The 72,089-nt window shown below is 33.4% G+C and overlaps 4 protein-coding genes and 1 pseudogene across 5 annotated transcripts; 3 read left to right on the top strand and 2 right to left on the bottom strand.

Annotated features, from left to right (window-relative positions):
* Positions 1–10,159: 10,159 nt before the first annotated feature.
* Positions 10,160–12,570, top strand: LOC105791801 (putative box C/D snoRNA protein SPCC613.07). Its single transcript, XM_012620035.2, has 5 exons — positions 10,160–10,452; positions 10,536–10,755; positions 10,833–10,901; positions 10,984–11,116; positions 11,506–12,570. Exons 1-5 carry the CDS (start codon positions 10,257–10,259, stop codon positions 12,130–12,132), a joined length of 1,245 nt encoding a protein of 414 aa, XP_012475489.1. The 5' UTR covers positions 10,160–10,256; the 3' UTR covers positions 12,133–12,570.
* Positions 12,571–21,454: 8,884 nt separating this feature from the next.
* Positions 21,455–23,925, bottom strand: LOC105791800 (transcription initiation factor TFIID subunit 15-like; annotated as a pseudogene).
* A 9,694-nt stretch (positions 23,926–33,619) lies between these two features.
* On the top strand, positions 33,620–36,679 carry LOC105791799 (O-fucosyltransferase 20). Its single transcript, XM_012620034.2, has 6 exons — positions 33,620–34,461; positions 34,573–34,741; positions 35,100–35,189; positions 35,303–35,586; positions 35,684–35,942; positions 36,052–36,679. The coding sequence occupies exons 1-6, from the start codon at positions 33,839–33,841 to the stop codon at positions 36,283–36,285; spliced, it is 1,659 nt and encodes a 552-aa protein (XP_012475488.1). The 5' UTR covers positions 33,620–33,838; the 3' UTR covers positions 36,286–36,679.
* An 11,284-nt stretch (positions 36,680–47,963) lies between these two features.
* Positions 47,964–50,661, top strand: LOC105791798 (FT-interacting protein 1). Its single transcript, XM_012620033.2, has one exon. It carries the CDS (start codon positions 48,064–48,066, stop codon positions 50,479–50,481), a length of 2,418 nt encoding a protein of 805 aa, XP_012475487.1. The 5' UTR covers positions 47,964–48,063; the 3' UTR covers positions 50,482–50,661.
* A 227-nt stretch (positions 50,662–50,888) lies between these two features.
* Positions 50,889–63,802, bottom strand: LOC105791797 (clustered mitochondria protein). Of its 2 annotated transcripts, XM_012620028.2 has the most exons (30): positions 63,635–63,802; positions 62,649–62,898; positions 62,184–62,245; positions 61,782–61,971; positions 61,569–61,709; positions 61,325–61,481; positions 61,012–61,205; positions 60,804–60,905; positions 60,067–60,202; positions 59,313–59,441; positions 58,614–58,989; positions 58,378–58,482; positions 58,084–58,202; positions 57,104–57,212; positions 56,843–57,022; positions 56,274–56,408; positions 56,017–56,187; positions 55,838–55,924; positions 55,593–55,724; positions 55,235–55,390; positions 54,948–55,016; positions 54,481–54,639; positions 53,898–53,930; positions 53,407–53,463; positions 53,300–53,340; positions 52,884–53,003; positions 52,389–52,698; positions 52,192–52,299; positions 52,014–52,085; positions 50,889–51,821 (listed from the first exon to the last, which is right to left on the bottom strand). In XM_012620028.2, the coding sequence occupies exons 2-30, from the start codon at positions 62,872–62,874 to the stop codon at positions 51,345–51,347; spliced, it is 4,353 nt and encodes a 1,450-aa protein (XP_012475482.1). In that variant the 5' UTR covers positions 62,875–62,898; positions 63,635–63,802; the 3' UTR covers positions 50,889–51,344. The 2 variants fall into 2 exon arrangements, with proteins under 2 accessions (XP_012475482.1, XP_012475483.1); XM_012620029.2 differs by lacking the exon at positions 53,898–53,930.
* Between the last annotated feature and the right edge of the window lie 8,287 nt (positions 63,803–72,089).

Raw genomic sequence — 72,089 nt, 5'->3', positions numbered from 1 at the left:
GGCATGTCATCTATATTCGACTCAGCCCTATACAGTTAATAGGGTTTAATTTCACTTTCCAAATACAACCAATATTCAATTATCATATTTGCACATATATATTCATTTCAATTCAAATAATCAATATATTCTTATTATATATATCAATTCAATCCATTCAATCAACTTTTAATTCAATTCAATGTCAAAGTGTCAAGTACTCACCTCAACACTTACCATATACATTAAATAAAAAATTACAACAATTAATAACTAGTTTGGGATTATAGAAATACAAACCAGAATTCCAAGCTATTCCACATCAACTTTATCTTTCCCCATTTTAATTGAGGATTCCGGTACGACGTTAGTTAAGGAATTAAAACAATTAAAATTCATCAATACAACACAATTCAATTTTATATTGAATATTTTAATTTTATTCAATATTTGCCTAAATTCTAATTTAGTCCCTAAATCGAGACTAATTTATATTCTTCACAATTAATTCTATATTTTCATACAATTTTCACTTTAAACTAAATTTAACTCCTATTATCAGTTAAATCCTAAATTTCAAAATTTTTACTATTTAGCCCTATTACTCAAAATTTACAATTCATACTACAATTTAATCATTTTTTCATTTCTAACTTAAAAATTTATCAATTTAATCCCTAATACTAAAATTATCCAACAATAAAAACATTTAAAAACTCAATAATTGCTAAAATTTCGACATGGGTTGGGTAATACTTAACACCGAGATTCTAGAAATATAAAAATTACAAGAAAAATGGGCTAAATTGACTAACCAATTGAACTTGGAAACTTTGAAACCCCTAAACTTTGCGTTTCTTCTTTCTTTCCCTTTTCTTTTTCTTTCTTTCTTTCTGTTTCGTTTGGCTTCTTTCTTTCTTTCTTTTTTTATTACTTGTTTTATTATAATTATATAATATATATACCTAATACTTAAGATTTTATATTATAATATATATTAAATTTACAAATATCCTACCTAATGCCGCCTCATTAAAGAACAATGACATAATTACTTCTTTAGTCCCTTTTATTATTCTTTAATCTATAATTCAACTTTTACCCTATATGCAATTTAGTCCTTATATCTAATTACTCGTAATTTATGGAGATTCACTTAACCAAAACCTAATTAACTACACTAAATATATTTACGAGTCCGATTTACGAAAATAGAGTCCTGAAAATGTACTTTTCGATACCCCTGACTATCGGGTCGTTACAATTCTCTCCCTAATTAAATTGTATCCCCGAAATTTACCTGAAAAGAGGTGGGGGTACTGAGATCTCATAGTCTCTTTCGGTTCCCAAGTCGCTTCTTCAACACTATGACTACGCCTAACACTTTCACTAACAGAACTCGCTTATTACACAATTCTTTCACCTCACGTTCCAAAATGTCAACCAGTTCTTCTTCGTATGACAAATCAGGTTAAATTTCAATATCTTCTGTCGAAATAACATGAGATGGATCCGATCGATATCTTCTAAGTATTGAAACGTGAAAAAATCATGAATTTTTCGTAGTTTCGCTGCAAAGCTAAACAATACGCAACTGGTCCTATTCTTTTAGTGATCTCATACGGTCTAATAAAACAAGGACTCAGTTTCCCTTTTCGACCAAATCTCAAAATTTTCTTCCAAGACAAAACTTTAAGAAATACTTTATCGCCAATAGAATATTCAATATCTCAATGTTTCAAATCTGCATATGATTTCTATTTATCAAAAGCTATTTTCAATCTATCTCAAATTTTCTTAACAATGACTTTTGTTTCTTGAATTAATTTCAGTCCGATCGTTCTTCTTTCACTCAATTCCATCCAACAAACAGGTGATCGACACCTACGACCATATAAGGCTTCATACAGAGTCATTTGAATACTCGATTGAAACCTATTGTTGTATACAAATTTGGCCAAAGGTATGTAACACTCCCAACCTGATTCAAAATCAATAACACAAGTGCGAAGCATGTCTTCCAAAATCTAAATAACATGTTCAGATTGCCCGTCAGTCTGCGGGTGAAAAGTTATGCTAAAATTAAGTCGCGTACCAAGAGATTCGTGCAACTATTTTCAAGATCTAGAAGTGAACTGTGGATCTCAATCAGAAATTATCGACATAGGGACACTGTTCAATCTTACTATTTCTTAAATATAAAATTTAGCAAGCTTTTGAAGGGACCAATCTGTCCCGACTGCAATGAAATGAGCCGATTTCGTAAGTCAATCAACAATCACCCGTACAACATTTTTCTTACTTGCCGATAAAGGTAACCCCGTTACAAAATCTATTGTGATACAATCTCATTTCCATTCAAGAATAGAAATAGGATGAAGTAATCCGGTGGGAACCTGATGTTTTGTCTTAACTCGCTGACAAGTTAAACATTTAGCCACATACACGACCACATCTTTTTTCATTCCTGGCCACCAATAAGATTCTTCCAGATCACAATACATTTTCGTTTCTTCAGGATGCAAAGCAAAAAGACTATCATGAGCTTCGTGAAGTATCAAATCTTTCAATTTAGAAACATCCGGAACGCAAATTCGGTTCTAAAATCTCAAGCAACCACAATCATCAATGCTGAAATTTTCTAATATACCATTCTGAACCATTTCTCTTTTCTTCGCCAACTTGTCATCTTCTAACTGCGGTGATTTGATCCGATCAAACATCACCGGTTTGGTTTTTAGTTCAGCCATTAAGCTTCCATCGTCAATGATACTGAGCTGAGAAAACATTGCTCGCAATTCAATTGCTGCTTTTCTACTCAACGCATCAGCTACAATATTAGCTTTACCAGGGTGGTAATCAATAACACAATCAAAATTTTTCAGAAGCTTTACCCAACGACGCTGCCTCAAATTCAACTCCTTTTGAGATAGAAGGTATTTGAGACTTTTATGGTCGACATAAATATAACATTTTTCGCTGTACAAATAGTGTCTCGAGATCTTTAAAGTAAAAACCATAGCAGCTAGTTCTAAATCATGCGTCGAACAATTGCGTTTATGCATTTTAGTTGATGAGATGTATAAGCAATCACTTTCTCATCTTGCATCAAAACACAACCAAGATCGCTCAAGGAAGCGTCACTATAAACGACAAAACCCTTTTTCGATACTGGTAAAGTCAAAACCGGCGCTTCAGTCAACATCTACTTCAATTTCTCAAAACTTTCTTGACACTGATCGTCCTAAACGAACTGAACATTCTTATGCAACAACTTTGTCATTGGCAAGGCTATCTTAAAAAATTCTTATGCAACAACTTTGTCATTGGCAAGGCTATCTTCAAAAATTCATTTACAAATCTTCGATAATAACCAGCTAATCCAAGAAAACTACGAACCTTTGACACATTCCTCGGTCCTTTCCATCAAACCATTGCCTCTATCTTTTTTGAATCAACTCTAATTTCATCTTCTGAGATAACATGACCCAAAAATTCAACCTCTGATAACTAGAATTCACGCTTACTAAGCTTTCTGTATAATTGTTTCTGTCATAACTCTTGTAAAACAATTTTGAGGTGTTGCTCATGCTCGGATTCAGATTTCGAATAAACCAAAATATCATCAATAAAAACTACCACAAAATGATCCAAATACAATTGGAAAATACGGTTCATGAGATCCATAAATGCTGTGGGAGCATTCGTCAATCCAAAAAGCATCACTAAAAATTCATAATGACTATATCGTGTACGAAATGCCGTCTTTGGTATATCATTCTTTCAATTTCAACTGATAGTAACCCGATCTCAAATCGATCTTTGAAAAGACAGAAGTTCCTTTTAGTTGATCAAATAAGTTCCTTTTAATTTTAATTGAGTCGATCTTTTTACAGCAATCCAGAATCATCCTTTGCTCCGTAAGCCAATCTATACCCAAAATCATATCAAAATCGCCAAATGGCATTATCAATAAATCAACAAGGAAGGTTATATTCTGTATCACTAACGGACATCTCTTACACACCTGATCCACTAACACAGATTGTCCCAATGGACTAGACACCACTATCGATACTCTAGACGTCTCAGATTTAAACTTCCCGACTCAATCTATTTAGTATTAACATATGAATGTGAAGATCCCGAATCTATCAAAGTATAAACAGGTTCTGAATGTAATAAAAATATATCTGTCACAATATCATTAGCATCACCATCCTCACGAGTCCGCACAACATAAGCTCGAGTTGTCATTTTGGCCTCCGACTGTTGAGTAACAATATCACTTCCCTTTCTAGCACCACATCTTCAAAATAAACCACTTCGACTCGACCCGCGACCCCTAGAAGTAGGCATAGATCTCTAAGAAATAACAGGTGTAGCATTTTCATTATTTGGACACTCTCTAACAAAATGTTTTGTAGATCCATAGCGAAAACAGCTTCTAGTTAACTTCCAACATTCACCACAGTGCTTTTTCCCACAATGCTAACAATTTGGAATATCAGTATCCCTGGATGGACCTAGCACACTACCCGTAGACACAGTCGGTTGTCTATCACGATTTCTATCAGTTCTATCAGACTTAAAATTTGATCTCTAACTACCACGAAATTCTTTTAATCTCTTCGGTTGTGGATTTGAGCTTGTAGCTCCAAGACGCTTTCCACTTGTACGAATATTCTCAATATTTTTGTCAAAACCCAAGACTTCCTCTACCATTCTTGCCCGTTCAACTAAATCTGTAAACTTAGTAATTCTGTACGATACCAATTGTACTCGTAACTCATCGCGTAAAACACGCAGAAATCGTTTGCAACTGTCAATTTCAAACGGCACAAATTCAACAGCATACCTACTAAGTCGTGAAAACTCTCGTTCATAACCAACCACAGACATTTCACCTTGTTTCAGCATCAAAAACTCTTGTTTTCTGCCTTCAATATAATATACAATTCACCCACATATTTCTTTTGAAATTCCTTTTGGAAGAATTCCAAACTTACCTCATCTGCTGATACATGACGCGTCACTGACTGCCACTAGGTATATGCTTCTCCTTACAGTAGAAAAACATCACATATTACACTTTCACGCGGGTTGCATTCAAGTTATTGCAAGATGCGTTTAGTGGATTCAATCCAAACTTCAGCTGTAGGAGGATCAACTCCTTTCAATCCTAAGACTTCAGTTGCATCGTATTTACGCAGTTATTTAATCTAAGCTCGATGAAGAATAGGTGCAGATGTCGTAACAAATGTGGTTCCCGCCACTTGTTGAAGAGCATTAGCGATAGCTCGGAGTAACTGTGAATCATCTCTTTCCTCAATGTTAGGTTGTTGAATACTAATAGGATTAACACTTGGTATTTCCAATTCGGTTCCATCTAACTCATTGGAGACACCATCTCCGGTATACATCTCTTGATCAACATCATCATTATAATCATCCGACATTTTCAACTATAAAACAAAAACAAATATATTAGCATCCAAGTCCCGACTCAATTTAACTCAATTATGGCATGTACCTCTAAACTCAATTCCGAGCTCGATTTAGTCCAAGAATTGGCTAAACCTGCAAAACTCTGATACCACTAAATGTAACAGCCTTAACCCATATTCGTCATCGAAATAAGGATTTGAAGCATTACCAAAATTTATCGATCAAATAGGCAGAATTCTCAAACATTTCATATCATCAAAACAAGTCATCAAAGCATCATTTTAATCCAAATTATTGACATACCAAATCCAAATCAAATTGCCTAGTTCATGAGCGCTTAAACATAAAATTAAATTCACATTCACTGATCTAGATTTAGTTCAATTTACCATGCCATAATATGGCTTCAAAAACAAACACATTTTTATATGTATAAGACCAACCAATATTAAACTTATAATCTCATTTACATTCAATCCACAAAATAACTATTATTTAGACACCCTAGGTATATGCCGACATAAAAGAGTAATCATCACCACGTTTGAGTAAAGGAGCATTGTTGGATGTTGAATCGGCGATCAAAATTGAAGTATCTAATCTACGTACGGAAAACAAAACCGTACGCTGAGTAAAACTCAGTGGTATTTCTATAATCCGAATATTTAAAGACAAGATAATATAATATGCATATTTTAATTATAAGCACATTTGAATATTTAAAACCACATTTATTCATACAATGGCATTAGTCATTCAATATTCAATTCATAAATACATCATTTCATACCATTCTCAAATCTCATCAGTTGCTATATAATAGCTTTTCACAATTTAATATATATATCATTTAAAAAATAATATTATTCAATCCATATCCAATTCATGAATACGTAATTCATGTGTCTCATTTTCATGTTTAAATTCACTATCCCATTTTCATTCACATACAATATCATCCAATATCAATCATAGTGCTATTTTATTTAATTACCCCTATTAACATGACTCAGACTCGGATGGATACACGGATCCAACCAACACACAAGTTTAGCACCTAGAGCCTTATCGAATAAATTCGAAGTAATAGCTGCGCCTAGCGCTATATAAATTTGACACCCAGTGTCTTATCGGTTAAACAGAAGTAAATTGGCACCCAGTGCCTCATCGACTCGAAGTCAAAGAAACCCTTAAACTCTTCCAATCATATGGCATGTCATCTATATCCGACTCAGCCCAATACAGTTAATAGGGTTTAATTTCACTTTCCTAATACAATCAATATTCAATTATCATATTTGCACATATGTATTCATTTCAATTCAAATAATCAAAATATTCATAATATATTTCAATTCAATCCATTCAATCAACTTTTAATTCAATTCAATGTCAAAGTGTCAAGTACTCACCTCAACACTTACCATATGCATTAAATAAAAAAATACAACAATTAATAACTAGTTTCGGATTATAGAAATACAAACCAAGAATTCCGAGCTATTCCACGTCAACTTTATCTTTCCCATTTTTAGTTGAGGATTCCGGTACGACGTTAGCTACGGAATTAAAACAATTAAAATTCATCAATACAACACAATTCAATTTCGTATTGAATATTTTAATTTTTATTCAATATTTGCCTAAATTCCAATTTAGTCCCTAAGTGGAGACTAATTTTTATTCTTCACAATTAATTATATATTTCCATACAATTTCTATTTTAAACTAAATTTAACTCCCTATTTTCACTTAAATCCCTAAATTTCAAAATTTTCACAATTTAGTCCCTATTAGTCAAAATTTACAATTCATTCTAAAGTTTAATCATTTTTTCATTTCTAACTTAATAATCTATCAATTTAATCCCTAATACTAAAGTTATTCAACAATAAAAACATTTAAAAACTCAATGATTGTTAAAATTTCGACATGGGTCGGGTAGTACTTAACACCAAGATTCCAAAAACATAAAAATTACAAGAAAAATGGGCTAAATTGACTAACCAATTGAACTTGGAAACTTTGAAACCCCTAAGCTTTGCGTTTTTTCTTTCTTTCTTTATGTTTCGTTTGGCTTCTTTTTTTTTATTACTTGTTTTATTATAATTATATAATATATATACTTAATACTTAAGATTTTATATTATAATATATATATTAAATTTACAAATATCTTACCTAATGCCGCCACATTAAAGAACAATGGCGTAATTGCTTCTTTAGTCCCTTTAATTATTCTTTAATCTATAATTCAACTTTCATCGTATATGCAATTTAGTCCTTATACCTAATTACTCTTAATTCATGCAAATTCACTTAACCAAAACCTAATTAACTACACTACTAACTTCGTAAATATTTAAATATTTACGAGTCTGATTTACAAAAATAGAGTCCCAAAAATGCACTTTTCAACACCCTTGACTATCGTGTTGTTACAACTTGACTTTCGATATGCACACCTTGTACTTTGACTAACTGACCAATTAATAAAATCTAGCTCATAAATATTAATTATATATATAGACTCTCTTGTTAGAATTGTGGTCTAGAAACCATTGTTTTTGACACCACTAAAAAACAGGTTGTTATAGAAGACTTTGAGGTAATTCACCTAGATGATTACAACTTTGTACTTGGCTTTAATTTCCTTGACAAGATTAATGCTTTATTAATTCCTTCTGCTAACTGCATTTGTATCTTGGATGCTCGACAACAACAATGCGTTGTACTGATGAGTCAAGACATGATGGGTGAGACTAAGGTATTGTCGGCTATTTAGCTAGCTAAGAATGTTCTGTGTGGTGGGAATATTGACTTGGTAGATTAGAGTACTACAAATAACCCCTTGGAAATGCTAGAGGGGCAGAATACTAATATGAAACCTGTTGAGTTATCATTTAGGTTACTACTTATCAGAGAGGTGAGTTGTGCATTAAACTTTGAGGGAAAAGTGGTGATGCAAACTAAACAGTAGAACAGAATAAATGCTACGAGAGAGGTACATCTCAAACACATATCTAGTGTTTTACATTATGACTTACCGTTGGCTTGGCAAAGATATAAAGGCCCTTTCAGAGTTTTGAAGCAGGTAAGCTGAGGGGTTTACAAACCATAGTTAGTAGCAATACTCAAGGTTAACCTGGTGTTCAATGTGGGAGTGTCGAAGCCTATTTGGTGGATAAAAAAGATCCCAATCTGGGCAAGTCACAATAGGGGCAAGTAAAAGCAGTGGCTTTTTACGATCGAGATGTACAAAAGAGAGAAATTATTTGAGTTAGATAATGGAAGAGACATAACCCAAGGAAAATGTTTTGAGAGGTGGGGCTACTCGATAGAGAGAGTAGTTGGAAATTAGCCGAAGCATCAAGACCGTTTTGAGACGAGTCAAACCAGTGCCGTTCTGAGGACGTCGCAAGAATAGGAGGGGGAGAATGTCACGAGCCACAGATTAAAGCCCGTGACTATTGTGAACAGAATGTCCCATTGATGTCAACTTACTAAATGGGGCTTATTTGACTCGCTTGAACTAACACGACTTGTGGAACACATGGAAAAGCCCATCTAGTTGAAGCATTGGTGGCTTAGAGAAACACTTCAGTAATGTAAATCTTAAGGGATAAAGATGTATTGAGTTTAAATCTTATAGGACTTTCATATTGTAGATAAGCACAAGTCTCAAACGTTAATGTAACTTAATATGTACTGTTGGTTTTAAGGGAGCTCAACTATAAATAGAAGCCTTCCCCCTTATTTGTATATGCTCAGTTGTAAACCTTCAAAGTAATAAATTACTTTTGAGAGCATTTACTCAAACACTTAGTGTGCGCTATTTTTCCGTGGTTTTTTGTTTGTTCATAACTTTTTTTTTCATTCGAGTTTGCTTCCACTTTTCTTTGGTGCCTTAGAAAATTTCTGTAGGAATTCTCATTTTTCAAGAGTAGGCTAACTTAGGTAAGATTTGAACTCAAGAAATCGTCTAAGGCTACACAAATTGCCAAACTAAAATTCTAGCCCCATGACAATAGTTGTTGCTCAACCTTATTCTCTCAACTTTCCTCCACTTTTCCTTGATCTTCTTATTAACTTAAATATAAGAAAGTGTCTTGAAGTACCAAGTCTAATGCCCTTATAATTCACCTTGTCCATTGAAAGTTCAACCCAAAACTTAGAATCCCATATATCTAACCATTCCTCCAGCCCATCCCCAATATCAAATACATTAATTATTAATTTTTGTACTATTTGTAATAGGAGTGATATCAGTTCAATTGAGGTTTTTGTATTTTTTTGAATAGTATCATCGTTCAATTTGTTTCTCGATTTTTTATATTAGATTCTTTTAGCTTGTTTAAAGTATTTTAAAAAATATTTCTAAAAATAAATTAAAAAATCAATAACTTTTATATGATATTTTTAAAATTATTATTTGTATAAATTCAATAAAATAAAATTCAGTTTAATTTTAACTTTTATAAATTGTCTAAACATTTAGATTGAAATCATTTTGGATTTTTTTTTGTTAGCAGTAATTTGTTATATCTTAAATAAGAGACTAATTTGTCGTTATTATTTTATCTATTGATTAATGTTTGTTTTGGGGTTCAATATTGGTGTTCTGTTTCGACTAATGTTGTGTTTTACATGGTATTATTTTTGTGGTCCGGGATTGGGGCGAAAAACGCAGCGTTTCAGGGAATAAAAAAAATCCATAGCAGAGGCGGTACTGCGGAAAAGTGTTTCAAAAAATAAAATAAAACCCTAGCAAAAGCTTCGATGCAGGCGTAAAACCCTTGTTCCCACCCCCTGTTTTCATTCGTAAGAAAATGGAGGAACCAAAGATTGGGGATTGCGAAGAGTGCAAAAAGAAGGCGTCAAAATACAAGTGCCCAGGTTGCTGCCTCCGCACCTGCAGCCTCCCTTGCGTTAATGCTCACAAGCAACGCACTGGCTGCACTGGCAAACGCAACATCACTTCCTTTGTTCCCCTCTCTCGCTTCGACGATAATCTTCTCCTCTCCGGTTTCACTTCCACTTCCTTTTCCTATTTATTTATTGTTTTTGTACGAGCCCATTCATCTTTACTGAACCTAAATTGCTTGTAGATTATAATCTGCTGGAGGAAACGAAGAGGGTCGCAGAATCTGCTACAAGAATAAGGTCCAAGCTATTTAACACTACTAATGGTGGATATCATCCTCATTTTAAGCTACCACATCCTCTTCGAAACCTTCGCACTGCTGCTGCCTCTCGCAGAACTAAGCTCTTGTTTCTGCCTTCTGGAATGTCTAAGAGGGAAACTAATCAAACTCGATTTAACCACAGGTTGTTCCCTGTATGATACCTTTGTTAAGATTAATTCCCTAGCAAACGCTTAATTACAAGTTTTGCTCTGTCTATAGGAAGAAGTATATTTCATGGACTATTGAATGGCGGTTTCACTCTACAGATGTTGTTTTACTTGACCATGGGTGAGCTTTCCCCATCTTCTATATATATTGAATTTTATTAGATGATTGTTTAATAGATAACTGATGCTTTATTTTTTGCCAGTATACATGAAGATACAAGCCTCTGTTCATTAATTGAAAACCATCTCCAACCTGGTCCCTGGAATCATCCTCTTAGGAAGTTCTGCGAGGAGCAGCTCGACTCCCTCAAGTTTTTTATCCGAAAATACCCTAAGGTGATTTAGGCCTCTGGGTTTCATTCTTTTTTATTCTTTTGAGTTATACACTCACCAACTTGCACATACTCATGCAGAGCATGTTGGTTGTTGTTTGCTCGATTTTTCTATATTTCAGCAGTTTAGCATTTGGGGCATTTCCAAGTTTAAATTGGAGTTAAGCTCTGTGATCCTATAGATATGTGCAATTTACTGAAGTTTCTACCTCAGATTCTTGAAATCATGATATCTAGATCATGTTTAATGCAGACATCCTGGATTGAAGACAATTGGCTTGTCTATTTTGACCTTGGATTATATATTATATGTATTGATGCTTGCCTTTTCACGTTATTGTCTGCTGAAAATGTTCTGTCCATCCTATAGATGATTTTCTTGTGTTATTGTAGGGATCCAAATCACCTTTCCGGGAGTTAGACATAAAGACCCCATTACGGAAACTATTAGCTGATATGGTTGTTCTAGAGTATCCTGTGATTCATGTGTTTCTTCCTTCGGAACACTGTGATTTTGAAGTTATCAGGGAGAATCATCTTGTCACTAATGGGCAAGAGGGAAAAGATTCTAGCGGTGCTGATAATGAAATACCAAAAGGTGTTACCTTCAAGGAGGAGGAAATAGAAGACAATGGTAGCTCTTTAGAACCTCAGGTCTTTGATCTTATGAAGCATGTGCTGTCAAGTCCAATGCATCAAATCCCTTCTCAAAACAAGTCTGAGAAAGCATTCGGTGGTAACTCAGTTTTGTCTTTGTCGGCAAGAGCCGGGGCAGGAAACAGGGTACATTCCAGCCCCCAGGCTAAGGACTCTGGATTATTTGATGACATGGAGTTTGATTTTGATCAAGGCTTAATAGATGCATATTCAGACCTGATTGCCGAAATTAATCCAGATGACTTTCTTGATTTAGAAGGTGAATTTGCTAAGCAACCAGAAACAGAAGATAGAACAGACCTTTCAAATTCAAGGGGAGTTTTCTTTGCTGAGGAATTGGAGGAGGGGGAGATCCTAGATTAATTTATTATGGTCAATCTTTCTGGGGAAGCAGCGAAACAATGGTTAGAAGAAGAATTTTCTAAGAGTTGTTGCTCACTACTGATCATAATCTCCACGGACAATCTGCCCCAGCTTGTCATATCTATAGAGCAAACCCTACAACTCTGTGTCATACTGAAGTTGTTCAATTACCTGGTAATGCACAAGATCAGGACAAATACATGGACATCTTGTAAATGCAATAGCTTATATATAATTTCATTCCTGCTGAAAGGTATCTGGTTGAGAGGGGGAGGTGAATGTGTTTTTTTTTTTTTGCTTGATATTAAAGAGGCCTTGGATTCTTGTTATTCTTTTTGGTTAGTTGGGTGTACTCGCGATTGTTGAGGAAGTTAAATTGCATCACATGCTGGTTTTTGTCTACAAATTTGGCTGAATGACCAAATTGTTAGAAGTACAGCTGAATTCCCCTTCTAACTGCAAGTCCTAGATGAACAATGGGCTAATTACGGTTTGCAACATATTTGATTCACGGTTGGACTCAAATCACTCAGTTTCCCCCCACCTTTTAACTTTAATGCTAAGTGTAGAAATTTGGGAAGTTGCTAATAAACTTTTGTTATGAGAAGCAAAATGAAAGTCCCCCTTTCTCATATTTCCTATTGGGTGTAGTACTGTGCTGTTAAGTACCTCTAAAAGGTGCCACAAGACACGAGCAAAGCATCCCATAATTTCAAGTCCTATGTTTAAAAGTTTATAGAGTTGGGCGTCTGCACTACTGTGGTCTTCTGATCTGAGGCCTTCTACGCAAGTAAATCACCTCATCTAATGAACCATGATTCGTGTCTACTCGGCCCTTGCCAAGTCATGGCATTAGATGAAAATGTGATGTAGCTTGATTATAACACACAATAATTTGCTTCAACAAAATCCTCAGCAGGAGTTTAGAGATGCAATTTTGAGAATTATAACATACTAATTAATACACTTGTAAGCATTGGGTTCGAGTCTCAGGAGTATAATTCCATTTAATGGGTGAGTGATTTGTTATGAGGCTGATGATATGCACTGACTTTAGGCAAAGGTAGCTTTCCCTCACTTAATACTTTATTTCCTAATTGAAAAAATATATATATAATCAATCCTCAAGAGGTTAAGAAAAGAGGTCTGCGTTATTTTTAGCTCTCAATATCACTTTGCTTGATGCGAAAAAAGAAAAAAGGATGAATAGCCTTGGAAGGTAATTATCACTGCATTATCAACATAAATCTTGAAAAGATGACATTGTTATTCATTAGTTAAACATTAAAATTGCAAGGTGCAGCTCTACTTTTAGCTTTAAGATGCAAAACCCCAGAACAAGAACAACAACAAATAGGCATAGATCTAATTTTGGTCATTAATGATCAAGGCTCACTTAACATCCCCAAACACTCAGTTGACTCTTTGGATGGGCAACAATAGATGGGTTGATTTCAAGACAACCGAGTATTGATTGCACTTGTATTCCCCGTCAGGGTGGGCAAGCAAGAAGGATAACCTATTTTGTTTTGTTTTTTAATTGCGCAAATCTTATATTTGGTGGTGATGAATGATGAGAACATAGTGTTGAGGTTAATATCTGGTAAATTAGTCTGTGTTTTTTATAAAACATTTTATTATACCCTTATAAGATACTTAACAATTTTTTGATCTTATTTGTAAAATCCAAAAACTTCATTGATAATATACCAAATATTATTATAGTCTCCAAAAAAATGGTTTCATGGAGTGTGACAGAAAGTAATTAAATGATTGAAGTGGGTTGGGTTTGTGAGTGAAGAGGATGTAATTATTGAGGGTGGGGGTAGGGTAGCATTAACTTAGATGATCCAAAAACCCAATAGATAGACCCTACTACCTGACTCGGCTGAACATGTAATGTTACAGGCCGGACATATAAATGTTTCCATTCCTCCGGTGTGTCATTCATTCAAAACTGGAAAATATTTTAACTACAACATTAGGGGCACGTTTGGTTCGCTATAATAGAATAGAGCTGTAACTGAATAGAGCTGTAATGGAATAGAGGTGTAATAGTAATTCAATTGTTTGGTTAAATGGAATGGAATAGAACTGTAATAATATTCTTGTGTTTGGTTGAATGGAATAATATTGTAATAGCATAAGAAAAAAACTAAAATGACTAGAATACCTTTAACAGAATTTTTGTTAGGTAGATGATTATTATTATTGTTATTAAATTTTAATAATATTATTAATATAAATAATAAATAATTTAATCATATTTTAACATAATTATTATTAAATATAATTTAATAAAAATATATAATTTAATAAAATTCTTAATATAATTATTCTTATATGAATTTACTAAAATCATAATATATAATACTATAAAAATAATATATAATCTATTTTATTATTTTAAACCATAATACATATTTAATGTGCTAAAATATCATTAGTGAAACAAATAATTTAATTATTCTACAATAAAAACAAAAATATTAGAAGTAATAAATAACTTGAGAATTACATTTTACATCCAAACATAATATTCATATATTAACTGTAATACCCAATTTATGCCCGGCCCATTTTGTTAAACCAAATAAAAAAGAAAAGAAAAACAAAACATTTAAGTTTAGCCCAAATGTCCATTTACACAGCCCAATTACAATTATAATTTAAAAAAAACTAAACTAAAACTAAGCCCGATCCTAAGCATCAGCCCGAATTCGACCCATGCCCAAAACGAATTCAGATGCAGAAACCCTAGCCCAGCCTCAACGCAAGCAAAAGTCGAAAGCCCTAATGGTTGGTGCGCCGCTCCTGCCTTCAGCACGCGTCGAGCCTCCGTGCCACGCACGCCTTAGGTAGCCTCTGTACTTGCCACGTCCACTGCCCCGTACGGCCGTACCTGCACAAGCAAACAAGCCAAAACAGACAAAACAGCAACGAAGAATAACGAATATAAAAGGATTTTCTTTTTATTTTCTTTTCATTTTTTATTTTCTTTGTAAATCTGGCCATAAAAGAAGGCCATTCGAATATTGTAAAAAAGGAACCGACATTCAGAATACAAGAAATTGAAAACTAAAAAGGTGATTTCCCAGTTTTTTTCCTTTTACCATTTTTGCTGGTTACGTAGATTGGAATGCAAACAAGAATCAAAGAAAAATATCGAAAAGGACTGAAGTTCTTTTTACTCTTTTCGCTTTTTCGGTTGTTTCTACAATTATTTTTAATTTAGTATTCGAATAGAAACAGAATAAAAGGAAGAGATCGGGAAGGAAGGGTTTGCCTTCGTTATATCGGCCGGATCCCTATCTCTCTTGTCGCAATCGGAGTAGAGGGGGATCTGAGGGGGTCGAGTTGCGACAGTGATAAAAAAAGGAGGCGGCGTTCCCCTCTTTTCTGCAATACAAAATGAAACATTTAGGTTTTTTTTAGGGCTTAGTTTAGCCTTTATCTGTTGAAGGGAACGGCGTCGTTTGATGCTGAAGCAATGGTTTCAAAACGGCGCCGTTTGAAGGCCTATGACCGGTGCGGTGACCCGACCCGAGGGTAGGATCAGCGCACTTTCGTTCACTGGTCTATTTGCGCGGCGAGTCCCTCGGGTTTTGTGGAGTTTCGATTTGATTTTCTTTTGATTCGTTTTGATCATGCCATCCTAATCATTAGGCATAATTAGGTTCATTATACAGGTCATGTTCCCCAGAGAACAGATCAGTGAAGATCGAAAACAAAGCCTTGCCTCCATCGGTTGTAGTGGAGTTGGTTAAAGATGGCAGATCTTGCCTTCATGCATTGACAGCGAAGCAGATCGAAAACAAAGCCTTGCCTCCATCAGTTGCAGTGGAGCTGGTTAAAGATAGCAGATCTTGCCTTCCTGCGTTAACAGCAGATCGAAAACAAATCTTGCCTCCATCGGTTGCAGTGGAGCTGGTTAAAGATAGCAGATCTTGCCCTCCTGCGTCGACAGTGAAGCAGATCAAAGATTACAAGTCCTATATCATTGGCCAGCAGTGGAATAGGTTGGAAATTGCAGATCTTATTTCCCTGAGCAGTAGCGGAGCAGATCAAAGACGACAAATCTTATCTTCTCCAGGAGTAGGGAAATAGATTTAAGCCATACGTCCTATGTCCCTGACCAGCAGTGGAATAGGTTGGAAATTGCAAATCTTGTCTCCCTAAGCAGTAGCGGAGCAGATCGAAGACGACGAATCTTATCTTCCCTAGGAGTGGGGAAACAGATTTAAGCCACACGTCCTATGTCCCTGACCAGCAGTGGAATAGGTTGGAAATTACAGATCTTGTCTCCCTAAGCAGCAGTGGAGCAGATCGAAGACGGCGAATCTTATCTTCCCCAGGAGTAGGGAAATAGATTTAAGCCACACGTCCTATGACCAGCAGTGGAATAGGTTAATAATTACAGATCTTATCTCCCTAAGCAATAGCGGAGCAGATCGAAGACGGTAAATCTTATCTTCAAGTGTAAGGAAGCGGATTTAAGCCACAGGTCTTATCTCCCTGAGATTACAGTGGATTAGACCGAAGAATTCCTAATCAAAAATGGTGAATCTTATCTCCTTGATGTTACAGTAGAGCAGATTGAAGCCAGAAATCTTATCTCCCTAATATTACAGCGGAGCAGATTGAAGCTAGTAATCCTATCTCCCTAAGATTATAGTGGAGCGGATTAAAATAAAGGATCTTATCTCTCTGAAGTTACAGTAGAGTAGATCGCATCAGATTGAATCCACAAATCTTATCTCCCTGAAGTTGCAGCGGAGCAGATTGAGGCCAGTAATCCTATCTCCCTGAGATTACAGTGGAGCAGATTAAAATAAAGGATCTTATCTCTCTAAAGTTACAGTAGAGCATCAGATTAAAGCCACAAATCTTATCTCCCTGAAGTTACAGCGGAGCAGATTGAAGCTAGTAATCCTATCTCCCTGAGATTACAGTGGAGCGGATTAAAATAAATGATCTTATCTCTCTGAAGTTACAGTAGAGTAGATCGCATCAGATTGAAGCCACAAATCTTATCTCCCTGAAGTTACAGCGGAGCAGATTGAGGCCAGTAATCCTATCTCCCTGAGATTACAGTGGAGCGGATTAAAATAAAGGATCTTATCTCTCTGAGGTTACAGTAGAGTAGATCGCATTAGATTGAAACCAGAAATCTTATCTCCCTGAGATTACAGTGGAGCAGATTGAAACTAGTAATCCTATCTCCATGAGATTACAGTGGAACGGATTAAAATAAATGATCTTATCTCTCTAAAGTTATAGTAGAGTAGATCACATCAGGTCTTATCTCCCTGAGATCATGGTGGAATAGACCGAAGAATTACAGATCTTATCTCCCAAACGATGTAGTGGAACAGATTAAAGCCACATCGGTGAATCTTGCTTCCCCGACATTGCGGTTAAAAAGATTAAAGCTACAGTAGCGAATCTTACCTCCCAAGCAGTGTAGTGGAACAGATTAAAGCCACAACGGTGAATCTTTCCTCCCTAACATCGCAGTTAAAAAGATTAAAGCTACAACAGCGAATCTTACATTCCCAGTCAGTGCAGTGAAGCAGATTAAAGCCACAACAGCGAATCATGCTTCCCTGACATTGTAGTTGAAAATATTAAAGCCACAATGGCAAATCTTACTTTCCAAAAGTTGCGAGTTACAAATCCTATCTCCCTGATATTACAGTGGAGTGGATCGAAGCACCAATTCCTATACCTCTAAAGATACAGTAGGATGGAATAAGGCAACTCGAAGAAGAAGAGCACCAAGGTCTAGCACGACCGGGCAAAATTGGTCTTTTTTAGTCTTTGCTTCATTCCCGTTACACAACCATGAGCAAAGAGGGGCAGCTGTAATACCCAATTTATGCTCGGCCCATTTTGTTAAACCAAATAGAAAAGAAAAGAAAAACAAAACATTTAAGTTTAGCCTAAATGTCCATTTATACAGCCAAATTACAATTATAATTAAATAAAACTAAACTAAAACTAAGCCTGATCCTAAGCATCAGCCCGAATTCGACCCATGCCCAAAACGAATTCAGATGCAGAAACCCTAGCCCAGCCTCAACGCAAGCAAAAGTCGGAAGCCCTAATGGTTGGTGCGCCGCTCCTGCCTTCAGCACGCGTCGAGCCTCCGTGCCACGCACGCCTTAGGTAGCCTCTGTACTTGCCACGTCCACTGCCCCGTACGACCGTACCTGCACAAGCAAACAAGCCAAAACAGACAAAACAACAACAAAGAATAACGAATATAAAAGGATTTTCTTTTTATTTTCTTTTCATTTTTTATTTTCTTTGTAATTCTGGCCATAAAAGAAGGCCATTCGAATATTGTAAAAAAGGAACCGACATTCAGAATACAAGAAATTGAAAACTAAAAAGGTGATTTCCCAGTTTTTTTCCTTTTACCATTTTTGCTGGTTACGTAGATTGGAATGCAAACAAGAATCAAAGAAAAATATCGAAAAGGACTGAAGTTCTTTTTACTCTTTTCGCTTTTTCGGTTGTTTCTACAATTATTTTTAATTTAGTATTCGAATAGAAACAGAATAAAAGGAAGAGATCGGGAAGGAAGGGTTTGCCTTCGTTATATCGGCCGGATCCCTATCTCTCTTGTCGCAATCGGAGTAGAGGGGGATCTGAGGGGGTCGAGTTGCGACAGTGATAAAAAAAGGAGGCGGCGTTCCCCTCTTTTCTGCAATACAAAATGAAACATTTAGTTTTTTTAGGGCTTAGTTTAGCCTTTATCTGTTGAAGGGAACGGCGTCGTTTGATGCTGAAGCAATGGTTTCAAAACGGCGCCGTTTGAAGGCCTATGACCGGTGCGGTGACCTGACCCGAGGGTAGGATCAGCGCACTTTCGTTCACTGGTCTATTTGCGCGGCGAGTCCCTCGGGTTTTGTGGAGTTTCGATTTGATTTTCTTCAATTCTTTGAATTTGTATCGCATATTTGTTTTTGTTTTCACTTGGATCCAATTTTAAACGGCGCTGTTTTCTGTGTTAAGTTCTTATTTATTTTTTGCGTTTAATTGCTAATTTAGTCCCGTAATATTAAGTCAGATTTCAATTTAGTGCATGTTGGTCTTTCTTTTTTATTTTTTATATTAGATTTTAAATATATTTAATCCTATTTTGACATATATATCAAAATTTAGTATTATTTTAATATTTAGCTTTTGATAGTTTTTTTTATTTTATTATTATCATATAACAAGTTAATATTTTGTATTATTGATCATACCTTTTAAATTCGCCGTGCAATAGTTATTATTATTATTTTTGTTATCGTTTTAGGAAAATGTTAATATTTAATTTATTATTCATTAATACACATTTTGAAGATTTGATATAATTTATATGTATATTTTGTCTTATCTTTGTTTAAAATTTATCCTTTTAATATATTTAATCAAATATTTACATAATAATCTTTTTTTGCATATAACACAATTCTTCATACACATGTGAATTATTAATTATTTTAAAATATGTGTTAACGTTATGATATTAGATATTATTAAGATTATGGATTTCAAGAATTTTTAATATGTTTATGTAAGATATTTTAAATCGATTTTATTTATATGTAATCCATTAAAACTTATGTATGAAATTTTTGTATGGTATATTTGTATGATTGTGTTGTATACTATTTTTATGAAATTAATAAATGTATATTAGTTGTTACTTAATTCGTTTCAAAATATTGTTCTATAATGCTATTATCATTTCATGCCAAGTTTATTGTAAATTCATGTATAATGTGAGTAAAATTGTTGTTACTTCATTTGTATTTATTTATTGCTTATTCGGCTACTTCTTAGTCTAAGTTTGAATTATCATTGATCTTTTACATTACCTTAAAATTTTGACTTTTCTCATTCTATTTCATATTAAAAAAAGCCTAGTGTTCATAATTCTCGAAAGAATTGTGCCTTGACTTACAGGGCTACAATTTTTTCTCGATGAATTTAAATGGCTATGTGCTTATTTTATTAAAACCGTGCAATTTTAAAACTAAGCATTTAGGATTTCAAGATGTTAGATCCTAACTCACTGGATATAACGTTTTGTTATCTCGTTTTTAAAATAAAGGTAATATTCGATATTTGGGAATTTGGTGAAATCGAACCCTAACTTACTGGGTTTTGATCTACTCATTTGGCCAAAATAATCGAATACCCTTCTCAAATGCATGGGTTTTTAAAGATAAAAGATAAATTTAATTTTGAAGATTAAAAATGTTGCGCCCTAACTCACTGGGTGTGACATTTTATTTCTTTGAAATAAGAGTGTTTTATTATTCAATTTATTCAAGTTAAAAGGATCGTATTTTTTAAAATCTTTTCAAAGTTTCGACACTAAGACATTAAACAATCAATTCGGTACCAATTTTGGGCGTTACGAGGGTGCTAACCCTTCCTCGTGCGTAACCGACTCCCGAACCTATTTTCTCAAAATTTGTAGACCAAAACCGTTTTTAAGGTGAGCCGATCATACCCCAATAAAGGATCGGTGGCGACTCCCGTTTTCATTTTAAAAGTCGATCCCCATTTTTCAAATCTTCAAAACTGGTTTCGACAAAAAGTTTATATGTCATATATTAACAAAAAGTTTCATAATTTCATTAGGTTATATGTCATAATATCCAAACATAATATTCATATATTCATATATCAACAAACATAATATTCATATACTAATAAAAAGACTAATTTACTTTTTGATTTAATGTATAAGGAGTAATTTACTCATTTTTCCATTGGATTGCTTTTAGCATGGAGCAGAGACCCATTACTGTGCAACTTATCAAATGGAGAATTGGAAGGTTGTTTTTTGGTAACTTTGATGTGCAACATTTGGATTATAATTTCTTTTGCAGAAATGATCATATTATATATTGGGATGCCTGTACATAGATCGGCTAAGTGCTAAGAAAAGCCAAGTAAACAGCAATGAGAGTTAAACTATACTTCATTTTCTGTCAAATTAAGACCATCTCAAATATACACAAGGACTTTGACAAATGTTGGCGAGGCAAATTCATCTTTTGCACAAGGTAACTTAATGACAATTACTCGAGCAGAATCAAAATATAAAGTTGGTGAATTCACTCAAGGGTATGTCAAGTACATACCTATATCTAACGCTTATCAATTACATCCAGTTATAGATATAGAGTATCTTTGCTTTTCGAAACTGAAAATCAATACTTGACATTGGTTTGCTTAAAAAATGTAAATAGTAATAATGTCTATGAGAAGATAAACAACAAAAATAAGTAGAAAGGTTTTAGAGAAAAATCCATGAAAAGAATTAATATGGTCATTTCATGTGCCAAAGAAGTCCTACAAAGTGCATTTATATGCAATAGAAACATTGGAAAATCAGCCTGTTTACTGCTGGAATTAAGGTAAATGATCAGCTACACAAAGCCAGCCTAGAAAAGTAAATCAACAATACAAAGACAAAAGATCAAATTTTCAATGAAAATATCCATGAGATTTTAATTTGTATCTAAGATTCAAATATATCAATTACTTATCAATACCTCACACCGCCCTCATTGTGACCAGGTTTATTAGTGTTGCAAATATTGCATTTCATACGCTTAGCCCAGTTGATGTTACCACATCTGTTAAACAGAAATTCAAAGAATTGACATAAATAACATTGCGCAAAAGATGACTTTGCATTCAAATATATAAACACACCAGCATTTCTTAACATTGGTAGAGTTGGAAATGTTATAACATTTAAAGCACCATAAAAACCATCCCTAGTGGCTCCTAACCAATTTGCACAATACAACAAAATAAACAGTGGTGCTCTCCTTTATACCAAATAAACAGAAAAACTAAAAGGAAATATTGACTTCCCTACGACCACACAAGGACCAGAAAAAATAAATATTCACTTGAGCATTAGAAGTCATACATAGGGCAAGGCCAATCATTTGGGCCAAAAAGGCCACCGGTAGCAGCTACTGCTCGACCATGACCACCAGAATCAGGAGCACCACGACCCCGCCCACAACCACCAGCCCCTCCGCCACCAAATGCACCTGCAGGTCGAGCAGTTCCACATCGATTGCACACACCATGGAATGAAAAATTGACATTGGAACAACTGCAACCAGAAAAAATATATATTATATGAATTATGAACATAACAATCAGAGGTAAAGACAACTGGAAGGAAAAGTTATAAAAAGAGCAAGAAGTAGCTGCTCACCAATATCACATCACAGACCTTGTATTCGGACAAAGCCAATCTCCCTCCTGTTGCCACATCTTCCCTAAAGAATCAAGCCGACCTCTACCCCTTCCACCACCCCATCCATGTCCTTTGCTGCATCGTCCTTAAATCCACCACCATCAATAGCTGCAGTTGGAACATCTACACCAGCAATACTACTCTTACTCTCTGCCATAAAAACACCAATTGTGCTCCCATGGAAATCCTTGTCATTAAACCATTCAACAACAGCTAACGCAGCATGTGGATCCTCATAAGTAACCGTTGCATCACCTTTTGGCTCATTTGTCACTTTATCTCGGTATAACCATACCTTAGGTCGACCAGTTCACTTATCTTTCTATAAAATCAGTAAAAATACGACAATAAGTGGCAGATAACACAAATAGCCGCACACATTTTGTTTTTACATTAAAGCTTTATGAATACCTTTAGCAAGCCAATGGTTCCAAAATGCTCGGCTAACATACTTTCATCAGTTCCCTCAGGTAAATTACAAACATAGATGGAACTATTTGTAGGGTATCCTCTTCTTGAATTGCTTGCCATAGTTTCTTCACCTCATCAAAATCCTTCTCGAAAGTTCTAAACAAAATTAAATGCTTCGCTAAATTTATAATTAGGAATAAATGTAAAAAAATGCTTAATTGGTACTGCATAGTGGCATTAACAGAAAATATTATAAAATTTATTAATATTACAACGAAATAAACACAGATAGATCTCACCTTAATTCTTTTTCTTATTTTTTGAGGAAAAAGAAAAGATTGAAGCTAAATCAAAATTTTAAACTAAATAAATTAAAAACGCTAAAATTTAGGATAATCGAGAAACATGGATAAAGATCTAAAGTGTAAAAATTAAAGGCAAGGAGACAAGGTATTCTCACTGGTAGTAGAGGCACAGGCGGCGGTGCTGGAAGATCAAATATGTGAAAGTGATGACATTTTTTGTTCCTGATAAAATGAAGAGCAGAAACGTAAGAGAAGATGGAGCTGAGGGCAGAAATCGGTTTTAAGTTCCCAAACGTAAGAAGGAAAAATCAATGAAGAAAAGAAGTAAAAAGATTACCTCTGCAATCAATGGAAGCAAACATCGGAGAGGATGAAGCTTGATGAGGGCAGAAAAAGATTACCTCCCTTCCCGCTAGTGTTTCTCAGTCGCTGCAAGAAGCGGAAGAATGGTGAAGCCCTAAACAAAATGAGTTCTTACCCGAGAACTGCAAGAAAATGTGAAAACGTACCTTTGGTTGGAAGAAGATGAAGGCGAATCGATTTGGCTTGATTTGGGGATATGAAATCGATGAGAAATTTTTGGGGAGAAGAAGGCAGGCTATTTTGGTCTCAAAATGTGAAGTAGAAAACGGTGAATAGCTATTCCAAGCTAAAACCCCTGAATACCTATTACAGCTGCTGAGGGAATAAGAGTGTAATAGCAAAACCCCTGAATCAGTAAACGGTGAACCAAACTGTGGAATAGGACTGTAATTACTGTAGCGCGGGAATAGGCAAGGAGTGGAATGGCTATTCATGCCAACCAAACATGCTGTAAGCTTGGAAGTTAGTTTGGACAATTTAAAATATTAGTCAAAACTTATAATTCAATATTTAAAATTTAAGTATAATTCAAGTTTATAGGATATTATTTTTTATTTTATATAAATTTTAATTTTGGACTCCCGCGATACACAAATTAATTTTGTATATTAATATATTATCTCATTTAAATATGTATGTATTTTCTAGATAATATATACATAAGATATCGAATCTTATTATTTGACAAAAGATACAAAACGCAACTTAATCAAATTATTTATTGGATTTTTTTATTTACAATAATGGTGTGTTTGATAATGTCGAATCTATTCGATAGCTTATTAACATGTTAATCATGATGAAATTGGGTCAAAGTTTATATATGAATTTATGTATTCATTTAGTAATTAATCTTAATCGATGTATTTATGTGTTTTAATATCATATATATTTTAATTTTATTATTAATTAGTTTCAAATAATACATTTTATTATATATTTATGTTTTAAAAATAGGTCCATTTAAAATAAGGGCCAAACTTATATATATATATATATATATATATATATATATATATATATAATATGCCGACACCAAGCGTGTTAAGACTCAATTAGCAAATACGAGTCAATTTTAAACTCTAATAATTTTTTTTAAAAAAGTATCGGACGGCTCATTTTTCAAGCTTATAATATATTATTATATTTTATGTATTTCACATTATATAAGAATTAATATAATGTAAACATTTTAATATTAGAATTTGTAATATATTAAATATTAAATAAAAAGAATATGTTCGGTCTTAGGTGGAGCTATAAGAGAACCTAATGGAGGCCGGCTTGTGGGATTTGGAATGGTAATAGGATTGATAGATATATTTCAAGTTGAAGTTAGAGCAATGCTTGAAGGTCTGAAGATAACTTGGGCACGTGGTTTCCATCAGGTGGAAGTGGAGAGTGATAATGCTCTTTTAGTTGATATCCTATGAAATGAATTAGATGGAACCAACAATGTTGCTAAAGTTAGGATGATTCATACAAGAGTTTCAAAAAATTGGTAAGTGAGATTCAAGCTCATCTCGAGAGATAGTAATAGAGTTGCTGACTGCATGGCAAAGGAGGCTAGAAGTAGTTTGGATCAATTGATTATTTTTTATGATCCACCTTTTTATGTGCGACAGATTTTGAAAGCAAACATGCATCATGCGTTATCTGCTGTAGCTGTTATAACTTGGCTAGATAGTCCTTTAGCCTAAATTACTCTTTCTTACCAAAAAAACATAAAAAAAATATGTTTTTTTAAATAATTAAAAATAATACAAAATAATTTAAATAGGTTTAGATTAATTATTTACAAATATGAACAATTCTTGACAAAATTCAAAATCTCAATTTCCAATCAAATTTCATTTAAACAAATTATGCATAAATAATTATGAAAGCCATTTTGAATAGAGAGGAATGGAATGGAATATAGATTATGGATGATAGATGATTATGGAATCTGATTTTAGTGAAGTGGGATTGCTTTGAGTGAACCAAAACATCCAAATAAGGAGCACATAACATAAATGCACACATGTTTTGAACCCATAAACATAAATGCACATGGGTTGAGAGACAAGGCTCACATGAAAGAAACATGCCCTTTTCTTTATGTTTGTTTCTCCCTTTTATGTATATAGTCAAAACCCAACCTCATCTCTTCTTAATTTTGCACTCTTCTTTCCCATTTTATCTTATCCTTTTACACAATACAGTCATATCGCCATATACAATCATGCCCATGTCATGTGCGCCATTAATTTCAGGACCCTTTTGTCTGAACAATTTACCCAATAACTTCCCCACCCATTTGCCCTATACTCGACGACAAAGACCAATGCTATAGTAACTTGTTGCTCAATCACTCAATTGCCGTATACACTCCAAAAACTCACGTCATGGATTCAAATTATGATCACAGTACTGATTATAATTGGTGTGAGTTGACAATAATTTACTTCCGTTAAGAGTTTAATGATCAATTGTAAATGTATTGAAATATCAATCTTATTCAACTGATTTCAAGAGTTTATATTTTGTGAACAATTATTGATCTTTCAACAAATGTCGGAGAAACTCCGACTCTCATCTATGTGGACTATCCTTAAGAGCAGAAAAACAATATAGTTTGTATTAGTTACATATTAACTAAGGTTAGTTGGTTTATCAGGAATTTATGAGCTAAGTTTCTGTAATCATTCCATTATATACAAGATCTCACTGGTTATTACAATACTAAACTTATTACGAGAAAAGCAAACCAAATTTTGGTCCTCAGCTTTAACTAGTTTTGTCACAGAATTTGTATCATTACTTTTTCAGTCGTCACATGGGGATTGGTCCCCAGACAGCATTTTCATACAACTTTTGTTGGAGAAATATAGCATAAAAATTTATCATTAAAAGGAAATAAAATTGTAGATAAATAATTAGAGAGTACATGAATGATTGATATGTTAAATATATATACTGTTGGAAACGGACAGCTAAAACTCTATGCATGCACTCTTCTTCTAATGATAGCAACATCACAACAACTATAACAAGCCACTACGTTGGAACTTGTTTCATACACAAAGGTAAACTATTATTTCACTTGATTTTCAAGCCAATATAATTATCATGACAATTAAGAATAGAAACTAAGACTACCATTTGTTGCAATTCAATGACAAGCATTAATTATATATCAAAAGCTTATTAATAAGATTAATTTCACTATACTCAAACTCTCATAACCAGTTAAGTTCAATGAACACAGTAACTCTTCGGAGTATGTGATTTTGAAGTTCATAATTATGATTGTTGTACCCCGACTTTCATTCAATTAATTAGTAGTCAATGATTATATGCCATACTATCCACAATGAGAAGAACAAAAAAAAAAAAAAAAACTTTATATGATTGGATTAAGTAGTAGGTTCTGCGTTGTCAACAACAAATTTTCCCTTATCGAATGCAATTTGCTTTAGGTCACTAACCAAAAAAGAAATCGGTTGGAGCAATGGTCGAAAAAAGAAAAGTTGGTAAAATGAACTTAGAAGGAATGCATGTCTGAATTAGTGTAGCTCTGATCATTGATGATGGATGTAGAGGCTGAAGACCCAAAGATAATGATCAAAATGAAAATAATTGTAGGATACATACCTAGGTACAGCTGACGAGGGGAATGGCCTTTTTTTGCAAGGAACAGTTGCTTTTTTGTACCAAAAAGTGTAGAACATGGTGACCCCATTGCCACTACCCTATCTCTGTATGTTTTACTGTTGATGATTGATCATTATTTGGACCCAAAAAAAAAAATACGTTTGTGGTTGTGGGTGGTTTGCTGCCTCTTTCTTAATCTCTGCAAAATTTAACCTGTGCCTTGATCTCCAACCAGGTCATGGCGTTGTCATTGGCAGTAGAGTGTAAGCGGGGATGGTAACAGGGTGGGGTAGTTTTTTTTTTTTTTAATACTCAGTTTGAGGTTAATTTTAAGTCGAAAGTGGTATTCATATAAATTCCTTTTTAATAACAATGACTTTTAAGATTAAAATTTGATTCAAAAATTTGAAAAGAAAAATCACTTTTAATTTAAACCTGACATAATTCTAAAATAATTTCTTCTATTTGGTCTCGACTTGTCTTGAAATTCTAAATAATATTTTATTTTTAAAATTAAAATTAAATAGTAATTATAATAAAATATGTTTATAAAATGTTATAAATTCTTATAAAATTATGAAATCAGAATTAAAAACATAAAAAAAGTTATAAAAATTAAAAGGGAGGCATTTTAGTAAATATATTGAGGCAGTAGTGGGGTTGACAAGGCCCGACCAAAATGATAAAATTTATAAATTAATGATAAAATTTGAAGTCACCCCTATAAAATGAAAACATATTGAATGAAGAATTTTTTGCCACCTCTACATGCAAGTGGTACACCAAAGAAAGAATAAAAAATATAAGCAAGAGGGTATTAGTTGAACTCAAGTAATGATCAATATATTAATTGTACCTACCCTATATATTATTTTACTTCATTTAGCAGCTTGTATTACAATGATATACATTAAGAAACCCGAGTTAGTAATGAAAAGAATAAAACTTCAAGAGTTGTTAGTCGCTAACCAAATTACAAGCGAAAATGATAAGACAACAACCACCACCCTAATCACCATTCCATCATAATTGCAATTGACTTGTGCTACCCATTTCAGGAGCAGCTCAAGGGTTCCAGAAATTTTCTTTTGTAGCCAACTAAAACTAATGGTTTTAGACCCCATAATCTCCAATTATTGTTCTCCTAACCCAATTATCTTGTTTAAATCTTCTAATATTAAACCCAGGCTTGAATTCTCTCTATATGTTTGTCTTAATTAGAGACAAGGAAGATGGTGGTAGGGATTGAGCTTATTTGAAAGAATGTAAATCTAGATAACTTTTTCCCAATCCCAAATTGACATACTTCAGCTTATTCACCAAATTGTAATGTTTTTCTTCCATAATATATCGTGAAATTAACATGCTTGCACGTCTACCCTACATTTATATATTACGTACCAAAACCATCCATTCATATATATCTTTTCTCAATAATGGAGAAAAAGATGAAGTTTTATGGTTATGGGTATAAATTAATTTTATATTTTATATATTTTTCATATATAAACTGATTCTCCAATAAATATAAAAGTTTTGACAATTAACAATATATTTTTCTCAATATATATTTAACAATCATTAATTCAATAATCATTTTACAACCTACGACTTAAATATATATAAAAAAATTAGAAATGATGCAAAACTAAATTAATTTTAGGAATCCTCCTTAATAATGCCATGATGCATACCTTCAATGTCCTAGACTCACATTCTCTTGTTGAAAACAAATTCTCTTTGCCTGTCATTTTAATTAAATTTTGTATAATTTTGAAGCCTTGCATGACATTTGTATAATTTTAAGACTTAGATTCCATGGACCTTCTGAGAGTATGTTGGTATAGTCATCTACCCAATTAAATTTTGACTAAATAATAATTAATTTTTAGCTTCGTCGGAACCAATTTTCAAAAAACATAAATCTTATTCAAAATAACATTAAATCCAACAATTCTAACATGTTCCGACATGCTTTTGGCCATAATAGTATGGTTCCGTTCCGAAAATGTAATTGCAAGCACTCCATCTATTACTTTGATCAGGACCTCATCATCAACAACCTCCATATCATAATCCATCATTTCTGAAGGACTCTCATCGTTGCTCCATTGTCTTAAGAGTTTAGCTCAAAATGACACCTTATCGACATTCGATTGGTCTCGCACCATCTCACACTTGTGTGGTGAAAACAAATAACTTAGTGCCCCTTTGGCGGCACCGCAGCCATGCTAGGAGACTGCAATTCGCTTTTCGATGGGTAACTTTGTTAGGGGCCGTTTGTTTGCCTTAAAAATTTTATATAATATATTAACCGTTGATTATTTTAAGCAATTTTGGATGTACACGAAATAGTTTAGTTTCTTTTTTCGTGTAACTAATAAAAAAAAAATCTCAAATCCTTTTGCTTACGCCAATAGTGGTTGACTATAAACCAAATGAACAGCTAAGGAAAAGAAAAGTAAACAAATTGAACCGAGAACCTATTTTAGTAAACAAATTTAATATGGTTGCCGTTGGTAAGTAGTTCTTATTTAGGTTGTATTATTAATAAAGTTTAAATAATGTAATTTATATTATGTGGCATGCCAAAATCATGCATATATATTATATTCCATTTTCTTGAATGGAACCCTTAATTACATACTCATTACTTATAAATTAAAGAGTAAAATTCTTATTTTCTCACGATAAATAATTTTCAGTTCAACTTTCATGATCACTAGTTCGGTACTAGTGACTCTCATTAGAAGATGATCTTTTTCTTACACAAGATGAGCACATAATATATATATATATATATATATATATATTAAGAAAGATTTATATTCACAGTCTAAAAATTAGACATTTAACATCATTTCATGTTAAAAAGCATGTTTTAAAAATTCAAATAAAATATGATGTAATAGTATCATATATATATATTACAAGTTCTAGAATCAATATGATGTGGATAGTTTAAAATAACAACATTGACATTTTAAATGAATGTTACATGTATTGTCAAGATTTTTTTAATTTAATACACTTTTATTAATTTCATTTTAAATAAAACTAAAATCACGTTTAATATTTATTTTAAAAAACATGTCTAAAACAAATTTTTTATAATTCAAAATAGTTCTACTTAGTACCGTTTTACAAAACTATTTTAATGAAATTCAAAACGTACAAATTATTCTATTAAAATTATATTAATTAAAATATTTTTTACGTTTTTCAATTTAATTTTGAGTTTAAATTTTCTACGCAATTTTTGAATTCTATTTCTATATTTTATAAATTTATTAATAATAAATTTTGTTTATCAAACATTTATTTTAGTCGTTAAATTGAAGTTATTTGCAATGATATTTTAAAATTTTCAAATAAAATTTATTTTATTCATTACAATTATACATGTCAATTTTCCTACAATGATATTTAAATATAAATATTTTAAATTATTATATATTGAGATTTTTATTTTATTAATATATACAATGTACCTGTGTGTGCTAATATATATTATAAGGTTGTAAGAACTATGTGTTCACTCTAAAAAATTGACCTTTCATGTGATACCATGTTGACAAGTGTCAAGTTAAAAAACATGTTTTTAAAAATTAAACAAAATATTATGTAATAGTATAAATATTATTTTATTATATTACGCGGTTATATTATGTTAGTTAAAAATATTGTTTAAATATTAAAGCGTGTGTTTTGCCATTTTGACTTTTAACCATACTTTCCATATTAAAATATATTTTTCTTAAAATCACATGTTAAGTTAAATAAATATTGTAATAGTATGATTACCCTTTTAAAGGATATTTAATGTTGCTTTTTTAAAATAATTTTAAAATAGTATTTAAAATGAGTATGTTGTAAAATTAAAATACTTGGAATTATTGTATCTTTTTAAATTTTATATTCTAATATTAGAAAAAGCTAAACTACATACGTGCCATGCATAACGTTTAATTTAATTCAAAATAATAAATTAACAAAATTATTAAAATAACTTTGAAAAAATATATTTTAAAATATTATTATCATTTTATTAATAAAATTAATAAAATATTTTATTAATACATACCTACGAAAACTATGTAAAGTTTTGTTTTGTCAAGCTAATTGGTGCCATTGACAACTATGACATGGCAAAGCAGTTTTCAATAGGAAGGCAGCACATGGTAAAAATGGCGTATCAACATTATCACCTCATTTATTATGTGAAATAATTGAAAAGTAAATTAAAAAAAGTAAATATTATAAAATTCTAAAAATAGATAAAAAGAAAATTTTGTCATGAGACTTTGACTTAGTTGGTAGAGAGTAGAGACTTTAGGTTTTGACTCTCTGAGACTGAGTGTCTCAAAATTCACCGTATGTAATTAAAATGCGTGAATTTTTAAGTTTTATTACAAGCTTTTGTCACGTGTAATTTTTAATTCAATTAATTAATTTATAATTTAAATTGGGCCTGTAATGATAATTTAATTTTTAGTTAGGATTTAAATTTGATAATTTTTATATTGAGATTTGAATTTTTTATTTAAGTTAAGTTCTAAATTTAACAATTGTTTTATATTGAAATTTGGACTCTTTTGTATTGTAATGGTTTTATTCTATATGAAATTGTTACTCCTATATTTATTTACACTTGAATGATATACATTCTTTTTAAGTTTTGAAATTTTATTTTGAATAATATATAAACATTTAAAAAAAATTTGTTTGGGGGGTTGATTAAGGAAGGATGAGATTGAGAAGGTTTGTAGATGTCACGGATTGAATATTTGTACGAACAAACAATGAGAAGAAAAATGAAATTCCTAAAAACCAAAAAGCCAAATAGAAATTAACAGAGGAAAGTGGAGTGCGCGAATATGATGATTGAATATTTGAATTTGAAATATGAAAGTGGATTTATACTTGAGAATCGATACACCAATGAGTGATCAGATTCAGAGTGCAAGAAAGGAACAGCACTAAGTGGCAGGCTAAACAGCTGGCGCCTATGCCTACGCCTCAGCCTGGCCAATGGGACCACCTCACATCTCTCGCCCTGCTCTCGTGGCAACCGCCTAAACATCCTAAAATAAAATAAAAAATCCTTATTTATTGCTTATTCTACCCATACACTAATGTATCCTGTTATCTCTTCTAAGCTAAGCTACTTCCACTTTCGATTCAACTCATGATTGGGAATTCTTTTCTCTTATCTTTCGGTGTGAGTTAAATGGGTATAGTTGGATCCAAACTATATTAATTTCCAACATTTGTATTATACTCACTTAACTATCAAAGTCATACTCATCTTTTCTATCTCTTTGTTTTTGTAAAAACCTTAAATTAGTGGAGGCTAAACCCAGTACGTAAAGTTGAAGCGGTGGGTCCACATCTCGAAAAGAAAGAGACCCACGTGTCAGATAGTGAGAAGTCTCATTCATATGTACGTGGCAAAAACTGCCAGCGTGGGCAGTGGTGCGTACCAGCTGGCTAATCAGAGTTGGCTTTGCTTAAGCGTATTGCTTTTTGCTCGTAACTCGGAAATTAATAATTAAATATGAAGATTGAAGATTGAAGATTGAAGAATGAAACTTGAAACATAGAAAAGAAAAAGCAATAAGAAAACAAAGAACCAAACAGGCTGTCTTATTGTTTATTGATTGTTTTTTTGTAAGAAGAAGATAAAACATAAAACATAAAAGAGGGAAATAGGGCAGAGGCAGCAGCTCACATGCGGACTTACTGCAAACAAATAAACAAATTTTGTTTACTGGAACAGCCTGGCCATCTAAGCTATGACCTATCAATTATTGGGTTTCAGTTTTCAATATGCCCAAACACCCAGCCCACTCCTTTTTTCTTTTCATTTTTAACCCACTTATTTTTTTACACAATACTTGAAATTATTTAAAAAAATTTTCAATCCATAAATATGTGTTTTAATATACTCGAATTCGCCACTTCTTGCATTAACAATAATACTATATGAATCGAGCTAAAATTTAATCGGCTTACTTATTTATTTAATTAGTTCTTAAATTTATAATTTTCTAATAAATCATTCTAAAATAGATAAATTTATTAATTTTACTGATGTGACATACACATAAATTATCACGTAAATATTTATTTAATTTTAAAATTATAAGTATATAATTTTAAATTTTAAAAATTAATTAAACATTAACTTGTTATTCACATGATAATTCCCATATATACAATATCAACACAATTAAAAATATTAAATTTTATATTATTTTTGGTGATTTGATAAAAACGAAAATTTAAGAAAAATAAAATGCGAAAATTAAATGTTAGAGGAATTTAAAAATAAAAATAATGGATGTTGAATAGCAAAATAGGATTGGCAATAGTCGTAAAAATAAAATTGAAAGCGTGAAGAATTACCCACCCACCCTCCCAACCCAACTTCGTTCCAGGTTCTTAATAAATATAATGATGCAATTGAACCGGGGGGCTAATAAAAGTCCAAAATAGAAACTCAATTCAACAATTCCAGGCTGCTGCCTGTCAACCCATCCTCTTTCTTGTTCTCTCCTTTTTAAGACTCGGCCTACGCGTTCCCGCCGCCCATTCTTCTTCTCCTTCTTCTTCTTCCTCTTCATCTCCATTTCCACTTATGTTTATTCTTCTTTAGTAAACAGAAAAAGGAACAATAACAACTTTTATTTTTATTTTAATGGCAAAATCGAAGAACGTATGCAACGCCAAGAAGCTATCTTACATTTCCGTTCCGTCTCAGATAATCAACTCTCTCTCCTCCTCTTCTCTTCAGTCCCTCCTGGTTTCCCCCAAGAGGAATAACACCAACAGCTTCTTTTCCGTCTACAAACACTCATGCAGAAGCCCAAGGGTCTGGTTGTTCGCTCTCTTCCTCTTCGGCCTTGTTGGCATGTTGAGGTTGGGCTGGAATATTGATACTTTGATCCCATTCTCTCCTTACCCCAACCCATGTCTCCAAACTCAATCAAACACTGACAGCGTTGCTCAAAAACACGACGCCTTGGTTGCTAATACTAATAATCTCGGTCAACCCGCTCATGATTCACCCTCGGAAATAGCCGAGTTTTGGAAGCAGCCTGATGGGATGGGTTACCGGCCGTGTTTGGACTTCAGTGCCGAGTATCGAAGAACAAGCGAGGTCATGATTAAGGACCGGAGCAAGTACTTGTTGGTGGTTGTTTCCGGTGGCATAAGTCAGCAAAGGAACCAAATCGTTGACGCCGTTGTCATCGCTAGGATTCTTGGGGCTGCTTTGGTCGTTCCCATCTTGCAAGTCAATGTCATCTGGGGTGATGAAAGGTAAACAAAATTAAAATAAAACCAATTCATGCTTTGGGTACCCCCCCCCCCCGACTCAAGCTTTTCATAAATTGTAGTGTTAATAAACTGTTTTACATTTCATCCTTGCAGTGAATTTTCTGATATATTCGATTTGGCTCATTTCAAGAGTGTTCTTGCCAATGATGTTCGTATAGTATCTTCATTGCCTTCTACCCATGTAATGACAAGGCCGGTAGAGGAGAAACGGACTCCACTCCACGTCTCCCCTCAATGGATTCGTTCACGTTATCTAAAGCGGGTATACAATCCTTTTCAGTTTTATGGTATCTTTAAAACTTGAGTAAATGTCCTTAGATGATAAGCCATTATCAGTTATTGCAGTTTTTGAAACAATTTCATCTTAGCTTTTGGGTCCACTAAGCTCATGTTTGGTATTGTCAATGTTTGTCACTTGGCCTAATATTAGATTTTTTGTCGTTAAATGGATGGTAGAGCTATGTCACATTGTATTAGCCAATGGGATTAGTAATGATTAATAATGTCTTGTTAAACTCAGTTAGATAAGCTGCACACGTTGAGTATGAACTAGTTGTCAATTTTCTCTTCATTTTTCCTTTTAATCTGCACCTGTTAATATGATTCTCTTTTTGCAATAGATAAATAGGGAAGGAGTTTTGCTTTTACGAGGTTTGGATTCGAGGCTCTCTAAGGATCTTCCGTCTGATCTTCAAAAGCTTCGCTGCAAGGTACATCATTCACTCTGTTCTTTACTAAGTTATGTTGATGGATAGTTGTTTCTCTTCGAATCATATATGATTCTGAGCTTTGAAGAATCTAATTTTTCATTGTTTAATATCAGGTGGCATTTCAAGCTTTAAAATTTGCTCCATCAATCCTTGAACTTGGTAACAAGCTGGCTCAGAGAATGCAGAGTAAAGGACCCTACCTTGCTCTTCATCTTCGTATGGAGAAGGATGTATGGGTGAGGACTGGCTGCCTTCCAGGCTTGAGTAAAGAATATGATGAGTTAATCCAAAGCGAAAGGAGAAGACGCCCTGAGCTTCTTACTGCGAGATCAAACATGACATTCCATGAGCGGAAGCTTGCGGGACTCTGCCCCTTGAATGCTATTGAAGTGACTAGGTAAGAGTTAGTTCTCTTGGGCAAAGTTATGCAACACTATATGCTCAAATTGTTGCCTATTTTGTACTGAACAGTCTTCTGTCGTTGTATGCTTTAGGCTGCTTAAAGCTTTTGGGGCTCCAAAGACTGCAAAAATATACTGGGCTGGGGGACAACCACTGGGTGGGAAAGATGCCTTGTCACCTTTAACCAAAGAATTTCCCCATTTTTACAATAAAGATGATCTTGCATTGCCTGGCGAACTTGAACCATTTGCTAAGAAGGCTTCTTTTATGGCAGCCATTGACTATATAGTTTCTGAGAAAAGTGATGTTTTCATGCCATCCCATGGTGGAAATATGGGCCACGCTATTCAGGTACCCGAGTTGCTTGCAGTTTTTGTGCTTTGGTCCCCCCCCCCCCCCCCCTCTTCTTTTCACATCGAATATTGAGTTATAATGTCTTATGTTGTTGGTTGTTATACAGGGACAGAGAGCGTTTTCAGGACACAAAAAGTATATAACTCCAAATAAAAGACATATGCTTCCTTATTTTCTGAACTCCTCAATGCCCGAAGCAGAGTTCAACAGGATCATAAAAGAATTACACCATGAATCTTTGGGACAACCAGAACTCAGGACCAGCAAAGCTGGAAGGGATGTAACCAAGTATCCGGTTCCAGAATGTATGTGCAATGATGCACATTCCCACTCCATTTGATACAGAAAGCTTCCAACCCGATAGCTAACATTGCAAGAGTCTTCATTGAGAATCCAAATTTCTCGGTGCTTCCCCGAATACGAGCCCTTTGAAAATGGAGAATAATGATTTTTCAGGCACTGATGATTGTTGGGAGCGCCATTTCAATAAGGACCGCAGCCCTCACAAGCTTTTCTGCAAGCGTATTGTATTCCGGTCTTTGCATATACCATCCTGCTTGCATGTGTATGTAACGTTTCAAAGGCAACATAGATGTTCACATATAATGAGAGTAAGTATAGTATATAATTCTTTGATTCTTTAAGAATATATATTTTTTAAGTCGTTGAATATAGGTACCTCATCATTATACATGTATATTTATTAATAATAAAGATTTTCTTCCTTGTAGAAATCTCCCTTATTGTCACGTGTCTCTACTTCTTTTGGGATATATAGTGTAGAAATTCAGAGTGATATATATGTAAGTGGGAGGGATAAGATGAGTGGCATAGAAAAGTAATGTGAATCTTTTTATTTATATTATACAAGGGGCAGCATGCGGGTTTCAAGGTCACATAGCCTCGTTTTGAATAAAGAAGAGAGTTGGGAGATTGAGAACGAATCCCGTGGTTGTGTGAAATGGATGTAGTTGAGTTATTCCAGCTGAGCTGTGCGGAATAATTATAACATTCATGAACCCTAGTAAAAGCCAGCTCCTGTTTGCTAATATGGTGGCCATTTCTTTGCCAAGGATGCCTTCTGCTGTTGTTTAGGCTTTGCTTACTTTTTCTCTATAAAATAAAAGTAATGCGAAGTCAACTTCTAGTTGGAAAATTCCAATAAGTTGAACATTACGGATTTATTTAATTTTATGAATTGGCTATATATTAAAAACATAAATTAATAATAGTTAAGAAAAAAATTATTTAAAAAGAAGAAATAAAACCAAAACATAATAATTTTTTAAATGAACCCAAGAATAATAGAAAGTGGTTTTAACAAATTTTTTCATGTCCTTTGTCCTTTATCATCCATTAATGATGTTTAAATATTTGGATCCCTTATAAAGTATGAGTTTCCTATTTCAGGCTCTCCCAATATAAAATATTATCATAGGTAGGCACTATTTCTCTTACGTACAAATGCAAAGCCGTATTAATATGCACACAAATTCTAAAGCTTTTGACAGCAAAAGGCCTTTTAACTTATTCCTACAAGAGCTTTATGGTCCAATTTAAACTCCTTATACTTGCAAAACCCACAAAAAAGTGTCTTCTCTTTTTTGGGTTCTTTTAAGTGTTGCCCCATTTTCTAATGGCCGAATCAAGCCCTTCCTCAAGCATTATCTGCATCTATGTGTCATGGGTTGCATATGAAAGCCTACAACCATGGCACACTTGTGTGATTCATCAAGTTCAAGAGAGGTCAGTTAGCCCAATTGGACTGACTCATTGCTTGGAGAGATTGAAGGTCTATCTACAAAACTTGGCAAATATGGAACGTAATCTCCGAAGATATGCAAGATTAGATATGATATGGAAATCTTAGAAGATATGATTCTGTAATCTTAAAGATTTAATTTGTAGATGACTTTTAATCTTAGTCGTTGATGTACTTTTATCTATACCATTGAATTTAGGGAGGTTCAATTATAAATTGAGGCATTTTCCCCTCATTGTAAAGGAGTTCATTCTTGAGTAATAAGAATTCTTGAGGGCATTCATTCAAAAACTTCTCTCTTGTGTTCTTAGCTTTTCTGTGGCTTTGTTCTTCTTTCATCTTTAATCATCTTTGTATTGGTTCCTTGGAGGAATTCTGTTGAACCCTCAATTGTTTGGAATTAGGCTGACTTAGGCGTTTTTGCGTGAAGGAATTGTCTAAGGTTGCACGGATTGCAAGGCAAAAATCTAAGCCCATGACAGTTGCTATCCAAGCTAGAAAGATGTTGAAAGAGATTATTGAACATGTTGAGCTAATGGAAACCTGTTGGAGGGTCAGGAAGGCTAGTCGATCAAGGAACATGTAACACCCCTAACCCATATCCGTTATCGAAACAGGGTTACGGAGCATTACCGGAGTATATAAATTTAAAAATAGTTTACACATATCATTTACTATTCATAATCAAAATCAAACATATTCAATCATAATGTCCCTTGAATGGGCCCTCGATACCCAATTTATGCTTTAGAAATAAGTCGGGACTAAATCGAGAACTCAGAGAATTTTTCGCAAAATCTCAATTTTTTTCTTAGGTGCAGGGGACACATGCCCGTGTGTCTAGGCCGTGTGGCTCACACAGCCAAGTGAAACGCCCGTGTCCCAGGCCGTGTGGGCATTCGATGTGAGACACATGGCCGTGTCCCAGCCCGTGTCTATACCCGTGTAACTCTCTAGCTTGGGTCACACGACCAGCCACACGCCCGTGTGCTAGGCCGTGTGGACAATTTAATTCTCAAAAATTAATTGCAGGGGTTACACGGCTAAGTCACACGCCCATGTTTCTGCCCGTGTGATCAATTAGAAGCATTCTGTTTCTCAAATTTTAAGATGTCGTGCGCATAGCCGTGTGTCACACACGGTTTAGACACATACCAGTGTCTCTGCCCGTGTGGACAAAATAAGGTCATTTTTCAAACCTTATTTCTCACCCAAATTACCTTCCACCTACAAAAACACTTAAACATGTTCACCAACCAATTCAAACCATTTAAATCAAGCCAAAACCAATTCTTATGCATGACATATCATCACATATTTTCAAGTCACCAACTTACCAAATTGGTCAAATATTCATTTAAGCCTATTTATACCTAATAAGTATATCAATTCAAGCATACAACACATATCAACATAATATGGTCTCATACACATATACATCAAAACATACCATCATTTACATTTAAGATAAGCATACAAAATTCATCCAAAGAAATTTGGCAACTTGCCTAAACACATATAATCTCAAGAAACTTGTTAGTCATGTATTACATGTAAACATCAAGAATCAAGGATGAGCTCATCATGTAATAACTTTCATATACATATGTTTTTCATATCATATTTCCATTTAAGATGTGCATTTCTATGACAAATCATCTTAAGCTCAGTTTAACCATGTTAGAACTTTGCTCGTTGAATTTATTTGAAATATCGATGGATTCACATGTAGTACACTCGAAGTGTACAAAACTGTAATCCTTCAACTTATATTTAGGGGGCACATAATCAGGAAGCACTCTCTCGAGCCATATAACAGGATACTCATGTGAGCCATATAACAGGAAGCTTATTCGGGCTATAATAGGAAACTCATAAGAGTTTAAAACAGGAAGCTCATTGAGCTTAACAGGTAATTTCGAAGAGTTATTATCAGGGAGCTCTGGATAGCCATTTAACAGGAAGTTCAAGCGAGCCATATCAGGAAGCTCATAAAGAGCCTATATCAGGACGCTCATAAAGAGCTGCGATATGTCCGTATTATATGCAGGATCCATACCGATAATATAATAGGACGCTCACAAAGAGCTGCGGTATGACCGCAACACATACAGGGTCAATACCGATCAATACCGATCAAGATGCTCGCAGAAACCATGTAACGGGAAGCTCGAGAGGGCTTATAACAGGATGCTCGTAAGAGCTATGGTGTGTCCGCAACATATGTAGGACCACAACCAATACGGAAAATCTTGTATCCATCGAATTTCATTTATTCAAACGAGACTTAGCACTTGTCAGACATTATCGGATATGTGTTTAATGTTTATACATGGAAATCATACATTTCACAATCATAACATTCAATTTAAACATATAAACATACATTTTAGTTACACGAACTTACCTCGATAATTGTTCGTGTTCGTAGGCTACTAATCCGATACTTTTTGTTTTCCTCGATCTAACTCATTATTTGATCTTTTCGGATCCATATAAATGAATTTAACACCAATTTAACACATTTCGTATCCAATTCAATCCAATTTACATCTTAGGCAAAAGTACCATTTTGCCCCTATACTTTTGATTAATTCCAATTTCGTCCTTAGGCTCGGAAAATGAAGTTCATGCAATTTAATCATTATTCCAAGCCTAACCAAAATTGTTATATAACATTTACAGCCCATGTATTTCACAAAATTTAGAAACTTTCCATCTTTTCAATTTAGTCCTAAAATCACAATTTCATGAAAATTTCATTTACAAAAGTTGTTTATCTATCAATAACCTTTCGTTTTCTACCATGAATTTCAAAATTTCAACATACTCATCTATGGAAAAAATTATATACTTTGATAACTTTGCAAATTGATCCCCAAAATAGATAGATTAGGTTATTACGATCTCGGAAATATAAAAATTACTAAAAACGGGACAATAATGCATACCTAATTGAACCAAAACAACTTGCTTGAACTCACTTTCTCTTAACTACGGTTTTCATGTATTTTTAATTTGGGGAAGCTGATGAAATAAGATGATATTAGTTTATTATCATCTTTAATTATTTCAATTTCCAATTTAGTCCTTTTCTTTTTCTAATTTTTCATGGATGAATCATCATAAATATCTACAAACTACTCTTAACGGTCTATTTTCCTTATAAGGACCTCAAATTTTGAATTCCATTGTTATTTAATCCCTCTAGCTACTAGAATTCAACTTTTGCATTTTATGCAATTTGGTCTTTTCTATAGAATTAAACATATAATCGGTAAAATTTTCATAACAAAATTTTCATATGTCTTTTCTATCATAATGCAGACCATGCAAAAAATATTAAAATAATTTTCTTTTTAGGCTTGGATCTGTGGTCCAGAAACAACTATTCCAATTTTACTGAAAATGAGCTGTTACAGAACATGATGTCGAGCTTGAAAAATTAGGTGGTCAATCTTAAAGAGTTTGTGGGGGACATAAAGGAGACACTCGAAATGGTCGTCGGTCGTATCGAGGATTTGAGCTCAATAAGGGAGGATTTTAAAGACTTTGTGTGGGAGACTCTCAGATCCACTTTAGACAATTTGACGGTAAGCGACAATGCTCTTGAGGCCATGGTGACGACCATGAAAGAGGAGATTGTTGAGCACAAGGGGGAGTTCACTATCTATAAGGCTGCCTTGGAAAGTGGGATGTTGACTTTAGGACTGAAGCAACATAAGATGGATGTTCCAAAACCTGAGAAGTTCAAGAGGGCTAGGTTCGTGAGATAAGTGGATAACTTCCTATGGGAATTAGACTTTCGAGCGATGGGTATCGAGGATGATGCTACTAAGGTTTATTTTACTGATGTTGCTCTTTTATAGTGCGGCGTAGGTCCATGGATGAGAAACGTAGAGGAACAACTGTCGGAACATGGGAGGAGTTCTAATGAGAGTTGAAGAAGTAGTTTTACCCATAGCATGTTGAGAAAGAGGCTCGGGCCAAGTTACATTAGCTTACGCAATAAGGCATTGTTCGAGATTATGTTCAGCGAGTTGATGCTTCAGATCTCAGACTTAAACGAGAATGAAGCGTTCTATTGATTCCAGGATGGACTGAAAATGTGGGCAAAGTAAGAGTTGCGTCGCTAAGGCATCACTGAACTTATCGCATTGATGGTTAAGGCAGAGAATTTTTGTGAGTTTGGGGGAAGAAAGTTCAATAATCATGAGTCTTCCAAGCCCAAATCCAAACCCAAGGGCAATGGTAGGGGGGACAAAGGCAAAACGAAAAACAATGGCGAAGACCCAAAAGCTAGGCAAGACAAGTCATGGGAGAAAAATAGGCTATTGAGGTGCTTTATTTGTCAAGGCCTATTCAAGATGAAGGATTGTCCGAAAAAGGCTGCCTTCAATGCCGTGGAGGTGCGCAAAGAGGTCGAGCAAGACATCGAAAATCTAAATGCAATATTGGGTGGTGCCAAAGACAGGACGAGTAATGGGTTGATGTTTGTGGACATCATCGTGGCTAGTAGAGGATTATATATTCTTGTCGATACTAACGCATCAGATTTATTCATGTCTGAAGAGATGACGAGGGAATTTGGTCTCAAAATTGAGAAAGATTCGGGTCGGATCAAAACGGTAAACTTGGAACGTGTTCCAATAACGAGAATAGCAAAAAGAGTGGAATTTAAACTTGGCAAGTGGACCGGTAAGGAAAATATTAAGGTAATACTACTTGGTGATTATGATTTTGTGGTTGGATTAAGCTTACTTGAACAGATTAATGCAAATATTTTTCATTCTGGAAATTACATGGTGATTTTTTATTCAAACCATGGAAGGAAAGACACTGTCAACAATCCAATTTGCTAAAGGAGTATGTAGAGATAAAGTCTCTTATTTAGTCATCTTAAAGGTTGATGAAGCCGTGAAACCCATCAATGAAATCCCAAAGGAAGTAGGCTAGTTACTACAATCTTTTCAAGACATGATGCCAGTAAAATTACCCAAAAAGTTACCACCTAAGAGAGAGGTGGATCACATGATCGAGTTGATGCCCAATAGTAAGCAGCCAGCTAGGGCCCCATATCATATGTCTCCGCCAGCGCTGGGGGAGTTGCGGAAATAGTTGAATGAGGTTTTAGATTTCGGGTTCATTAGAACATCTAAAGCCTCATTCAGTGTGTCGGTGTTGTTCCAAAAGAAGCACGATGATTCTTTAAGATTGTACATCGATTACTCGGCCATAAATAAGATCACTATGAAGAACATGTATCTCGTTCCCCTTATTGCATATTTGTTCGATCAACATGGTAGCGCAAGATGGTTTACAAAGTTAGATTTACGATCGGGGTACCACCAAGTGAGAATAGCCGAAAAGGATAAGCCCAAGACCACTTTTGTAACTCGGTATGAGTCTTATGAGTTTCTTGTGATGCCCTTCGGGCTAACGAATGCTCCAGCCACATTTTACACCTTGATGAATAAGGTGTTGCAACCTTTTCTAGATCGTTTTTATTGGCCTCACATGGGTGATGATGTGGAAACCTATGCGAAAATTTGTTTGGTGTGACAACAAGATAAAGTTGAGTTGAAAACTCCTGCCTATTTGATACAACCTTTTGCCCATTCCGGAGTGCCCATGGGAGAGTGTATTCATGGACTTTATTATGGGTTTGCCTAAATCTGATAGGTTTGCAAGCATTTTTGTTGTGGTGGACATGTTTTCAAAGTATGAAACTTTTATTCCAGTGACCAATGAGTGCCTTGCTGAGAAAGCAACTCATTTGTTCCTTAGACATGTGGTGAAATATTGGGGAGTGCCATAGTCTATCATCGGTGGTTGAGACGGGTGATTCACGGGCCAGTTCTAGACGGAGTTGTTTAAGTTAATGGGCACAAACTTGAAATTTTCCACTAACATGCATCTGTAAACTGATGGGAAAATTAAACAAGTGAATGCGTTGTTGGTGGCGTATCCTCGGCACTATGTGAGTGCTACACAAATAGACTGGCCAAAGTTGTTGGATGGAACCTAATTTTCTTACAACTTGCAATAAAGTGAGGCTACGAATCAGAGTCTGTTCGAGATAGTGACGGGACAACAACCACTTACACCCAATGCTGTTGCGACTCGCTATTCGGGACCAAATCCAGCAGCTTATTGATTTGCGAAGAATTGGTAAGAGCAAAATGATTTAGCTAGAGCTTGTCTACACAAGGAAAGTAAGCGCAACAAGAAGTGGGTGGATCAGAATTGAAGGGATGTACAATTTCAGGTTGTTGATTCAGTCCTTGCTAAAATACACTTAATTTTGCGACATAATGGTTTGCACAAGGGGCTTGTGCAATGGTATGAAGGACCCTTTCGAGTTGTGAAGAGAGTAGACCAGGTGGCCTACAAGCTTGAGTTGCTTGCAAAGCTCAAAGTCCACCTAGTCTTCAATGTAAGTATGCTTAAGTCATTCCATGAGGATCAAGAGGATCCAAATCGAGACAAGTCCGGACGAACACTAATGGAGGTAAAGGTCTCTTATGATCGTGAAGTTGAAAGCATCAAGGCAAACCGTGTGATCAGACGAAAGTACTATCGGCCGAGGCATGAATACTTAGTTCGATGAAAGGGATTTCCTAACAGCGAGGCAAGTTGGAAACTTGCCGAGGCCCTGTAGTAGTTCTAAGGCAAGATAGATCAGTTCCATGCAGAGGACGTGACGAGGGCGTTGCTAGAACAGGTGGGGGAGAATGTCTTGGGTTGCACATGGGAGCCTTCAACCATGACACACTTGTGTGATCCATCAAGTTCAAGGGAAGTTATTTGACCCAATCGAACTGACCCGTTGCTTGAAGAGATTGAAGGCCCATCTACAAAGCTTGGTAAATATAGAACGTAATCTTCGAAGATATGCAATCTTGGATATGATTTTGTAATCTTAGAGATTTAATTTATAGATAGCTTTTAATCTTAGCCATTGATGTGCTTTGATCTGTACTGTTGAATTTGGGGAGACTCAACTATAAGTAGAGGCATTTCCCCCTTATTGTAAAAGACTTCATTCTTGAGTAATAAGAATTTTTTAGAGCATTCACTCAAAAACTTCTCTCTTATGTTCTTAGTTTTTCTGTGGCTTTATTCTTCGTTCATCTTTGAATTGCTTCCACTTTGTGTTAGTTCCTTAGAGGAATTCTGTTGAATCCTCAATTGTTTGGAGTTAGGCCGACTTAGGCGTTTTTGAGTGAAGGAATTACCTAAAGCCGCACGGATTGCAAAGCGAAAAATCTAAGTCTGTGACATATGCTTGGAATTAGATTGGTCGATGGGAAATTGACTAATGTATCACGTCCACACAATACATTGAATTGATTGGTGTGCAAAATGCTCTGAACCAAGAATAGTTAAATAGAGTTTTAAATTTTTTAATAATTTATTTAATTTAAATTGAATTGACGCTGAAATTAAAAATTAATGTTCAGTTTGACCATTGATCCGATTAAAAAAATCATAATTAATGCAAGCATAGCATATATATTATACATTGATTAGATGTTGCTTGGGCTTATGTTCTACAATACTTTCTGAAATCTAAGTTTAAGTCAACGAAGAGCTTTCCTTTTATATCTAAGAAAAGAAGAAGATAGAAATAGGAAAAATGGGGTAGACTAACAATGGTGGAGATAAAAATAATACATAACTTTTACATCAAGTTGGAGGCTGAAGTGGTGTAGGTTGATTTCTTCCATGTAAACTTGTCAATTATGTTGGAGTTGAAAGTTACGAGGTAAAGATGAGGTAGTTGCCAAGTAAGTTGACATCTGTCAATGTATAAGTCTTGTGAGTCATATAACGAGAGTTAACGGAACAATATATATATTGAAAAGTAATTGTAAAAATTGCATTTTTAATTTTTAAAAATAAAAACATAAGTAATTTTAAGAAATGTTGAAAGAAAGTGTAAAGGAGGGGAGATGTTGTTGCTTCACTTCACTCAGCCACCCAAGTTGGGAAAGCAAGTGAAAAATGATAAAGTTAGAATAGGGAAAATGGGAGGTCAAACAGTAGTTAGTTTTGTTTTTTTAAACTCTTTAACTGATGCTTTCTTCATTATATTAAGCAATGTTTTTTTAATGGTTGGTGTAAGTATATATAAAAACACCTTTACATATATGCAAAAACCAACCTTTAAGCAAAGTATGGGTCGAAAGGAAACCTGCTTGATGAGATCTTCACCCTTGGGTAGGTTTAATCCCTGCAAAACCCCTTTCCCTCTCCATCTAATCTAAGCTTTTTGTCTGTCTCAACTCCCTACCATCGTTTCCTCATCTTTTAGCTTTAGGCATTGTCTGTCTGTTAGCGGTGCACGTACGAAAGGAATGCCCCTAATCCTCACTTTACTAAATTTCATTAAATTTTCACAATTTGCCACATTCACAGAAATCAAAGGAAACTAGAGATTATTATTATTATTACTATTATTATTATTATTATTATTATTATTATTATTTCTCACTATGATTTTTACCTTCCGTATTTTTCGTATATTTTTAAATTTAATCTTTATATTTTTATTTTAAAAAATTAGCGATACTTTTCAAACTAAAAATTTAAGTCAAGTTGTTAATAATGTTTAAAAAATTTCAGTTAACTTCAGTAATAGATATTCTAAAATTAAAAATATATATACTCAATTTCGTAACTATGTGACAAAAATGACATTGTAATGGGCTAAAAGAGAATTTCAATGATATTAAAATTCTTTAAATTCACATCAACATTTTAATCATAATAAAATATTTAAACTAGCATTGAGGTACTAAATTATGTAAAAAAAATTTTAAAACCTGAGTGTTGTGTAGGGACCAAAAAAATTATATGGATCATAATTGAAATTTGACCATTATGTTAATAATGTAAAAAAGCGAAAAATAGTTATGACGTGTCATAAAAGAAAGATCTAATGTAAAATGAGATAAATCTCAAAATTATATATGAATTTTGGTTTAATGTGCAATTGTATACATAAACTTTAATTTGATGTAATTATATACGTGAAACTCTAATTGTGGTTCAAATGTATACTTGAAACTTTAATTTTAATTTAATCATACACATTTAAAGTATAAATACATCAATTTATTTTTGTATTAGATAAATATGATTATTTATGTATGCAATATATAAACATAAAATGATGTTATTTCAATAATTGTGTTAATAATTTACAAGAATTGGATCAAATCAAAATTTTATTTACAAAATTACACAAAATCAAAGTTCATGCGTTAAACCATAATTCATGTATAATTTTAGAATTTATCCCATATAAAAATTACATCTCAAATTTGAGCGGGATTGAAATTGAAGTTTAACTATTTTATATAATCTAAAAAATAGAGATATCAAAATTCAACTTTAACCATTTGTTAATAGTGTAATAACTATGGATAAATGGTAAGGCGTTACTTTCAGGGGCATAGCCAAGAGAGTTGGCAGTGGTCGGCGCCCCTTAAAATGAAAAATTTTCTATTTAATTCCTTTAAATTTTTTAAAATATTAAATTAGTATAGGCAAAATTGTACTTTGACTCCCCTTAAAAATGATAAAACTTTGATTTAATCCTTTAAAAATTATAAAGATATAGGTTATCAAATGGTGAGATTGCATTTTTACTATTGTAAAAATTAAAATTAAATTTCAACCCTCCTAAAAAATTTATGTCTTCGCCCCGCTTAGTTTTTATTCCACAAGGTGAGGAAGATTTTGTGACATGTTTTATTTGTTTTTTAAAATTTTTAAATACATCTCCTGGATTTTCACTGCCAAATAATTATTTGCATGGGGCATGGGAGGGAACTACTTAGTAAGGTTTATGCGAATATGGGAAAAAGAATAAGAGACTAACATCTGTTTGAGGGCCAAGCACTAGTAATGTATATTTGTATTGTAATGTAATGTATGTAGTAATTAATTTAAATGTTGATAAGCGAATATTGTTTTTCTTTATAATATGATTAATTTTCATGCAATTACTCAACCGAGTCTGAACCCAAACACATCTTCTCAAACAATGCATTCCTTTCTTCAACGAGAAGAGAATCTTTAAGTATTCCATCTTTTTTGATCTTCTCCTTTCTTACAACGTTCTTTGCTTCACAATCGAGTTTGAGATATCTTGTGAGGACCTACTTACTTGGCTTCTTGCACCAGCCACATACACACTTAAGTTTATTTACTTAATAGTGCCAAAAGGAGCATGAAGCTAGTCATTCAAGTCCTGGATGCAACACATACTGCATACTCATCATCTACTCCCTTTGCTAAATTCTCACATAAACAGCACCTGCCAAGTATTGCAAACCCGGCCTACCAATGGAGAAACGAATGCAGTCTCTCAACGCACAAGCCCCTCTGCTGCCTGGCGATCACCAGGAGGACTATAATCTCAAGGACACCAGTCCCCAGCTGGGCGAGCGATGGCCTAACGGCGGTACTTTCGGAGGAAGAGGTTGGATGAATGGTGGTGATAGATTCACAAGCACTTACGATCTTGTGGAGCAGATGTTCTATCTTTACGTCAGGGTCGTGAAAGCTAAAGAGCTTCCTCCCAGTTCCCTAACTGGAAGCTGCGACCCTTACGTGGAAGTAAAGCTGGGGAATTACAAAGGAAGAACCAAGCACTTTGATCGGAAATCCAACCCTGAATGGAACCAAGTTTTCGCTTTCTCTAAGGACCGTGTTCAATCCTCGTTACTTGAAGTTTTTGTGAAGGATAAAGAAATGGCGGGCAGAGATGATTATGTTAGAAGGGTAGCTTTCGATTTGAACGAGGTTCCAACTAGAGTCCCACCCGACAGCCCATTGGCTCCTCAATGGTACAGATTAGAAGACAGGCGTGGTGAAGGCAAGGTGAGGGGTGAGGTGATGCTTGCGGTTTGGATGGGAACACAAGCTGATGAAGCATTTACAGAGGCATGGCACGCTGATGCTGCTTCTGTCCATGGAGAGGGTGTTTTCAACATCCGGTCCAAGGTTTATGTGTCGCCAAAGCTGTGGTACCTGAGGGTGAATGTGATTGAAGCTCAGGATGTGGTGGCTAATGATAGAAGTCGCCTCCCGGATGTGTTCGTGAAAGCACAGATAGGCAACCAAGTGCTGCGGACCAAGATATGCCCCACCCGGACGCCGAACCCGCTGTGGAATGAGGATTTGGTATTTGTCACGGCTGAGCCATTTGAGGAACAGCTTTTAATCACTGTCGAGGATCGAGTGCACCCTTCAAAGGAAGATGTATTGGGGAAGATAAGCCTTCCGCTCAACGAGTTCGAGAAGCGGCAAGACCACCGCCCAGTGAATTCTCGGTGGTTCAATCTTGAGAAGTACGGTTTTGGTGTCATGGAAGGTGATAGGAGGAAAGAACACAAGTTTTCTAGTAGGATTCATCTGAGAGTTTGTCTTGAAGGTGGATATCATGTGCTTGATGAGTCAACAATGTACATTAGTGATCAAAGGCCCACAGCAAAACAGCTTTGGAAACAACCAGTTGGGATACTAGAAGTGGGCATTTTGGGTGCACAAGGGCTGCTCCCGATGAAAATGAAGGATGGCCGAGGGAGTACAGATGCTTATTGTGTGGCTAAGTATGGCCAGAAGTGGGTCCGCACCAGAACCATTATGGAGACTTTCAATCCTAGATGGAACGAGCAATATACGTGGGAAGTTTATGATCCTTGCACGGTGATCACGCTGGGAGTTTTCGACAACAGCCACTTGGGCGGTAACAGTGGCGGTGGGAGCAATGCAGGACGAGATGCACGGATCGGAAAGGTGCGGATTCGGCTATCAACTCTAGAAGCTCATAGGACTTACACACATTCTTATCCACTCCTGGTCTTACACCCACATGGATTGAAGAAAATGGGGGAGCTACAACTGGCAATTAGATTCACTACCCTGTCACTTGCTAACATGATATACATATATGGGCAACCCTTGCTGCCTAAGATGCATTATTTACATCCATTCACAGTTAACCAGGTAGATAATCTAAGATATCAAGCCATGAATATCGTGGCAAGGCGGCTCGGTCGAGCAGAGCCGCCTTTGAGAAAAGAGGTGGTGGAATATATGTTAGATGTGGATTCCCACATGTGGAGCATGAGAAGAAGCAAAGCTAATTTCTTCCGCATTATGTCACTCGTGTCTGGCATGGTTGCCATTGGTCAATGGTTCGGCAGTGTTTGCTATTGGAAGAACCCCATCACCTCGGTCCTAGTCCATATTCTGTTTCTGATCCTCGTATGGTATCCAGAGTTGATTCTGCCGACGCTATGTTTCTACATGTTCCTAGTGGGACTATGGAACTATAGGTACCGCCCAAGGTACCCACCCCACATGGATACAAAGCTTTCATGGGCGGAGTCAGTGAATCCGGATGAGCTAGATGAAGAGTTTGACACGTTTCCGACATGTAGACCACATGACGTAATTAGAATGAGGTATGATCGGCTTCGGAGCGTTGCGGGGAGGATTCAAACTGTCGTAGGTGACATAGCAACACAAGGGGAGAGATTTGAGTCGCTGCTGGGGTGGAGAGATCCACGTGCCACCAGCCTTTTTATTGTGTTTTGTGTTTGTGCGGCAGTGGTGCTGTATGCAACCCCGTTCAGAGTGGTGGCTCTGGTTGGCGGCCTGTATTATCTGCGGCACCCCAGGTTCCGGAGCAAGCTGCCATCTGTGCCCAGCAGTTTCTTCAAACGCCTGCCGGCTCGAACTGATAGCTTACTGTGATGTCGAACGTCATATGATATGATGCTAGTTTGTTCTACAATCTTGGCTTGGCTTGGTTCAATTTATAGGAAAATAAGTATTAGCTAATATGATATTCCTCTTGCGAGTTGCAATACAAATTTATTGCAATTGCATTACGTTAAATGGTTCAATTAAGTTATTCGATCTTGATTTATTTCATCTTAATTTGCTAATTAGGATTTGTTAGTGCTTATTAAAGATTTTTTTCAACTAAACTTTTGAAACATGGAATGAATTGGTCGACAGTATCCATCGGAATGATAGTTTCAGTAGAATGAGGCCTACCAAATATATTAATCAGTGAAATGTATAAATTTTACATGAAAATATGATAGGGATATGATTTAAACTCACTAATTAATAATATTAGTTTTTACTTTGAAAACTAAACAAAATTCCACATTTTATTTTAATTTATAAGTGAATTGTCTGTATAAACCTTCTAGAACAAAATACAATGGAAAATGCTACTATGAGCAAATGAGACCCAAAAAGAAAATGCTCATTTCAATACAGTCCAATACCAAGCACTTAAAAAACATAAGATCAGTACATAATTCTAAAATTATACGCCCAAAAGGAAAACAACTCATTGACAATGCTAAATTCCTATTCCCCTCAGAAGCTGCCCAGTGCTTAGCAACAAGCTGAGCCTGCCATGCCAGATTATTGGACAAGCAAAAACAAAAAAGGTATTATATGTAATTTTGAGTTCTTGCTGGCAATGCTACTCCCTGGACTTGCAATTGAGTACCAATTCATCACTTACCATGAATGAAAATTGTTAAAAAATAACAAGCAGTCCTGAAACTTGATCAAGTTTCACAGTAGTAGACATTCACTCAAGATGTGGCTTTGAGTTTTGTTTTCTGTTTTTTAGCATCCAATGAAGCCAAGCCTTTGCCTAATCCAACAGGTGCTGCTTCTCCTTCCTTGGATGTTGTTGACTCATCTTTTTTGGAATCAACTGCACCATTTGGATTATGATGCCCATTTGCTTCTTCCCTCTTCTCCCCAGAAGCTTCTCCACCATCTCCTGCCTCTGGAGTCGCCCCCATGTTGATCATGTTAAGAAGCTGAGTTAATGGGGGCACAGCTTGAACTGGTATTCCATGTGAGCGAGTCACAAGACCCCTTGCAGCAGCCTTCTTCCTTACTTCTGCCGCCGCTCGAGCTGCTCTTTCATCAAATCCTCGTCCACGAGGTAGAGTCTCACCAATCATTGCTGCATTAAGAGACTTGTTGAAAGATGCACTAGAACTCCCAGATCCTCCAGCTGCAGCAGCAGCTTGGAATGCTTGCATCAAATCTGGATGAGCCTGCGATGCCAATTTATGAATCATATAAACAGTGGCTAACCATATCAAGAAATAACATCATTTGTCTCTCAGATCTGCCTCCTCATTTACTGAAAATGGCACCTAGATCATACGTAAGTTCTAATAGCAGTTGACTAGTCAACTGACAATGCGAAAAGAAGGGAGGAAGAAAGACTAGGGTGATTAAAATACCTTTAAGATATCAATTGCCTTTTGAGCAGAAGCAGAATTTAAAGCTTGACCTTTTTGCTTTTGAGCATTCAACTGCAACGCAAATTAGCAACCTCAGGAACCAAGAACAAATATGAAAACCAGACTAAACATTACCCTTCAAATAACTATTTTCCTCTATATTAGACCATTCACTTGCCTGAAGTTCACGCATCTTAAACGTCTTCATCCAGTTCTGGGAGTCTCTTGTTCTCGTGTCCTCCTCACCAAGCTGTTTTACAAGAATGTCATATGTTTTCTTTTCATGCTGTGTACACCAAAAGCAATAGTCAGAGTTAAATCAATCTTGTTTAAACTTATTTCTAAGAAAAACTGAATTATTCTTCCAACACATGCCTGGTGTGAAAGTTTGAAGGCACCCATACAATTGAACGCAATTGCAAGCGCATGATAGCATACAGCTGTTTGAATATGTTCCTCACCAAGCAACCTTTCATTCTTTTTCAAGGCCTCTTGCAGATAACGAAGTGCTGTATTCATCTTCCCAATATCTTGATACATCATAGCAACATTTATGAAAGTTGCAGCAACATCAGGATGATCTGGGCCAGAAGATAGGCTTAGCAAAAGCAATGCCCTGGACATGTGTCGTAGTGCTAGCTCTGTCTGGTTCAGGCCATGGTAGAAAAGGGCCATATTGCCATAACTGCAGCAGCAAATTAAATTGATTTAGACCCATGAAAAGGGCAAGAAAGGGTACAAATATCTGAAACAAAGTTCAAAACTCAAAGTAGTACTATCACAGCAATAGAAATTAGGATAAATCAGATTGCATGACACCAAATGAACCCATTATGTGTGCCTGAGAGAACATAGAGAAATGAACCATGCCTATGAGCAGTATCAGGGTGGTCCAAACCCAAGCAACGTTCATTTATAATTAGTTCTTTGTGCTGTTGCATTATGGCCCCAGCCATATCTCCTGCATGATACAGAACCATAGCAAGGTACCTGAAAATTTGGAAGCAAAACTATTTAGACAAGATTGGACATCAAAACATTGAACACTCAACCCATGTTTTTAAAAAATTGGCTAATTTTTGGAAGAAAGATATAATAATGACCATGTCTTTAACACAAACAAAGGTTGGTTCAATTACATAAAAGCAAAATGTATAACCGAAGTACCATTAAGATGATACAAAGAGGACATAATATATTTCTTTTTTCGCATAATTAAAAATATAAAAGACAAAAAAGATGACTAAAACGAAAATCAATAAAATGTTTTGAGTTGTGATAACTACCGACAACAATTGGCAACCTCCCGGTGCATTGGTCCAGTGACCTGAAATCAATTGAATAAATCATGAAAAAGGAATGAATTCATATTAAGAGGAATGACCCAACTTACCTGTTGAAGTATTGAAAAAGCCTCTGAAAACATTGTGTACGCTTCAGTAAGCATGCCCTAGGAGAAAGATAGGAACCCCACAGTTTATTAAATCGTCATAAATACACATTCAACATAATTACCAATCCAATTCTACCATAAACCTATTTGCAATTGCAGAAAAAATTGACCCTCAATTTTTCTAGACTAACATAGCCCAAGGCGCAAGGCGCAAAACAAGCGCTCACCCGAGTAAAATAAGGCTCATGCATATACATATAAATATATATTACATTACATTATGGTTGGTCAGTAAAAAAAATCAAAAAAATTACATTGCTTTCAGGTCTTCACCATTACAATAATGGTTAAAAAAAAGAAATATATCAATCTTTGCTCCAAATTTATATTACCAAAATTACTGAATAAATTGCAATAGAAAAATAAAATAAAAGAGAAAGAATTAAAAGAATAAGAAATAATAGAATAGATAGAGAATAAAAAATGTTTACCTTTAGCTTGATAGGGTCTGTTTCTGATTTTAACTAATAAAGTTGAGGAATAGCAAGTTTACAATTAATAAAATAAAGAGAAATAATATGTTTTTAAATAAAAATGAAAGAAAAGAAAGCAAAGTTAAAAGTCAGATTAGGAATTAATAATATTTCAGTTTTTTTAGAAAAGAAAAAGAAAATGAAACTTAAAAGTTTATAGTCAACTTCAATGAGTATTTGGGTTTTCTCCCTTAAAATATATTTCTATTGAATGGTTCTTTGAGTTGAAAAATTAAAATTAAAAGTTGCCTCTCCACCACTTCACTCTATTAAGTGGGTATTTGAGTTAAAAAAATTAAAATTAAAATTAGCTCACCGCTTCGCTCAAGCTAGCTTTTTTGCCGCCTAGCTTAGAGCTCAAAGCGCAGTAAAAGTGAATTAAGGCGAGCGCCTAGTAAAATCACTTCGCCTGAGAATGTTAAAATGTGTAATGGTGATTTTCGGTGCACCTTAGTGCCTAGGCGCGCGCCTTAACAATACTGCATGACATTAAAGATATTTCATAGTGTTTGGTGACCGAAAAAGGGAATACAATGCTTACTTCAACTAGTTGGACCTTTCCCATCTCTACAAGATCTTTGGCTTCTGAACATACGGGAACTGAATGCTTCACTACAGGTTGGAGATTCAAGATATCTGATGTATGGAAGGGCATTGCGGTGTTAAAATCATACTTGCGAGCAGCAATAGTTATACCAACCTGTATAGAGAACCCCATTCATGTAAGCATGTGCTTGACCAGAAGTTTCAAAACTAGAAGATGGAAGCAGTGCAAATTACATAGCACATATAACATAATCAAGGTGTCTAGGTAATCTAAGCTAGAAATTCATCCAAACTTTAAACACACAAGCACATGTAGTCAAGTACAATCCACAAAACACATAAAGATGGAAACCACCCTAACAAAATTATGCAGTTTGTTCCTTACATGATGCATCCTCTGGCAACTCATCAAACAAATAACAACGAAAGATGTAAGAAATAGCATCTTGTAAGAACTCAAACCTTTTGACACATATTGCGTAAGACAGAAATTCTCTTCACCCGTAATCTTGCATCCTCTGGTAACTCAAACTACATAAAGAAAAATCAGAAATCAAACATATAGCATAAATTAATATACTCAATGCGAAGTATATTCATAGATTAAATAAACTCGGATTATCCTGTTTCCACAGATTCAATAAACACAGATATGATGGTGAGCATTTATTCATAATATTAGTACACCTTGACAACAGATAACTACTTCATAAAACATCCATACTCAAAAACAAAATACAACTCAATACCTGATATTTCAGCTTTGCAAATTTCTGAATTTCAGACCATAAACTTTCGGAGCTAACATTCATATAAGAGGAAATATTCTTCCTCGCAGATGTTTTACCCTTCCATCTAGCATGTCCCTTTGACGTCTTGCCTGATGAATGATGATTTGCTTGCTCCTGCAAATATTTGGACATAAATACTGACCTCAGGCAGTTCAGGCTAGATTACCATCACCTAATGCAGTTCCTCTTAAAAAACAGAATCTTAAGCTTATAATGATTTGGATCATTGACACATCAAAACACCGAATACTGCAGATCCCTGAGATTGCTTATAGTCTAGTTACTTGGGATGAAAAACTCATCTAATAGAACATACTTTCTTATGGTTTTTGGATTGTGAGCTAGAAGTCAATTTTGCAGCAACAGATTGGCAACTTCCAAAGAAACAGCTCAAAATATGTGAGATTGCAGGACCCAGATCGTGATCTTCTGTATCTCTCAGAACATCCTGCATAACCAGCAATTACAATTTCCATATAAAAATTTCACAACAAAATTTCCAAAACATAGAAAGCATTACATAACAAGAATAGATGTCAAGCAGGAAAAAAATGACATCACCTTCAAGATGTGCTTTGCTGACCGGACAACAATCTCATTAGAACAAAGATCCCAAAGATGAGGTAGATGTTTGGTTCCATTGGCAACCTGTAAAATTATACCATTCACCAACAGCTTTAACATTCTATTACCGAAATAGCAAGACTAATGAGCAAACCCACAAAATACATAAAGCTCACATTTCCAATGTATCGAATATTAATCCCATGTGCATGAAGTGCTTCTGTTAGTGTCTGACCATCCATGGGTGAAACTTCCAGCGTGCAAAGGTCTTGTATAAACTTAGGAAGTACAACATCTACAAGATAAGAACTAGCTTTCTTCACATTTTCTTCGTCTTCCACTATCTCCTGGTGTACACAATGGAAAAAGCTAAGAAAATCCACAGTTTAGCAGCATTATAAAGTAAGGAAAATTGCAGATAAAGGAGACTCACTTCTTGACTCCCAGCCAATTTAAATTCAGTGAAAACATTGGGGTTAAATAATATCTCCTCATTCGTTTCACAACTTTTAACAGATGCAGAAGCACATTCCGTATCAGCCTTGTTTTTATCTTCATTGGTTATACCCTGTGGTCATAAGGAGCATGAGCCAAATACATTTAACCACAAACAATTATAAGATAATAGAACTAAGTGTAATTAAATATAGCATTCAATGCCAACAAACTCATATCTTACGTGCGCATGTTACCATGCACACACAATGCCTTAATCCCCATTTAAAAAAATAGATAAAAAATTCATACAATTCGGAAGTTCCACCTTATCGAAGACTTGAATAAGAATTCCATTATCCACATAACTTAGCAGAAAATATTTAAAGCTTTGACAAACCAACTGTCCACTTGAGACTTATTTTCAAAGTTAGGGGGAATTATCACCATTCACCGCATTTGGCAACAAAAAAGAAAAAGATTAAGTGTTCTATGTAAACCTGAACAGTGTATATAGGAAGTCAAAAGCAACAGCTTAGATATTTGTTATCATGAAGAGAGCCTTGCCTGGTCATCACCAGAAGTTGCAGCTTCATGAGACTCAGTCACTACTGGAGTTTCAACAACAGCAGCCTTTGAAGAATCAGTTGCCACATTAACCTCTCCATCAGATTTTGAAGAATCAGTTGCCACATTAACTTCTCCCTCAGATTTAGGCACAGATTTTGAGCTTTCAGGAGCTTGAGCCTTCTCCAGTTAAGCAGGTCAACATCAGGTAAGAGCACTTCAAACAAATTGCAAATTGACATTAATGTATGAATGTTCTACCTGGACAAATGCAGTAATTAGTTCTGGTCTCAGTATACAAAATCGGGATCCAGGTCCGATAAAGTTTGCATCACGAGGAGTCGCTCTCATCAAATCCAGAAGATAATGCCTAATAAAAGAAATGGAATTAGGGGGAAAAAGAAAAGAAAAGAAAGCTAATGATAAAATGTGGTTAAGCATAAATTATAACATGCAAAGGGTCTAGCTCTGATTAGCACATACAATGAAAAAATAGATACATCTCTTCTCTCATGGAAGAAACATTCATCACAAGGAAGAATATTAACTAATCTCATCTAGCTATATGAGCTGCAAAGTAGGTACAATTCTTATGACAAGGAACTTAAAGAAAATAAACTGATAGCTAGAAGACAGTGAGTTAATCTGGGATGGAGTTGAAGTGTGAGGATATTGCAGCTCTTAAGAAAAGGGAAGAGTCAGATTATCAGAAATGTAAAAAATAGAAGACACCTCAACCGAAGGAAGGGGGAATGGCAGACTGCAAATCAAGCACTACCACTGATCAATCAAAAGAAATAGTAAAAAAGAAAAGAAACTTGCGGGTTCAAGGAAATAAAGATGGGGAGGCAGTAGCAGAGGTAGGTTGGCAAGAAGAATATGTGTCTAGAAGGGAAAGTTAAACTTTTACACCCAAGTAATATGCTATATTTAAGGGCATTTTTGTAATTATCTTGGGGTAGAGCACAGTTCTCCCTAAACCAGAACCTGGCTGATATAAAAATAATATCAACCCGACCGAGCCTGATTTAAAAAAACCACCTGATTAGATCAGGTGGGAACCCATGGGGGGAGGGTTGCCATCCCAAGAAAATCCATGATTTGTGAACGTAAAGTCTTTAACCGTAAGTCACAAAACATGAATTTAAGGCTAATGGTGGGTATCAAAAGATGTCAAGGACAAAATATTGCAGTCCATATCGATGCAGCTCATTAACTTGCAAACCACAAGAAAAAGTCACCTGTCATCACTACCAACAATGCCCTTGCATTCCACCGGAGCAGCCAATTTGAAAACATTCCCAGATGCATCAAGTACTGTGTGCTCCTTCAAATGAAGGCGTTTGGCAGCTTCAAGCACCTAAAGAAACATAGAAGTCAGCACTCTCCACAAAAACATTTGTTCTATGTAAAGAGTATCAATTTAGCTGAAACTTAGTAACATGAAATACAAATGTTGAAAGAGATGATTACTCAACAAACATGCCACAGAAACCAGACAATTATTTTAGGACGTTAAATTTCATATTTCTCACCTTTGAATGAAAATCTTCATTCCAGCAAATCTTTTTGCCATTGTCAACAGATCCATAAAGGAGAGAATCTGATTTATCTCCTTGGAGAATGCCAGGTAAGACACTCTACAAAAAGAGAAGTATCAATTATTACATAATTCTAGAGCAAATAAATAAAAAATAAAAAAAAATTAGGCAGAAGGAACACAAATTCCACATCTAACAACTCCTAAAATAGAAAAGATATATAGCTTCACCTGCGCCACCACTCTATGACCTCTGTAATCAATTATGGCCATAGCAAGATTATGAAGCCCAGGGACATCAGCTTCCTGATATGCCTTTGTTCCTTTCAAATCATTATTTGCAGAAGCATATGTAGCCTGCTCACTCTCAGCCAACGGTGTCTCAACAGACCCTTGAGCCAATTCCGTTATACTGTCACTTTCCCCTATGCTAGATCTACCACATCTTTCCTCATTTGAATCCATTCTACCTCCAGGCAACATCTCAGATGAAGCAGCTTCATTTCCGCTCTCAGTACTTGAATTAGTCTCTACTGCACGTTTCTTTGACAGTTGTTCCATATCCGAATCAACAGCAAAACTGAAGAATATGTTGTTATGAACATACCTGAGAAAAAAACGACAGTACAAAATTTATCTCAATTGTAAAGTAGAATAACAAGTATAAAAACCAATTTGGGGGTGATGTTATAGTGTAACAAATGAATTTATTAAACAAAGCACAGAGAACAAAATAAATGAATTGACAAATTGCTAAGAGATGCCTAATACTAAGGACTTCTATACAATATCACAAAATGAAGAGGGGAAATGGGACAGCATAAGTCCTCAGAGAAATCATGACTGATGTTTCCAAAGGCAATGTGCAAGATAACACTGTTCGCAACAAAATTCTCAATCAAATGCAGAGTTCATTTAAGGATCACTAACATGTGAAAGCACTCAGGATCAGTTGGATTTATGGGGGGTATACATCTGTTGATGACTCCAACAGCACCACTAATTGCTGCATCAACAAAGTCCGAAGTCACTTTATAGAGAGCCCTATCCCGCAGGATCCTGCAACAAATTTGTACACATGATAAGCAGAAACTCCAAAATCATTCATAACAGCTTAACGCCTGTGAATAAGTGGCAAGCATGTCCATTACAAGGTTAAATGAAAAATAAGACAGTAATTCATTCTAAAACTACAAAGTAGTACCTTTCATAGTCTGTAATCTTAACAAAAAGATTATAACAAAGTGTTCGATTAAATTTCTTAATTTCCCATTCAATCACACACTTTAACTGCACATTTTGGGGCTTATTATGTCAAGATTACAACATTCATGTCAATCAGATTAAAAACACTTAGTTTCTTTTCAATATGACACATCAAAATTTTATTTTGTGTCTGATATGCATGCTATTGAAATTTAAATATACAGTACCTATTAATTAAATTGCACAAGCATATAAAACTGTTATTCAAACATAATACAATGCTATCAAAATGAACAATCAGCATTCTAATGATTACGTATATCCAGCTAGACATACTTTGTCATGAAAAATAATTAGATGTTTTATTACTAGTTAGCTGTTAAATAATAAGCACTATAAATCTACAGAATGAATTAGGTTCTCCAAAAAAGCATTAGGACAATTAAAAGTCACAAACATTTAGGAATGAATTATGCACCTTTCTTGAGGGGTTGTATGTGGAAATTCTCGACAAGATTGCAGTTCCTCATTCCAATCTCTTTGCATGCCAATCAACTCACTCCCATATGAAGGAGTCAATGCATCCTCTGCTCTGGCTGCATCACGTTTGTGATCTGGAAACAACACAAGCAACAGAATCAGCTTTTGCAGTACAACAATACTGCTTTTGCAATGCAACATACTTAAATTTGTTTTTTTAAAATGAAAATAAAATATAGTCTTGCAGCAAAAATTTCTAGCAAGCATACCGAAAAAGAAAAAGAAATACACTATATCAGATAGGAGCAAAGAAAGAAGGATGGAGAGGAAATAGAGTAGAAGGAAAAGTTACTTTCTTTTCACTCTGTCCTTCATTTGATAGGATAGAACTCCCCAAGGTGGATTTACACCTATCCTTTCCCTCAATTTTTAATCCTTCCAAATCTGGGATATAAATTAACAATTCTATTTGCAACTTTAAACCCTATCTTATTTCTATCTCTTTCTCTTTTCCTCTATTTTTATCCTCCATACCATACATAAAGAAGAAAAAATAACTTCCATTCTTTCTTTTTACTCTTTCCTGTTCTTTTTCCCTTCCCTCAATTTTCCTCCCTACTGGAAATAGTGTAAGAAAATAGACAATAGAAGAATTACCCTCCACATTAGAGAGCTCAATCTACTTTTTCCGTTTTCAAAGCTGAACACTGAAGTAACTTTAGAAGTCAAAATTACCAGGAACTGGATATAATCCAAGCCATGAATTTGGTGGAAGCAGAGATTGAACATTTTCAAAAGGATGTGCAGTGGCCTTCCGCTCCATAATTTCATGGAAAGCTTCATTACAGGTACACAAAAGGAAATAATTAGTGCATAACAGTAAATGGACCAGAAATTTTCAACCTCTAACACTACTTAAAAGAACGTTTTGCATATATGTTACCTTTTCTGAACTTAGAGCTAATTTTCTGCAGGAGTCCAACAAGAGTTGTTGCTTCATAACCAGCTTTGCTTGGTCTGGGGTCAAGAACATTCCCCGTGCTTGAATTGACATAAAACATCTTTGTGGTTCCCGTAATACAGTATTTATTACCCTCTAAAGTTTCTATATCCAAATAGATCAAATCCCCTACAAGCCTGTCCCCAACAAAGTTCAAATGTCTTGTTAATACTCGTTCAAGATAAATGCCAAAACTCAATCACCATCAACAACAAAAATATCATTCAACATAAAGAATATAAATTCAGCATTTTACCTTCGATAGCTAGGTGGAGGGTTGAAGGATGAAAAAACAATACTCTCAACACATTTAATCTCCTTCGAAGGTGTACACAGCAATTTACCTAATGATCCAGTAACATCCTCCATAAAGCCCAGGCCATCAAGCTCTGGAACATCAGTTTTTGCAGCATCTGCACAACATAAAACTGAAAGTGAAAATCACAGAGTTTATAAAATGGTAAATGATAATGACAGTGACTTAAGGTCCAATTTCAAACCTCCTGAATTGGGAGCTTTACTTTGGGCATTCTCATACTGCAATGCAAGTGAAGTCGAGAGTGAGGCATGAAGTGTAGAAAGGGAAAGCAGATCTCTTGTGCGGTGAACATGAGCTCTGATAGATCTATCATCATATAATGCTGCCAAAAGTTTTAGGTTAGAGCCCATATAGAGACCTTAAAACCATAAACCAGAAAACAAAGCAATTATACCAGCAACCATCTCCAAGGAGCAACCACCGAGAGTAATATCAGCTACTTCAGAAATTTCATTATAATCTTCTAAATGATGAGTTGAACCATCCTTAATGTGCAGCAGTAAATCATAGCATGTGAAGTAACAGGTCTCGGGGGCATCAAGAAGAAATTGTCGTATGTCCATGACAGAATCTCCAGGATTCAACTGCAAATACATACAGTCAATTCATCATTTGAACTGCATCAATGATAAGGTATCCATGCGAAAAGAGAATTCAATTTTTAATTGTAACCAATGAAAATCCATCCACATATAGATGCTTATGTACATACACCCATAAAAGAACACACATCAGCGAACCATATCCATGCATATATAGAGAGAGAAGGCATAGTTTCAAAATCATGTTGGTTCACCTGCAGTTCAAGCCGTTCCCCACTCTGTGTTTTAACAGGCACTGGGTAAAGGTGAAGGTCACCTGAATCAATACAGAAGAAAAGAAAAAAGTGAGTCCAATAGCAATCTAAGAAGCATGCGATAGAACCATAAAACAGATTTAAATTAAGATTTCATATAAGCAACAGAAAAAGCAGAAAGTGAACCTAAGCTGGCCTAAAACATTCGAAGATATTGATTCATCTGTCTCACATTGTTTAAGGAAACATGTTTATTAGACAACAGGACGTGTATACACAGATGAATGATTGAAATCATAGATTATCATTTCCATATGGAGGAAAACAATGGAACTCTTTCTTTAAACCACTATGCAATTGAAAATAAAAAAGAAATCATTATAAGATTTGAGAGGTGATCTGAATATGCTAATGAAAGGAAATCACAATAAAAGTAATAATATAGCAATCATGCATAAAATTCACCTTGCTTTGGTTGGCTTGATGAATTCAAAGCTTCAGACTCTGTCAACTCTGACTTGGAACCAGATGATTCAACCATGTTTGGAACTCCATTAGAGTCAACATTAGGAGGCTTGGAAGCAGTTACATTGTCCTTCAAGGGAGCATCAGAAGAGACAGCTTGCTCTGAACAAGTGGTTGAATTGTGTGACCCTCTCCGACTCCTTCCCTTATTAGATTTCCCCGCCATTTGCACGAACTTGATTCCCAATACCTTAATTTATAAGCATATAAAGAGTTTGGAAAAGCTCTATGGTGAGTTGGTTATTCTACAAATATTATACGTGTATAACATAGTTCTCTTAATTTTAACAATAATATAAACACATATGCAACAAATGCAATGAATTCTATTCAAACTCAGAATAAACTAGAAAGGAGAACAAAAACAAAAGCCCATGAGCTGGTCATATATCATAAAGAGTACCTTAGAAATTGAACTAATATGTCTGCCTGTGCATGTAATATAAGTTAAAAAGAAAAACATTTTTAAGACAGAATCCCTGAATGCACCTAATAAGATGCAAACTCGTTATTAGACAAACTTACAATCAGCAAAAACAAGAGAAGAAATTAAAAAAGAAACACTAAACCATAATGATTTTAAGAAACAATATATCCAACAGAAGCAAGTGTGGAGAGATGCTGTATTTTTATTTTACAGAGTTTCAAATAGCGGTGTCGTGGACTCTATTTTGCAGTAGCAGCGCCGTGAGCCACCGCTAAAGACCTAAATAGCGGCAATAACGGCCGGTTATTTACTCTAAGCTGATAGCTTTTAGAAAAAAAAAATCTCCTTCTCAACAAATTAAACATAGAGAGTATGAGATAAAGTACCAAGCAGTACGATCAAAAACAGAAAATAAATTAAAAATATGACAGAGTGATACAGAGGCCGAAAGCGTATAACACAAAATCTTACGGCTCATGTTTAGGGTTCGGAAAATTACCTTATTCGGTTTCCTGGTGTGTCGGAAACTAGAAGGCAATAGAGGGTTTGCGTCAGAAGAGAGAGGCGAGGCTTGTTTGGGACACAGTGGTGATGAGAGGTTTATCTGGCGGCGGGGAATATCAGTGAAGAGATATATGAGAGTAGGTTCGTTATTTTTAAAGGCATTTTTAGGAAAACATTTTCTTATATCTATAATAACTTTATTTGGATAAAAGATTAAAATTTATCTCTTCATCTTCAAAAAAATACTATCTCTCTTCAAAAGAATTTTAAATTTATACAATTAGATATATTTATTATTTAAATAGTTATTAAATTTTATGATTTTATGCTAAAATTTGGGTTACATTTTAGGAAATTATTTAGTGCACTCTCTTTAAATTTTACAAATAGGTAAGAGATTGACACATCTCTTATAAAATATAACTCACATTTTTTTATTAGGTTTGTACAATGTGCAATACATATGAAAATCTTATTTATTTAAATGTAATTAATGATTATAATTATAATTAAAATATCTAGTATTAAACTGATAAGTCTTAATTGTAATCGATATATAATTATAATACTAATTAAATAATAATTAATCTTAAAATATTTAATTATTGTTTTATGTTAATATGATAAATTTAATTTCAACTAAATTGCATAATTAAAAAACTCTATTATACAAAAAATTTAAATTTAAATTATTATTTATATACCTTTATCAATTATTAATAATTATTTCATATATTGGCTAAATTAGCCATATATGTCAAAATAAAAGTTTATGGGCTAAATAGTTTAATTTTTAAAATTTAAAGGAATAGGTCGTTTTGAAGAGTGTGAGAAAACGCGTCTAGTTAGGCACGTTTTTCCTTTAAGTTATATTTTTGACTTTTAATATAATTAGTTTGTTTAGTTAAATAATTAAATATTAGTGGTTTTGTCTTTTAAGTCTCAAGTTCGATTCTTCTCTCACTCACATTTATATTTTGGTTAAATAATAATGATTTCATTCTTGAAACCTAAGTTCAATTCCCTCTTTTATACACAATTGTAATTTTTATTTCATGTTATTTCAAGCTTTTTATTATTTTTAATTAATCAATATATTGTTTTCAATTTTTTATTTTAATTAATAACTCTTTTATTGATAAAATCAAATAATAAATATTTAATTATATAATAAAATATATATTTTACATATATCATTATGTTAAAAATATTTGATATTAATAACTCCTTCACATGTAATATAAACATCAACTAATTTTTTGATATACTTTTCTTTATGTATAATATTTATATGTCAAATATTTATTTTCTTCACATATATTGTGCGTATAGTGATTTCTAATATTATAAAATAAAATAATTATTTCAAATATAATTATTATTTTTATATGTAAAATATTTCAAATATCATTGTTTTTCATCTACATTGTGAGTATGATATTTCAAATATTTTATATGTGAAATATTTCAATTAATTAGTTCAAATAGCATTATGTTTATATTTTAAATATTTTAAATGCACATACAAAATATATAATACTAAAATTTACTACACTCATGATATGGATTGAAAATTAAATATTATACATATAAAATTATATTTACTAAAAATAATCATGTTTTTAATAATTATTTGATTTTATGAATAAAAGAATTTTAATTAAAAATATGAATTAAAAATAATTTTTTAAATAATATATTTATTAATTAAAAATAAAAAAGCTTGAAACAAAAATTACAAAATAATTATTATATTTTTAAAAATATTTTTTTAAACAACATGAAATAAAAATTACAAATGTGTTTAGAAGAAAGGAATTGAACTTTGGTCTTAAGGATAAAATTATTATTTAACCATTAAACCAAATCAACTAATACATTAAAAATATTAATAAAAATATAAAAAGCTTAAAACAAAATGAGATAAGAAAAATATAAATGGGAGTGGGAGAGGAATAAAACATGTGACTTGACAAAACTACTAAGATTTAACCGTCTGACCAAACAAACTAATTATATTTAAAAAAAAGTCAAAAAATACAACTTAAAGGAAAAACGCGTCTAGCTGGACGCACTTTCCCACTCTATAAAAAAAAAGTCTATTTCCTTAAATTTTAAAAAAATCAACTTATTCAGCCAATAAAATTGTTTTGTCATATTACTTATATTTAATAAGTTAAGTTTAATTTCTCAACTGTATAATTCAATAATTACAAAAAATAAAGCAACTTCAACCTACCAGACTATTGCTTCTTCTGAAAGCTTACTATACACATATCAAATAATAATAGAACTCAAAACTTTTTCTGATGAAAACAAAATATATCAAATAATACTAAAAGTCCTTTTAGTGATTCTCTAAGTGCTACTGAATGAAAATATCTTGCTAATACATATATTTATTAATTTTAATTCGTATATAATTATAACAATAATCATTTTAAAATAATAAATATAATTTAATATGAATTCAAAGTTTAATTATGTAATAATAATAGTGAAATTGAGAAAATCAATAATAAAATTATTTTGTATTATATTTATAATATTTTGCCATGCTTATTTGAAAGAAATTGTGAAAGTAAGAAAAAATTTCAATTACTTTTGTTATTATCATATAATAATTAATAATTCACCTATCATTTATTTATTGGTTTTAATTAATAGTTAATTAATATTATTTTGTTATTATCGGCTCATAATTAATATTTAATGTCAAACTAACATATATATACTATAGAAAGGTTTTCTTGCAAATATGAAAATTTTGCTTAGCTGGCATAGCCCTTATGTGCCAAGTGTACATACTTTAATACGGAATTTTTTAAATTTGATATAAAGAAACATGTTAGTTTATAAATATGAAACCAGTGTTTAGTACCTTGGTTGTGTATTTTTTTTATTTTATAAATAGCTTTAAAAAATTGACATATGTCTCTTTTTTAAATAGTTATTTTTAATATTTTATTGTATCTCTTATAAGACATTTGTCAACCCATGACGTTGTTTGTGTAGTCTAAATATTCCACTAACAATGTACCAAAAATTATTCCTTAAACTATTACATTTTATTTTATTTACTATTTCTCTTATAATTTTATTAGATAAAATAGGCTATTTTGATTTTCTTTGTATTACTACATAGATTATACTTCCACTATTATTCTAAAAATCAATGAAGTATAAAATAAAGTTTCCAGTAAGTTTTAAAATAAAAATAATGACATTAATTTAAAGAAGTTATTATAAATAAATAATATTTGTTTAAAATCTATAATTTATCATCTATATATATATATAAAAGTACGAGTTTAAAAAACTTTTAAATCAATGAGAATATAATTTATTTTCTATCATATTACTAAATTGACATTTAAAAATATTCATAATATTTAATTTAGAATTATTAACTAAAAAGTTGACTAAAATAGAACTTGTGATAATTATATGTTTAAAATTAATTATAATTTAATAAAAGTTATGATGACACATTTAAAAATAAGTATAATTTACATTTACATTTACATTTATTACTTAAAATTATAGTTAAAATAATTATAATTGAAGTAAAGTTGAAATAAAAAGTTTTTTCAATTACAATCATTTTAAAAGTTTTTAATATATTTTTATTTTTACTTGATATTATTTTTGTGTATTATTTACAGATTATTATAATCAAATTATTGTTTATTAAGAAAATAAAATATAAATATAAATTGGATACTGAAGATTTTACTTTACAGTATACCGTTTTTTATTGTCCCACAAATGCTTTAGTAATAAGAATTTTTATTCGTACTATATTTGAATTATCAGAATAATTAATATATTTTAAAAGTATTTATTAGTTATTATTTTAAATAATGACTGCATAAAGTAAAATTATACTGTATGTTAAAAATAGTACAAATATTTTAATTACTATTTATTTTTAATATTATTAAAAAATTATTGATCTACAAAATATTTGTCTTTTAATATGATATTTAAATTTTTTATTATATTTGAATTTTTAAATAATTTAATATGTTTTATTTATATTTAATAATTTGAATAATAAATTAAAAATTAATTAAAATAATTAAAATATATTATTTAAAAATAATTAAAATTAAACGCATTAAATCACATGTAATGCATGTGCCATTAGAAATTAGTATATATAAAAACATGAATTTGGAAAAACTTTTGAATTGAGGTGAATACCTTTTATTTTTCATCATGTTATTAAATCTACATTTAAAAATAATTATAATATTTAATTTAGAATTATTAGTTTAAAGAAGTTGAAATAAAATAGAAATTGTGATAACTATACATTTAAAAATAATCATAACTTAATAGAAGTTGAGATAATTACACATTTAAAAATAATTAGAATTTAAATTACAATTTTAGTTAGAAAGAGTTGTGCTAATTTTAAAATATAGTTATTACTTGAATAGAACTCTAAGCATAAAATATAGTAAAAATTATTTTACCTACACAAAGGCTAAACACTCCTTAATATTATCACTTAATTAATATTAAAGATCATTATTAGTTAGTTATTATTTTAAATAATATTTCTTTACCTTGATTACTTAAAGTAAAACTATATTGTATGCTGGATATGTTAAAAAAGTTTTAATTATTGTTTGAAAAGTTTATTTATAATATTTGAATTGACAAGTTAATATATTTTAATTATATTTAATAATTAAAATAATAAATATTATTTTACTCTAATTACTATAATTAAAAATACAATATTTAAAAAATAATTAAATATTTAATACGTAAAATCACATGCAACGCATGTAACATTAGAAACTAGTAATACTAAATTGTAACTATAAACATTAATTTTCAACACTAAAATTTGCTCTATTAAATTTGAATTAAAAATACGATTTATTCAACTTTTGTTATGAACAAACTAATTAAAATTAATAGATATTGAAATAGGGTAATTAGACAAATATGCCGCTTTTGAAAGGAAACTAGGGTTTTGGCTAAACATAACATTTCACAACATCAACAAGGTGAGTATTATACCATAATCAAACCATATGATGCTATAAGTAATCAATATGCTAGTTCATGACATATTAGATAACAATTTAAATTTCATACTCATTCAAACACATGGTTCATACTTATTCAATATTTTTCTATTTGAACATCCAGTTCTTTTTATCTCAATTCAATTTCTCATTTCATATAAGTTGTTTTGCCCGATGTACCCTAGTAAACGGACTTACATACATAAGTATCTACATCACAAAAGTTGCTTGCCGAGCTAAGTGTATTCGCGTCAAGTTACCAATTTGGGCTAAATCTTTATATTGACACTTCTGATTGCTTGTCCAAGCTAAGTATATATACATGTCAAGTTACTCATCTGGGCTAAACCTTTAAAATGACATCAAGTTACTTCTCTGAGCTAAACTTGTGTCACTTGAATTTGAGTATCCACAATAAATGCAAAACCTCGATAATATTTGTAATCAATCCAGTACGAGTGTGCACAAGACCCTATTGGTATGCCAATCGTATCCTAACATTTACTAAGTTCACCAGAGCATCTTTAACATGTATAAGCATTTCTTTACAATTTAGTCCAATTCTCACCTTTCATACCAATTTACCACAATTCAACTCACAATCAAACATATATATATATATATATATAAATAAAATACATAACAACTTAAACACATTCATACCATATGAACTTAATTGGTCAAAACAAGAAACAAGTTGAACCTCCATGGACTAATCAACAAATTTAGCTTTTCCACGATTATCTCCGGTTTGATCCAATTCTCGATCTAAACAATTATTTCATTCAATCCATCAATATAAAACATTTATACGCTATATCATGATATGAATGAATCTATGAAAATTTATTTTTCGATACCCCTAATGTTTTACATATTATTCAATTTAATCCCTAAAATCAAAATAGTCGTAACTTTCAATTTTGAGCTTCGATTTTAAAACCGATTTCAATTACATTTATTAGGGACCCTCCACTATCTATTATTACTGATATTTCACACAAATTTTATATTTTATTCACTTTAGTCCTTTTGTACAAAACTAATAATTAAATATTACAATCTAGTCCTTTTTTAAATCTAAGCTTAAAACTTATCAATTTAACACCAATTTCTTCAAAAACTAAACAATGGAAACTTTCAAAAACTTTAACTATTTTGCATTAGTACATGGGCTAGCCAAATCAAGTTCTTGTGACCTTGAAAATATAAAAATTACAAGAAAAGGACTTGAAATTACCTTAGAGTTGAGGACCAAAAGTTGTAAGCTTCCAAAAGGGTTTTTTTCTTTCTTTGGTTTATGGCAAGAAGAAGAATTAAGAAAGATGGAAACTTTGCTTAATTTTTGGCCTTTATACCTAGATTAGAACTTAATTAATCACGTAATTAACTTAATTAACTAAGCTTAATCATTATTAATCAAAATAAGTGGATTCTTCATCACAAAACACTAACTCATATTTCAAAATGGTTTAATTTTCATTTTGGACCATTAGAAATTTTCAATTTAAGTCCCTGAGTGTTTGGCCAATTAAAAACCTATCATAATAAGACTTTTACAATTTAGTCCTTGTACCCAAATTAAGCAATTAATAGGAAAAATTGAAGACCAAACTTTAATAAACTTTTATACCAACTCCATAAATATTTATAATTAATATTTACAGATTCGGTTTACGAAAATGGGGTTCCAAAATCGCCTTTTTTGGTACCACTGAAATTGGGTTGTTACATAATCTATATAATTGGCTTTCAACCGGAGCATAAAATTGAATGAGCTTTTATCAAGAAAGAAGGAAAGTGTTGACTTCAAGCCAGAGGAGCATTACGAGCTTGAAATATAGATATCTAATATCATTAAACCCTATTAGATACGATATATTTGAGATCAAAGACGACTTGGATGTCAAGGTGATGCTTGATAGGCATTGATATAGTAGAAATGTTATACTAGAGTTATATGCCCACTTTGTCGATGTTGAGAAAAATGGTCCGAGTTCGACAATAGTTCTAGTAAATCAGGAGTAAGAAGCAAAAAGTCTAATCGCACTGTTGTGCTGTGGTTTCACAATGTTGTTACAAAACTCCTATCAAAAAATGCTGGAATGTAACAACCCAATTTTCAGTGGTATAGGAAACATTGGTTCGAGACCACTAAATTCGACAAGTGAGTTTGAAAAATTTTATTATTTAGTAATTATGATTTAAATGTGATTTTAGAAAGATTTTTGAAATGGTGATTTGAGTTTAAAAGGATTTATTAGGTTAATTGGTTTTGAAAACGGGGTATCGAGACCTCAATTTATAAATCGAGACCTCAATTTTATAAATTGAGACCTTAATTTTATAAATCGAGTTGTAAATATTTTTATAAATATTTACAGAGTGTCATTAAGTTAGTATTAAAGTTTCGTCAGAAAATTTTAACGTTTTGATAGTTAATTAAATAAGAAGGACTAAATTGAAAAAAATACAAAACTTGATAATTAAAGAAATAGTGATTAAATAGCTTAAGTGGTGAATAAAGAAGGACCAAAAAGGAAATTTGACACTTATTAAAAGGCTGAAACGACATGCGCAGAGAAAAATCTTGAAATTGGATGAATTAGGGGCAAAATGGTCATTTGGGAATTAAGGTAAAAATTAAAACAATGACTAACTTCAAAATCTAGACATTTCTTCATCAATATTCAGCAAAAAAAGACCATAGAAGAGTCTCTCAAAAGCTGGTTTTTCATATTTTTACACCATGTGAGTTCAATTCTTGCTCTTTTCTTGAATTTTTTGTGTTTTTAAGACTTTTACAACTAGGTCAAATTATCTATTTCATTAGTTTTTGATTTTATGAGTAATTTTGAAAGTTACCATTGATGAGTGCTGGATGTTTGTGATGAATTAATATGGATTTAGGGCTTTAATTTTGTTATATGATGATTTTATAAAGTGAATTTGATAGATATTGATTTTAAGACTAAATTCAAGAATTTAAGAATTAGGGTTTGCTATTAAATTTTATGTATCAAATGCTGTAAGATAGCCTAGAATACTTAGATAAATTGTCAATGGAGAAAATTTAGTTCATTTGGTAGACTAATTAGTAAGGACTAAATTATAAAATTGTAAAAATTAGGGTAATTATGTAATTTTGAAATTTTTAGGGTACTAATTGTAAAGTGAATTGAAACTAAAATATATGCTAATGCATGAATAATTTTATATTTTAGATCAAGAGCCCGTAGATCAACGAGAAAAGGGAAATTAACAGAATAATCCTTAAACTACTACAAACTTACAATTTAACCCAGGTAAGTTTGTATGGTTGAATTTTAATGTTATATGTTAATTGATGAATGGTATTTTGTATTTATTCGTAACATTTGTTGAAAATAAAATTATTATTAAATT

Source organism: Gossypium raimondii, chromosome 8, assembly GCF_025698545.1.
Source record: "Gossypium raimondii isolate GPD5lz chromosome 8, ASM2569854v1, whole genome shotgun sequence".
NCBI classification, from domain to species: Eukaryota; Viridiplantae; Streptophyta; class Magnoliopsida; order Malvales; family Malvaceae; genus Gossypium; species Gossypium raimondii.
The sequence above is the reverse complement of the archived record's forward strand: the minus strand, read 5'-3'. Positions and strand labels throughout refer to the sequence as shown.

Excerpts from the sequence above, each read along its gene's own strand:
- LOC105791801 (XM_012620035.2), top strand. The coding sequence starts at position 10,257 with ATGGAGGAACCAAAGATTGGGGATTGCGAAGAGTGCAAAAAGAAGGCG. Across the intron at positions 10,453-10,535 it reads CGATAATCTTCTCCTCTCCG|ATTATAATCTGCTGGAGGAA; the intron begins GTTTCACTTCCA and ends AATTGCTTGTAG. Across the intron at positions 11,117-11,505 it reads TTATCCGAAAATACCCTAAG|GGATCCAAATCACCTTTCCG; the intron begins GTGATTTAGGCC and ends GTGTTATTGTAG.
- LOC105791799 (XM_012620034.2), top strand. The coding sequence starts at position 33,839 with ATGGCAAAATCGAAGAACGTATGCAACGCCAAGAAGCTATCTTACATT. Across the intron at positions 35,190-35,302 it reads TTCAAAAGCTTCGCTGCAAG|GTGGCATTTCAAGCTTTAAA; the intron begins GTACATCATTCA and ends GTTTAATATCAG. Across the intron at positions 35,587-35,683 it reads AATGCTATTGAAGTGACTAG|GCTGCTTAAAGCTTTTGGGG; the intron begins GTAAGAGTTAGT and ends TGTATGCTTTAG.
- LOC105791798 (XM_012620033.2), top strand. The coding sequence starts at position 48,064 with ATGGAGAAACGAATGCAGTCTCTCAACGCACAAGCCCCTCTGCTGCCT.
- LOC105791797 (XM_012620028.2), bottom strand. The coding sequence starts at position 62,874 with ATGGCGGGGAAATCTAATAAGGGAAGGAGTCGGAGAGGGTCACACAAT. Across the intron at positions 58,990-59,312 it reads GATCCTGAGTGCTTTCACAT|GTATGTTCATAACAACATAT; the intron begins GTTAGTGATCCT and ends TTTTTTTCTCAG. Across the intron at positions 56,409-56,842 it reads CAACTTCTGGTGATGACCAG|GGTATAACCAATGAAGATAA; the intron begins GCAAGGCTCTCT and ends TTATGACCACAG.